The sequence below is a fragment of the Sinocyclocheilus grahami genome, unplaced genomic scaffold, assembly GCF_001515645.1.
Source record: "Sinocyclocheilus grahami isolate Dianchi unplaced genomic scaffold, SAMN03320097.WGS_v1.1 scaffold3.1, whole genome shotgun sequence".
Classification (NCBI taxonomy): Eukaryota; Metazoa; Chordata; class Actinopteri; order Cypriniformes; family Cyprinidae; genus Sinocyclocheilus; species Sinocyclocheilus grahami.
Genome location: NW_015505182.1, coordinates 7075262 through 7147350, shown reverse-complemented (window position 1 = coordinate 7147350; position 72089 = coordinate 7075262). Strand labels below are relative to the sequence as shown.

The following is a 72089-nucleotide window of genomic DNA, read 5'->3' as shown; positions in this document are numbered from 1 at the left end:
TGCATTTTAATTGTAATCTACACTCTTTACACTCTAAATTACAAAACAGGTTCCAATAGGGGCTTTTTGCAGTGATGCCATAGTTTTTTGGTTCCGAAAAATTATCTTTCAGCGGACAGTTTTTTCATTGAAACATTTTTTCCCCTTTTTATTATTTTTATTTATTTATTTGTTTATATATATATATATATATATATATATATATATATTTACCTTATTTGTATATTTGTATAGTTGTATTTTGTATTTTGTATAGTTGTATTTTGTATTTAATCTGTATTTATGTTATCTGTATGCACCCAAGGGCCTGAGAGTAACGCAATTTCAATTCTCTGTGTGTATGTGCTGTACATGTGGAAGAATTGACAATAAAGCAGACTTGACTTGACTTGACTTAAAGTCATTATGTCAATAGGATCCATAACAACACTGGATGTCATGACAGTGAATAAATTATGACAGAATTTTCATATAATATATATATATATGTATATAATTCCTCATTTGTAAGTCACTTTGCATAAAAGCATCTGCTAAATGACTAAATGTAAATGTAAGTTTTTATATGTCACTATTACAGAACACACTAGACAGTGGAAAGTGAGAATTTGCCTGCAGAATAAACTAATAGTTGGTGACAAATAGCACATTTCTACAACGTTACTGGTAAATTAAAACATCTGCTTTTGCATGATGCAGCTTCCACACCACGAGCTGTCAGTGTAAATCAAAACTGACTGATGCAACGAGTCAAAAAAATAATGAGTGCACTTTTAAACTACGATAGTAGAAAGTATTTTAGCATAAAAAAAAACAATACCAAGATACTGAGGTTCAATCCTGCAGGCCTTTGTACAATTTTACTGTGAGAAACACAATCTAATTTCATCCACTGATACTGTCAGGAAAATAATAAGCTTTATGACAATGTGGAAAGCTGCTTGGGGTTATGTAAGAGCATAACTTCACAAGATCAATGTGTTTTTTACTCATACACGATACGTACAAGGCTGGAGCGAATGATTATCCTGCAGACATAACTCATTCACCGCGGCTGGATTACAGAAGGGACGCAGACTCATTTAATCATACACTGATAAGACTAATCGGAAATAAAGTTTGTTCTGTTGATGCTTTTGCTATAAAAAGAGCAATAACTACCTCTGTATTTCTTAACGGCTCCCTTATAATCTGTCAAAACAAATTCCTGCCTAAATGACTCTGCTTTTCAGTTTTAACAAACATGGAACAGCATATATGGCTGTGTTTTCTTCCCCTCTACTGATTCTTCTCAGAAGAAAAAAAATTACATGTACTAGAGTTAGAAGAGGTAGACCTCCATTAGGTCTATGGATGTTGGTGTCTGAACAGATGCTGCACTCTTGTCCTCAGGGTTCCTGGTTGGGATTGTAAATCACGAGGGGAAATGTTGCCAGTTTCTTCAGATGTAACATCATTAGATTTCCTCACCTCCCACGACCACTGGGACCTCAGATGTGCGTCAAACAGTAAATGTTAAGACCTGCAGGCCTCCAGCTTCACTGCTCCAAATGATGTTCTTCAACAAAGCAGAGATGGGCTAATGTACTAAAATTACTTTTGTGTGTGTGTATATATGAAACAAAAAAATATCTCAGTTTTCAGAAAAATATTAAGCAGGACGACATTAATAATAAGAAATGTTTCTTGAGCAGAAAATCAGCATATTAGAATGATTTCTGAAGGATTATGTGATACTGAACACTGGCGTAATCAGGGTGTGAACTACGGGGGAGCTAGGGGGAGCTCGGCTTCCCTTAATAAGACATGGGCTCCCCTGAAAACGTGATTTGTGAAATTTTGGGGGGTCTCAAAAATATTGACAATGTGTTATTTTGAAGAGCAATTTCAGTTTTGTGTAATGTGATCATCGTGGATTATTATGTGTAAAATTGCAAAAATATAATTCATTCATGCATGACGGCGATTTAAATCTAATTCCCTTCAATAAAGATAACTATACATGCTGTCATGAGCATCAAGCTGTGGGGGCGCTGCGGTGCAAATTTCACTCATGTTTAGTACATGTTAACTCAAACTTTACAATTTTTCTCTGAGAAACTCCTTTCTGATATTGCTCCACTATTTTTTCATAATAGTGCAGCATTGGGGGAATTGGTGATCCTCTGCCCATCTTGACTTCTGAGAGACGCTGCCACTCTGAGTGGCTCTTTTTATACCCAATCATGTTGCCAATTGACCTAATAAGTTGCAAATTGGTCCTCCAGCTGTTCCTTATATGTACATTTAACTTTTCCGGCCTCTTATTGCTACCTGTCCCAACTTTTTTGGAATGTGTAGCTCTCATGAAATCCAAAATGAGCCCATATTTGGCATGACATTTCAAAATGTCTCACTTTCAACATTTGATATGTTATCTATATTCTATTGTGAATAAAATATAAGTTTATGAGATTTGTAAATTATTCGATTCCTTTTTTACTCACAATTTGTACAGTGTCCCAACTTTTCTGGAATTGGGTTTGTAGTTAACCAGCCTGCTGCAGACACCAGCATCCCGTGCTGAGGAGCAGCGTCTAAATCACAGCATACGCGCATGACCAGCCATGCAGAGTCATGCTTTTTTCTTTCATGCTGAGTAATGAGCATGCATGAAACGCGACCAACCAAGAGCAACATGCAGATGAACTTGGATAGATCAGTGGTGTGTAGAAACAGAGGAAGGAGTAGTACACTACAGACTTCCAAGCATGTACACTTCCCTCTTCTCCCACACACACTGTCTGCATTACAAGCAGCTGGTAGGTGGTGAGGTGCCGTTGACGTCTACCCGTGGGTTGCTCGTCTGTACGGCGTTTTTAACCTCTCTCTTTTTTCTTTCTCTCTCACTGTCCATTGACGGGGAAAATGCTAAGATGAAGAAATGGCAAGAGATGGTCTATATCTTTATGATGCCAAAAGTCAGCTTTTGATATCTGTTTGTTTTTATTTTTTTTACTATAGTCCCAGATATCCGATTCATCAGGGTTGCCATAGTTATGGAGAGGCAATGGAAAAATACAGCAGTGGGGGAAGTGAAAATCATCTCACACAGGACAGTAGAAAAGATCAGTGTGGCTGTTTAGAATGCAGCAATGAGAAATAAATGAAATACACTCCTTTAACAGATGTCAAGATGTGCTTTGTTATTTTGACAAACTCAGAGTGGTGCTTTCTGTCATTAATTCCTCACCTTCACATTGTTCCAAACCTGTAAGACCTTCGTAAATAAGTCACAGCGTATCCGGGTTCTACGTCAGAACTCCAGCTCCTGCGTCAGCAGCACCACACGCATGTGATGTGGTACTCTCATGAACATGTGTCGAAGACTGATGATGAGAAGAGAAGAAACTGACCCATCGCAGGGAGCTTGATTGACAGGCAATCTGACCAATCATAATGCTGATTCTGCCATTTTGTCCGACAAACAAATCAGACAGGGGAGTAAATTAACTTTGGTGGACTTAAACTTGAAAAATAGCGTGTATTGATGTCTTTCTGCGGTTGAAACAAGAAACCCTCTGATGTTCATTCATGTTTATTTTGTGCTTTAGTTAAATATGAAAAGATGATCGGTTCACGTGCTCAGGCACTACAGTGATCTGCCATGACACATTAAAGCAGTGTTTCCTCAACCTTTTTTCTGCCACTTTTGATAAGTAAAAAAAAAAAAGAATCCCACGGCACACCACTTTTTTCATCAATAATTAAACAATGCATCGTCACTGTTGGTATTTTGGCTTTATATATGATCAGACACTTGCACTTAACATTTTCTGAAAATCATTCTCAAATGGAGTTAAAGGGATAGTTCACCCAAAAATGAAAATTATATCATTAATTACTCACCCTCATGTCGTTCCAAACCCGTAAGACCTTCGTTCATCTTCGAAACACAAATTAAGATATTTTTTATGACATCAGGGGTTCAACCATAATTTTACAAAGTTACGGAATACTGGGGTACTCTCCAAAATGGTGGAAGACGGTAACTCTGGGAGAAGAATTGCTGAATAAATTATGTTGTTACTGTTTTCTTTGCGCAAAATTTTTGTAAAATTAAGGTTGAAACCCTGATGTCACAGACTATTTTACAGATGTCCTCACTACGTTTCTGTGCCTTGTTCGTGGTAATGTCCTTGCTGTCTATGGAGGGTCAGAGAGCTCTCAGATTCCATCAAAAATATCTTAATTTGTGTTCTGAAGATGAACAAAGATCTTACGGGTTTGGAACGATATGATGGTAAGTAATTATTAACAAAATGTACATTTTAGGGTGAACTATCCCTTTAACCACTGCAGCCTTTTGTGTTCAATGGAAAGCAAAAGTCAAATGCAGTGTTATTTTATTATATTATTTACATACGGTTTTACTATTTTGAATCAGCTTTTATTTTTATATTTTAATTTTGTTTTCATTTTAGTGAAGGTTTTGAAAAGGGTGAATAAATAATAGAATTTTCCATTTTGGGTGAATTATTATTTTTATTTTGATAAAACTTTATTTCATTTCCATTTTTTTATTTAAATTTTAAGCTACCATCTAGCATCATACATCAATGCACTAGAAAGCACCATTAACACGTTCACAATACAAGTTTTGCATAACCCCTAAAAATAAATGTTTTATTCATTTTCATTTCTTGTTAATAAACATTTAAAATGACTCTATTTAAACAACATTATGGTTTTTACAATGATGTACCTTTTCCAACAAATTTTGTATGGATTCTTTGCAGCCCTGTAGTGTATTTATGGGCTGCCAAAAAGGTTTTTACGTTAGCTGCCTGAAAATAGCCTGTGTTCTGAAGAATTTCCCTTCGGTTCAACACAGCTCTTAAGTTGATTTCTTTTTAATGAAGTGTCTACTGCATGAACTCAAGTTCAGGGCTCTTATAACCTGTGAAGATGACAGTGATGAAAGACCAGCGCATTCATCTCCACAACAAATCACCATGGGAACTGCATCACACATCCATCAGCACAGCAACTGCCGATGTGTATGGGGTCCTCCATGCTCGAGGAAGCAGGAGTGGTTTGGATGGAGGAGTGATGGATGTAGTGTTGATAATCGGAGAGATGAGAAAGAATGCTTCATCGCTCTCCCATCGTTTTGATGATCCTCCTCTGATTACTCATTTAGCCAATGAAACTGATTATATAACAATATACTTTGCACTTATATATATTTGTTGAGTTTTAGGGTTGAATCAACACCAAACTTCAAGCTTTGGCGTAATAAATGCTTTGACCATATCCATATATACTCTACTGTTCAAAAGTTTAGGGTCGGTAGGATTTAAACATTTTTTATTTAAAGTCTCTTATGCTTACAAAGGTTTCATTTATTTGATACAGAAAAAATTGTATTATTTTGAAATATTATCTATTTGAATACATTTTACAATTTATTCCTGTGATGAAAAAAATGATAATTTTTTTAACGAGGAATTTTGAAGTAGAAGACTGACACAGTATTTCCTTGCAAAACATACCTTAATAATATTTGCTTTATTTACAACTTTAATAAATCATTTGTTTTCAGTCTCAAGTCAGTTACTGACATTTGTGAAATGATTATCATTTTGGTGCAATATTACTTTTTATTGCTACTCCGTATTTCCACCTCTAATAAGGCACTACCATCAGCCTCTGAGGAGGACCTCTTCTACTACGGGCCTCTTACAAAACTCTCTAACAGGAAGAGAGGGTGGGGATTTTCCCAGGTACAGGAGATGCAGGTCGATGTGTGATCTTTAATTAAAACGCACTGCTGGACAGGAAGCCACAATTATATCGCCCCCTCTGCTGAGTGAACCGTAGGGGAGGGTTTTTTTGTTGTTTTTTTAAGTTCTCTTCTGCTCACCAAGGCTGCATTTATTTGATCCAAAGTACAGCAAAAACAGTAAAATGTTGAAATATTTTTACTATTTAAAATGGCTTTCTATTTGAATAGATTTTTAAAATGTAATTTATTCCTGTGATCATACATAGCAAAATTTTCAGCATCATTACTCCAGTCTTCAGTGTCACATGATCCTTCAGAAATCAGTATAATATGCTGATTATCAATATTTGAGTACAGTTGAGTAAAAAAAAATTCAGGATTCTTTGATGAATAGAAAGATCCAAAGATCAACATTTATCTGAAATAAAAAGCTTTTGTAACATTATACACTATTCCATTCAGTATAATTTTTATTATTTTTGGGGGAAATAAATTATAGAAATTAATACTTTTATTTAGCAAGGATGCTTAAAATTGATCAAAAGTGATGATAAAGGCATTTATAATGTTACAAAAGATTTCTATTTCAGATAAATAGTGTTCATATCGATATCGGAATTATATCGTATCGACCGAAATTAAGAAATATATCGTGATATAAATTTTGGCAATATCGTCCAGCCCTACACTAAACACACAAAAAAATTTACTCGATTCAACAAAGTTAAGTGGTTGAAAAAAAAAAAAAAACTCCTAAATTTCTCCCATAGGAAATGAATGGGAAATACTACAATTCAAAGCATTTTTTGTTTATTTGTCCAATAAATCCAACACAATGCAGCTCAAACACACATAAATGAAGGGGTGAGCCTATATCAATAAATCCAACACAATGCAGATCATACATACACATAAATGAAGGGGTGAGCCTACACAACATTCTCAATGTGGCAAACACTCACACTCACACACATTCACACACACTCACACACATTCTCACACACACACACACACACACAAACACTGCTATGATTGGCTAATAGTTGTGTATGTTTGACAGCCTACATTCCTCATAGATGGACACTCATGTGATTTAGGTCAAAAACACAAATACTCGGTACATATCAAATGATCTGTAATGACAGACAAAGCAATAGTGACCACATAATAAAAACAGTTACTCACATTTGTGTTGCGACATGACATCAGATCTAATATACTCAGAACAGCATCATCATCTTTTCGTTTAAATTTTTCTGAAATTCCCACATCGGACTTTTCATTGTTTGTAAACAAATTTGCGGTTTAATGAACTGAACAAAAGACCAAGTTCTTACTGACACGGTCTGGAACTTAATTAAAAATAGTTCATCCACTCTTTTCTAACATTGGGATCAGAACGAAAGCAATGCAAAGACTGTGTTTTTCCACAACTTGGCACTGCACAGCGTCTTGTTGTCTTCTGAGCCATCTTTATCATTTGGTTTCTGCATAGACCTGCGTTCGCCTCTCGTTATTTACACTACAGTACATGCACAAATCAGTGGGCGGAGCTAAACAGACAGTGATGTCGAAGCAGGCGTTGATCTATTACGTCATATAGTGGCACAATCCACAATCTGTTGTTTTGGCAGACTGGCTTCAATATAAGCTGTTTTTAGACTAGCAAGAAAGTTTTGAGTTCTGAAACTTACAGGATGTTTTTATAGTACAATGACCTCTTATATGTCAAAATATCAAGGTAACTTTGGTTTCTCAGTTCGTGACCCCTTTAAGTCAATAAATAACCGAAAACAAAAGCCTAGATTTTACTTATATAAAACTATAGTGTTTGGCTATACTGCTATACTGTTTTAATACCAACCTCTAATAGCAAACCACTGCAATCAGTTTGGAAATTGTGGTTGAGATATAATCTCAGAACATTCTGCTGATCTCGTAATTCTGGAATATCGCAGGAAACCTGTATCCTTGTACACATTTTGCATATTCATCCATCATCCTGTTTGGACTTTGCTGGATCAAGTTCTGAGAGATTTCTCACTTTCTCAAGTGCACAGACTAGACTTACTGTTTGCCAATGCCTATTATATCATTCTGACCGCACCATTCAGATACACACACACACACACACACACAACAACACACAGTCAGACCAGGCGAAAAATCCAGCGAGAGCATCACGCCTCCTTATAGTGCCTCTATCTACCCTTTATGTATTTGTTCTATTCATGACCCAACTTCATGACCCAACAAATCTTATATAATATAAACATTTCAGGCAAAAAAAAAAGGTACACTGTTGCCTGGAGTTCAGATTGTTCAAGTATTCACACATATTTTGCTCTTCATGCTGAACTTAATCCATTATTCACTACATCTACAGCCTTCAAAGAAGCACAAGTAAGGCCATTTGATGTGGTTTGGAGGTGCTTCGCAAACACTACTCCAGTTTTACACTCTATGGCAGCAAAATGTAGGGAGCTTAAGAAAGAGAGTGATATTTTGCAAAACAGCTGTGAATAATTCAATTTTTAATAAAAGTCAGTCAGAAAAAGCTACAAATGCATGTGTAAAGCAAACGCTGACCTGTTAATCTATAAACCGAAATTCTGGCTTTGCCTCTGGCAACACATCCTCATTGTCAAAAAATATGTTACCTAGGCAACAGGATCACGACAATAAGGCCATGCTGGGGTAGAAACAAACGTAGTGATAGCAGAGAGTGGAGGCTGGATCGGTGAGACACATTTACGTAATCAGAAACGCTTCTACTGTACTGATCCTCAGTGCCATCTCCACGGAAACACTCTAAAAAGCGCAGCTGCAGTTCCTTCTGTCCACTGCCGTGTACAAATCACATATGGAACATTTGGAATTTTCTGTTGTCCCTGAACATGGAGCCAGACAGATTTTGCAGTTCTCAAAATAGACATTGTGGTGAATTGTACGTCAGCTGCTATTTCTGGTAATCAACAAGAGATGTTGATTTTGCATGCTTTCAAATAGTGTTATTATCATTAACTAAAGCTAAAACCATGAGAAAACAATTTTCAGTACTGAAAAACAAAAACAAAATGATCTGAAACAATGTTTTTATTAATTTTATTTCAGCGATAGTATTTCTCAATTTTATTTAGCTTAACTTAATGTATTTTTTTCAAAAACACACATCAGAAACTTTAACAAATTAAAATGGTAAGAGAAAATGTAAATTTAAAATATATTTTTAAATATTAACAAAAACTATAATCATACATAATAATGATGCTAAAATAACACTGCTTTCAACAAGAGATAGATTTTCAAATTCATGTTTGCCTCTATACTATTTTAATAATTTATTTATACATAATTTAAGTAATTGGACATGATCTTTTATTATTATTTCTTAGAAAAAATATCAGTGAAAAAGCTTTTGTCTACCAAATCAAATTCCTGTCATTTAACCTGGAAATTATATCATAAAGAAATCCCATGTCAATAAATCTCTTAAAGTAATAAATAATGCAACCTTTTATGAAGGTTAGTTCAAAATATTTTTACATTTTTCAACATATTTCTATAATAGATATTTTAATAAAAGAATACTTTATCCCAGACAGCAGCAAGAAAAAAGACAGAAATCAAACATTTCTGTTCAGATTCTTTCAAGATCAAATGACAAGAGTTATGCTTTACTGTTATAGCTCAATATGATTACTGTACTGCATGTTAACAATTTTATCTATTTTTGTTACACATAAGGAATTTTAGAAGGATCATCTGAGACAAAGCTGATACTTAAATGACGCGTAACTGAGAACATTTAAAGCTTTGAGCATCTGAGTAATAAAAAAAAAATCTTCCTCTGGGTATAACAATGCCGCTCTAGTGCAACTGTAGTACTGAAGTGTTTAGAGATATGTTTATGTAAGTAGCAATAGTCAGTCAGTTTTCATAAAAATCTTTATAGGACCTGCAGTGTTGTCTCTGATTAACCTTCCAATCTCAACACAGTCGAGCTGCAGAGACGGTGTAAACAGGACCGGTTCAAATCCTCTCCTCAACAGGGTGAGACTTTTGTGGTCGACCTACATTTCTCATGCCTAGAGGACAGCTTCCATCCAAAATCCAATTACAAGCAAACACTCCGATCATCCAGAGAGGACAGTGTATCGCAAAAATAAATTTCATGGATCTGAGTCTATCGTGGATGTCATATGCAGATTTATCTGTTTAAAAATCAAAACATGGCAAGTTTTAAGAGACATGGTCGTAAATTGTAGCAAAGTCCCTTCGAGTTTAAGTCAGTTCACTCAGTGACCACAATGATAACGCAACATGGGCAGCAATACAATATGAAGGTGATCCAAGAGTCAAGGTTTAGCTGTTTAGCATGATTCAATAAAACCTCAATGACATATATTCTGTGAAATGTTTGCAAGCTACATGTAAGCAACAAATATTTCACTATATAAAACTAGATTAAGCAGCTAAGCAACTGCCAGTGAGATGAATGAGAATGCTAATGGATAACTTTCTCCAGGAACAATTTCTCCAAGAACAATTACATTTTAATCATTTTAATGAAATCTAAGACCAAAATGTTTTCCTTTTTCCCTCCCATTTCATTTTTTGGAAAATTGACTTGATAAGGCACAGTAATATATATATATATATATTTTTTAATACAGAAACATATTTACACCAAAAAAAAAAAATCAATACAAAAACTATTTTCCTGTGTTGTGTTGGAACAAGCAAAGCAAAATGAAGGTTCATAATTCAATAGTTACCTTGAAGTCTTAAAGGGGTCATAGGATGCTACATGCACTTTTACAAGTTGTTTGAACTGAAATGTGTGTTGGCAGTATATGTACACAACCACCCTATAATGATAAAAGTCCACCCAGTGTTTTTTTTTAATCTGGTTAAATGTTTTCCCCTTTCTCAACCTCATCTACAGAAGAAGTGAGTATAACGTTTTGTAATGAATCTTTGCAAATCGTCTTTCCTAATAATGTGCTAATTAGCAAGTTTCACGATGAATGCGGCTAAAGTAAACAGCAGCTAGGAAGAGAGGGGCGGGGTCAGCAGAGCTCATTAACATTTAAAGGAAAATGCTACAAAAACGGCTTGATCTGAAAAGAGCTGTTTTTGACAGGGTAAAAAAGGTGGGGGTTTTTTACACTACCATTGAGAAATTTTAACCAAACTATGTTACAGACTTTTCATTAAAACCCTAAAGAATCATATCAACTTGTGGAAAATGGGCATCCTATGGCCCCTTTAAAAACAGCCAAACTAATTTGCTAATTAGTTTCTATTTATGTAACATTTCTGAAACCAGCATGTGTTTTCTTGTATTATTGCCAGCTGGAATCAGTTAATGTACAGACTCCAAACTTTATTTTGCTGATAATTTCAGCATCACGTCACATCCTAACCAGGCACAGAACAAGATCAAAGTGATTCTGTCTAAAGCGTTTCTAGTGCAAAATACTGCACCACACAGCTGTACATTAAACATAAAAGAAGTTCCAATTGGTTCCATTATTAGAATGTTCAGCATTTTGGTCACAGACTCCAATTCTTTAGCTTTAGACTATGAATCTATCCAGTCTGAGGATATAAAACATGTTTGTCGGTAAGTGTATGATGCCTTACATTTTAAAATCTCTTCAGATTTTAAAAGTTGTGTTGTGTATTCCTGCCTTAAGCTTACTGAAATCTTCAACAATATGCTTCTGTTCCGCTGCAGTTTCCTTCTGGGAATGCAAATCTATCAACATAAATAACATTTGTTATGCAGTGTCAGAAAAATTGCATATCACAATTTGTTTTCTCAGAAGTAAATACCAGAACAACAACAAAACGTCCTCTAAAGTGCTTTGGGCTCTCGCTGTGGTGAGTGGGGTCGAGGCTTGGAGTCAAGAGTGAGCATTGTGTTGGGTTATTTTGGTGTTTATACTGTTTCATAAAGCCCTGGTGTGTAATTATTACAGAGGGCCATCTAAGTTATACATTACAGTTGTGAATTTCAAATTTCTGTTATTGGCTTCTATTTGCGCTGTTGTTTTAATGACCTTTTGTGTCTGACTTCACCCTCTCTTTCTCTAGCCCTCTCCAGATCACTCATCAAATAAAAACTTTTACGCCAGAAACTTTCCATCTCACAGCCAGCTAAAGTTTCCAGCATCAGACAGCCTCAGCACTGTGTGGAACTCAATATTGGATTTTACATTCAGCTCGGAGAAGCAGACCGTATACCTCAAAAATAATGATCACCATTTCATTTTTAATAGTTCTTTGACAATCTCTAGACGGGTGAGAAGACTCCATCATTGATTTAAACAAGCACTCTGTCTCTGTATGGGTGTGGATAACTGTAGCTAAGTATAAAATGGCTTTCTGCACTGCTGGCTAATGGCTTTACAAGCCTAAAATATTGAGCAATATTTCAAATGGAGAGTAATTTCTGATGTTATTGTGTGTAATTGGGAGAGGTGGTGGCTGTAGTCAGCACTAATACATTTGTTCCATCAATAGAAGCATTATGTTGCTGACAGAGAGATACACACTTTTACAGAAGCTTCTGTATACAGTAACTATACGGAAGTTCACAGGTCAGAACTTTGAATTCTATTCTTAACTGCCAGAAAAATTGTACAAGGTTCATGGTACAAGAGCTTGTCACACTTAAAAGGACAACTTTCTCTTTTTCTTAGGGTCTACTTACTCCTAAAAGGTAAATATTTGTACCTAATATGTACTAGAATTGAACAAGCTTCATTGTTGAACTTTGCAACACTGACACAGTTACTAAACTGCGCTGACAAATGACACTATTATCTTCTTTAGAGCTGCATTACAGATGAACATTAGCAATATTATTTGCTGTTAATTAACGTGATGCTGCTTTGAAACAATCTGTACTTTATCCATATACTATATGCAGGGATGCAAGAACATAATGGCATTTTAAAGAAAAATAGGAAGAAACGCAAGGATTTTCTGAAACCTAGAAGTTAATTTGCCTACAACAGCAGTCCTCGGAGATCATACATATTTTATTCACTCAAATAAATGCATAGTATTTTTTAAGAATTTAAAAGTGCAAAATTTTTAAAATTATGAGCTAGTTTATGCCTTACTGTAACTGTGCTGATTGCTTTGGTTTAAAAAAGGTACAAGATGAAATCATTTTCTGTGATTATCAGCTAATGTATGTTGTCGATAGAGCCTATATGTTGTACTGAATACAAAACATTGATTTGATTTTTCCAATAAGCTTCACATTTTTAAAGCTGTTCATTTCAGTTTTAACTGGATGTTGTATGTTATGTACACATCTTGGTTTCTACTCATATGGGCATTGGTCTCTGTGAACAAAACTACATACTGATGTAGGAGCAGATCCTTCCTTAGACATTCAATTTCAATAACATGCCAGCAAATGCTACGACCTTGCGACCTTGTTTACAGCCCAATCCCATTTATGGGAGGTGTACGATCAAATATAGAGAGACAGAAACTGAGCAAAATACAGCATGAGGCTGTCTCTCTAGAAGATATGATGGGTTACAGCAGCTCTCCATGTGAGTGTCACACTGGATTTCTCATGAGTCCATGGCTGCCTCATAGATTTCGACACCAACCGCCTCTATTCCGCATAAATTCTGATTCCCATCAGCCACAGCAGGAGTTTGGCCTCTGTTCATCATAAATTGTAAATAAAAAGTGTTCCACACATAATGCTCATGAACTTAAGGAACTTGGTCAGATGTGATTTCATAGATTTCGACACCAACCGCCTCTATTCCGCATAAATTCTGATTCCCATCAGCCATGTTTTGGCCTCTGTTCATCATAAATTGTAAATAAAAAGTGTTCCACACATAATGCTCATGAACTTAAGGAACTTGGTCAGATGTGATGAATAGAATGTCTTCTGCTGTTCGGCCCTGTTTGTGTATAGAATGTCAGCATCATTGTGTTGTATGCATCTACATACTGTGTTGGCACTTTGAGTGCCTCTGGGTTCTTTCCATCCACTTATGCGGATTACACAGGTAGCACACACATGAGTGTTGGCATCTGCTGGAGGTGCACTGCTTCAATGGCACAATATGATCACAGCGCCTCCAACACAATATCTGCTATGACAAAACACAAGCCACTGAATACAAAATACAGCAAAATCTATTACTTTAAATACAGTTAGCAATACATTTTGGTGTGCAATTATTCTAGAAAAAAAATGAATAAAAAATATTAATTGAATTATTTGGGGAAAAACACATATTTAATGAATAGCAGGCACAATATTCAAATAAAATAATTGTTTGACAAAATTCTAAATCTTCATGCAAAACCTTTTATAAATATTTCTATAATGAAATATTGTAAAACACATAAAACACAAAAATAATTATTAAATTAAATAGAAACAAACTTCAATGGAAAAATATGATGGATAATTATAATTTATTTATATTTGAAAAAAATGGCTATTTGGATATGTAAAGTAATATAAATGTAGATTTTTGAATAATAAAAAATTATAAATAAATAAAAAAATTTAAATTTAAAATTTAAATCGTTTTTTATTTCCAGATGTAAAAGTACACTCTTAAATATAAAGGTGCTTCATGATGCCATAGAAGAACCTTTTTGTCTAAATGGTTCCATAAAGAACCTCTAACATCTGAAGAACCTTTCTGTTTCACAAAAGCTTCTTTGTAGCGAAAGAAGGTTCTTCAGATTATAAAAAGGTAAGAAAGAGAGTGTAGCTTTGGGGGGGGGACTGTAGCACAAACTGTAGCTGATTTATTGCTTATTGTGAAAAATACCTCTTTCCTTTGATATCACATACGCCAAGAGCCTTCATGTCCAGACTTTATGATGATTTATTCATTCTTTAAAAAATGGCTGTGTAAACATAGTAGATCATAGTAACAGCAATACATTTTATAAAAGCTTTCCTTACTAAAATGACTACCCAATATGCATATTCACAGACTGACTTTGTTTATAGACATATTCCTTTCAGTAAGTGCCATATACCCAACAGCCAGGCTCTGAACTGGCAGGATAACAAACCAAATAAATCAGAGGCAATGGAAGAGGTGGGGGGATGACCAAAGGCACTTTGTAATGACTTCAACCAAAGCAAGAGGACTGACGACAGTTAGTGGCATGCTTCCTCACATTTCAGGGGTTTATATATGGGGAGGGTGACAGATACTAGAAGGGATTCTCAGAGGGCAAAGGAATATTCAAGCCCGGAGGAGATCTGCTGTCTTAATCCCATATGAAAGTTAGAAACAGTGTGACATCCAAGATTTATATTTCCAACTCACATCAGTTCATTTTCAGTGATGAAATCTGTATTTTGAAATATCCTTTTCCAAAAAACTGCAGTCTGGTGACTGACCTACATTTTGAGCATTTCAAACAATGTGCACATAGCTGCAGTTTCTGAAAGATTATCATTTACTGATAACTGTATCACTGCTTTTAACATTTTTTTATTCTATTTTAAACTTGGCACAAGAAAACAAAACACTCTGCATTTCAATAGTAATACAGACCCGTAGGATCTGCCCTGAGAGGAACCCTAAATTCAGGCCAAAACTCAACACTTCTACAACAATTTCCTCTGATAATTAGTTTCATAACAATGCTAACATAAGGAGAATATGTGTTAAAGTGTATGGCTTGCAAATATGCTCTCTGTTACATGATTAAAAGTGTTAGTTCACCCAAAAATGAAAATTCTGTTATTAATTACTCACCCTCATGTCTTTCCAAACCCGTAAGACCTCTGTTCATCTTCGGAACACAAATTAAGATATTTTTGATGCATCCATAGACAGCAAGGGTCCTTACACGATCAAGGTCCAGAAACATAACAAGGAGATCGGTAAAATAATACATGTGACATCAGGGGTTCAACCGTAACTACGAAGGTAAGAGAATACTTTTTGTGCGCAAAAGAAAAAAAAAACGACTTTATTCAAATTCGTCACCTCCGCATCATCCTGGCGCCATTTTGGAGAATATCCACTGAACGCAAACAGCGTATGCTGTTCTGTGTCAGCTGTGGCACGCGGATATGTTTCTGGACGTTGATCGTGTAAGGACCCTTGCTGTCTATGGGAGGGTCAGAGAGCTCTCGGATTCCATCAAAAATATCTTCATTTGTGTTCTGAAGATGAACGGAGGTCTTACGGGTTTGGAACGACATGAGGGTGAGTAATTAATGACAGAATTTTCCTTTTTGGGTGAATTAACCCTTTAAATGAATGAGTTTGAAATAAATAAAAGCCCATTAAAATTCACACAAAAATCAAAGGGAATGTTCTGCAATTCACATTGCTGTTTGGAGTTTAATTTAATATCAATGTTAAAGGACTATTAAAAAAAAATATGTAAAGTGCGTGATTACAAAATGTGCCTTAAATGTTTCCTAAGGTGAAACTTTTATGCTTTGGCAGCACCATGAAAGATGTTTAATCCTTATAGCTATATTTACTGGGAAGAAAGGAGTATATTTTTTCGATCACGGCAGCCGTAATTCACTGAATGATGAAAAAAATGAAAGTTAGAAGACTCATATTTTAGCCGGAAAAAAACAGGTTGAAGTTAAAACGTCTTAATAATTGATTTGTTTCATACAAACATTCAGCTTATTACTCCACATGATGTTAATTGATGGACTGGAGTGGTGTTGATTATTTGTGGATTACTGTGATGTTTTTATCAGCTGTTTGGACTCTCATTCTGACGGCACCCATTCACTGTAGAGGACCCATTGGTGAGCAAGTGATGTAATGCTAAATTTCTCCAAATCTGTCCTGATGAAAAAACTAACTCATCCCTCCATCTTTGATGGCCTGAAGATGAGTACATTTTCAACACATTTTCATTTTTGGGTTAACTATTCCTTTAAAATTAGCCATAAATCCAGACATGCTGCCCCTGATTACAGTATGCTAGATTGCAATAGTCAACTGTATCACAACCAAGCGCTCAAAACTGGCCTGCAAATTAAATTGTTGGGGTGTTTGCATAATTCCCTTAGTGGATTGTGTGCTAAAATAACGGAGACAATGCAGACAATTAACAATGCTATCATCAGCACAATTCATTCTTAATGAATTCCCCATTTTGTGTCTTGCACATTTTAGTATTTCACTTTGTAAACACATTATGTAACATCATTTTGCTCATGTCAGCAAGACCTAGAGAGATTATGCGCTACATTACCAAGTTATCGTTCAACAAACCTGCAGGGATTCAGGTTCGAAACTCTGATTTGAATGCAAGTGGTTTTTCAGAACATATCATTATATGCATGACTCAACAGACTTCTAATGAGCGACCAGAGTAACCACTGGAACAAAAGGGCCCATACTCGCACTGATAGTACTTCATCCCCTTGGCATTATTGTTAAATGAACAGAAGAGGAAGGTAATGTCAGAGCACAGGATGGCATATGAGAAAGCAGCACTTTTATTTGCATTTCATATGGTTAATCAGAACACCATGACATTTTGCTGCTGTCTGCATTCGTTTTTGCATTTTGCCACAGGGTAGGTAAACTGCTCACTTCCAGGATGATCTGAGTCCTTATTAGGCTGTGCAAAAGTGCATATTTTCGAAGATCAACTGCCTGAATGACTAGTTGACTACTCGGATTGTCTGTAGATTGTTTTCTGTGTTCACCAGACCTTAATCAAATGCATTTCTTATGCAAAAGTCATTTCAATAGGAATTCGCATGATATGAGAGTTTTGCACGTATGTGAAAAAGCTCCCCATGCAGATTTCACACAAAACAAAAACAAAACACCACAGACTGCTTCAAATCCATTGCTCATACATGTTTGTGCTGTTGTTTTCCCTCCAAAGTGATCTCACTTCCTGGATGATGATGTCATTAAGGTCTTTAGTTAAAGGATACTGCAAAAATAGATCAAAAATAAAAAAAAAATAAATAAAAATGTAATTTGTTACAATGTGATAAAATATAAAAGATACTAAAATAATCTTTAAAAATTGTGAGTTTTTTATCTAGTATATTGCAACATGCATGATCAGAACAAGAAAATGTGCTGCATAGTAGGAATGACTAGCTACAGTATTACAGAGCCTATTTGAAATGAGAACCTGCAGTGATTTCAATATGCTAGTCAGGCTCTTTTTATACCCAATCATGTTGCCAATTGACCTAATAATTTGCAAATTGGTAAATTGTACATTTAACTTTTCCGGCCTCTTATTGCTACCTGTCCCAACTTTTTTGGAATGTGTAGCTCTCATGAAATCCAAAATGAGCCAATATTTGGCATGACATTTCAAAATGTCTCACTTTCAACATTTGATATGTTATCTATATTCTATTGTGAATAAAATATAAGTTTATGAGATTTGTAAATTATTCCATTCCTTTTTTACTCACAATTTGTACAGTGTCCCAACTTTTTTTGGAATTGGGTTTGTACATTAGCTTGAATAATAAGAAACATCTGCAGCAATTTTGAAAGTTGGTGCCATCATGCATCACCAATGGCATCTTAAACAGTTAATGATCAGTATGATGAGGCTAGCTAAATAATGCATGTATTTATTTTTATTTATTTATTCATTTAGACTCATTCACGAGTGTGAAAGCTGTATAGCCTACAAAAGGTTTTTCGCACTTGAAATATTTAACCCTGGGTCATTCTAAACCCAGTGTAAATAGAATCCAGGGTTATTTTGTCTTTTTCACAATGCTCATAATTATCGGAAACCTTTTCAATAAGTTAAATATTAATATAATAATTATATATATATATCATTACATATAATTTGGTAGAAAAACAAAGTGTTGCACGTTTTATTGGTGCAAAGATGAGTAGTGGTGAGTATTTATTTTGTACAACATTTGCCACTGCTTTTCATCACCTAATTAGAAGCACTGCAAATTAAATTGCTTTTGGGAAGCCAAACAAACCGAAAGTGGTATGAAACAGCGCGATGTTACAGAGCTCGCGTCATGCTGACCTGCCATCGGCTCAGCTCAATGGACCGAGCCGCGCAAGCTAATCTCACCAGCGTGGCGCTGATCAGTTAAAATACTTCGATAAAATACTCACACAAACAAGGTTGAAAAGTTAGCCAAGCACTATAACGACTTGATATTCGCAAAGCAGTTGTAACGAGTAGAAATATGGTGTGGCCCCTTTAAGAGCTGCGCTCCCGATTGAACTGTCGATCTGCATTGTATGTGCAATTCAAGCACTGTATGTATGCAAGTTGTTTCTGTGTTCTGTTGCTCCTTTAAAGTTATTTTCTTTATTAAGTAACGGTGTGGACGGCACACCGTTTGTGACGGACAGTTACATGAGTTCCATGGTGAATAAAGCTCCAGTTGTGAAATGTCAATCGCCTTTGTGAAGTCTGTCTGGTATCCGTAACTCAAGCTAAGTGAGCTATCCCTATTTGTTCTGTACACACTGCGTTACACAGTCTGGAGTGAAATGGCGATTTGCTCAAAAATCATAAAATACTCACTTCTTCTGGAGGTGAAGCTGGATCACGAACAGCTGTTACCGATCCATCTTTCAGGAACAACTTTTTAGCAAAACCTGCCTTGAATTGTCCCTCGTTCAGAAAGTAGTCTGGAGTAAAATGACTCGCGCAAACAAAGGCATTTACATAGATCGGGGGTGCATTCCCTTCAAAAACAAAGCTACGTTAATCCACTGCGTCTTCAGTGGCTCAGATGTCGGGAGTAAATGACGACTGCTATGTTCATTATTACATCCAATAACAAAACACCTCAATCGCTTAGGAGTTATTCTTGTCTACCCCTGCTCCGACGTCGAAACAATGGTGGACTGATGACAGCTCACTCAGTGCGGGTCTGTGATAAAACACCAGTGTCAATCAACAATCGTGGGAGGGGCCTTGGTTTGTGTGACGTCACATTGCCAAGAATCTGAGAACAGCTTGTTCTCAGACAGTGCTTAGGACTTACAGGGATTTACAAAATAGCACTGGGTGGATGTGTACACACACTGCCAACACACATATATGTTCAAACACCATGTAAAAGGGAATTTTGCATAATAGGTGTCTTTTAACACTGCGTTTAAAGCTGAGGTAGGCACTTTCTGTGCTATAGTGTCATCTAGCGGAACTACAAAAATAAAACATGTTTTCAAACAACCTTTGCCCATGCCCCTTTTGCACGTCACTCCTCCCCCAACTTAAACATCACAAACACAGCTACACGTAATAGTAGGCTAGGCCACTTTCAATAACAGGTCCAACAAATTAGAAATACTTTTAGATCGAAGTTTAGCTTACCTGTCGAAAAGAAACTTCGCAACTTTGTCGTATTGTATCGTAAAATTACAAATCCTGTCCTTGTCCTTGTCCTCAGCCAAATTGGATCTACAGCTTTCATAGTTTTGTTATGCTAAAAACTGTTATTTAGGGGAAAAAACTCCATCAATAACAAGTTTAAGTTGTTATCATTCACATCAATTGATTAAAAACATGAAATTATATATAAATTCTACAAATAAATACTACTTTACAACTGTCCCCATGTTTTCGGTCAGTCCTGTCACGTTTACATAAAACTCAAAATAAAATGTGTGCAATAAGCCTTTAAGGGTATGACTCAGAGGAAGTGACATCATTTGATGAGGTGAAGCTGACACTGATCAAGGGTGAGTTCTGTCATTGAATTGTATGAATTTAAGATTGTTTTTGTATGTTTTTTTTTTTGAAGAGGAGGACGAGCTAAAGGGTCAGGCCCTGTCACGGTAAAACATCCCAGAAAATAATGAAAATGTTTTAAATCCAAAACATGTCTAAAAAGGTTACTGAAATTCCTTGATTGCATGTTAACAGTTTTTATGCTAGCATGCTGAGTAATAGCAGATTAAAATGGCTGACTGTCACACCCTGTCACATCCCTGTGTCTGATGGCCACAGGGCCTGACAGTCCTGTGATACGGGCTTACAAATGAATGGCATTGTTCTTTTTTATCACCTTTATTGCATATAATATGTATTTAAAGCATGCCATAGTGAAACATTATTTGAATAAAGAGACATTACGCTGTAAATTTGAAGCTTTTTATGCTCATCGACAATTTTTTTTAATTGTGTCCCTCTTTTACCTAGGCATGTGTAGCACTGCTTTTGAGGTTGCACTTTGTATATTAATGATATTTCAATACATATATAGATATAATTGTCATCTATATAAGTTTGAGTAATGATGACTGTAATTGTTCCAATTCATACAGGTTGCAGTTAGATGGCTCCAGTTAGTGCAGTTGAGAGACAAAGGCAATGTTGGGAATGACTAAATGCAGACCCTGAGAGAAAGGAGAAACATCTTCAAAAAGAAAGGGAGAAATGGAGGTAGAAAAAGGAAAGAAGGAAAATTATTCACGAGTTGAATAATAAAGACCAAAGACATAGGCACAAATTATGGAAAAAATCTATAGGCTGAAGAGAAAGGCTGCAGTTCCAGGGCCAGTGCCAGGGCCTTCAAGGTTAGAAAGGGCTACTATCACAGTACCACTTCATATTACAGCTTGGTAATAACAGGGTGATACCATGGTAATATCTACATTATTACCAAGGAAATTACATGCAATTTCCATTATTACCATGTAATGTCCTAAGTAATAATGTAGATATTGCCATAGTATTAAGACTGGCAAGAGCGGATTCCAAATCTTCAATTCTTATCCTGCTGCATCTGTCTGCTGCTTTTGACACGGTTAATCACCAGATCCTCCTGTCAACCTTATTGGCAAAGGGCATCTCAGGAACCGCACTCCAGTGATTTGAGTCTTACCTCTCAGATAGGTCCTTCAAGGTAACTCGGAGAGGTGAGGTGTCCAAGTCGCAACGTCTAACTACTGGGGTGCCTCAGGGCTCAGTTCTTGGACCACTTCTCTTCTCTGTCTACATGCCATAACGTTCTGTCATTCAGAAACATGGCTTTTCATATTACTGCTATGCTGATGACACTCAACTCTATTTTTCATTCCATCCTGATGATCCGACGATAGCTTCTCGCATCTCAGCTTGTCTAGCAGACATTTCTTTCTGGATGAAGGACCATCACCTTCAGCTCAACCTTGCCAAAACAGAACTGCTTGTGGTTCCATCAAACCCATCGTTTCATCACAATTTCACCATCCAGCTAGGCACATCAACCATAACCATAAAAATAGCCAGAAACCTTGGACTTATGATTAATGATCAGCTGACTTTATCAGACCACATTGCTAAAACTGCCCGGTCCTGCAGATTTGCTTTATTCAACATAGGCCCTTTCTTTCGGAACATGCTTCACAACTCCTTGTTCAAGCTCTTGTTCTGTCCAGGCTGGACTATTACAGTTCTCTCTTGGCAGGTCTTCTAGCCAGTTCTATCAAACCTTTACAAATAATCCAGAACGCGGCAGAAAGATAAATTTTTAATGACCCGTGCACTTTACACCTCTGTTTATCAATTTGCTCTGGCTACCAATAGTTGCACGCATAAAATTCAAGGCATTAATGTTTGCCTACAAAACCACCACTGGTTCGCACCCCTTTACCTAAATTCATTACTTCAGACATGTGTGCCCTCTAGAAGCGTGCGTTCTGCAAGTGAGCGTCACTTTATTGTGCCATCCCAAAGAGGCACAAAATCACAAAATTTACATGAAATGTGACTTCCTGGTGGAATGACCTGCCCAACTCAATCCGAGCTAAAAACACATCTCTTCCATCTTTATTTGACCCTCTAACTCAAGCACTCTCTATTCTAATTCTATTACTTAAAAAAAAACTTTTTGCACACTATTCATTTACTAACTGCTTGTTTTCTTTCTTTTTTTTAAACTAACACTGACTTTTGTATTCTATCTGTTGTCTTTTTATTTATTATACAATTAACAAAAGCAAAAATGCCTCTAACACTAGCTTGCTCTATTCTTTTTCTATTCTATCTGTTTTCTTTTTATTTATTATATAAAAAAATTTTTTAACTGCTACGTGTACTGAGTTAAGCTAACTGAGACTTGTTATAGCACTTGCATATCATTGCTCATTTGATGATTTTGATTGCTTCCATTGTCCTCATTTGTAAGTCGCTTTGGATAAAAGTGTCTGCTAAATGACTAAATGTAAATGTAAATGTATTACCCTATTATTACTGAGCTGTAATATGATGTGGTACCACAGTTACTTTACATTGTGCTATTCAGTTAAATGTCTATTGATTACATTTGCTGTATCATAGTAAAATGTAATTTATATATTGTGAAGTTATATTTCCATAGAACTACACAGTAACTGAATAGAGTAGTGTAACTGGCTGTTAAATGTTTGTGTGACAGTAACTTTACCATAGTCTAATATTACATTAACATTAAAGTTATAATAATAATTTAAAATAGGAATGCTTATCAAAACTTAAATAAAGAAGACAAAACATAACTTTTTCTGCATCAACAAAATCCTATATTCTAATCCTAATCCTATACAGTGCTGCTTGGAAGTTTGTGAAGCCTTTAGAATTTTCTATATTTCTGCATAAATATAACGCAAAACATAATCAGATTTTCACACAAGCCCTGAAAATAGACAAATTATGTTTGGAGAAAAGAACACACTGCATTCAAGCATAACAACCTTATCCCATCTTATCCTTATCCCCACTGCTGATCCTAGAGATTCACATACTTTTGCACCGTACAGATATGTAACACTGTATATTTTTTCTCAATAAATAAATTACAAAGAAAATATTTTTGTCTCATTTGTCTACTTTCAGGAGTTGTGCAAAAATCTGATGATGTTTTGAGTCATATTTATGGCCCAATCATAAAAACATGCTGAGATGGCATGATGTGTTTCTCATAGTTTAACATGTCCTCCATATGACTCAATATTCAGATTTAAGAATAAGATATTTTTACCCCAAGATTATTATAAGTGGATATGTACGTTTCTGTTAGAATGTCCCATATACTGTACAACGCCGCATGCATTCAATTCAGTGGTAACTCAGCGGCAGAGTTACTCTCACGGGACACTGCACTTATTCGCAATCACAAAAGTGTATTATTTGCGTGTGTTTTAAAGCCTTGCCGGTTAAACGTTTCATTCACGTGCTGTTCTGACATGTGCTTTTTCTGAGCACCTACACCAGAAGCGCACGCATTTAAAAGCCTGTCAAACAGCACCTGATTACTGAACTAAGTTATCTTTTGCGCTAATACTGTCAAAACACACAAGGTTTACATATAGACTCAGTTGGTTATGTCTAAATGAAAGTAAACAGTTGAGAAAAACGGATAAGTGCCTGAATAATAAAGTATGCAGCTCTTAAAGGGACAGTACTAAACATGCTGCCGCTTGTCATTAAAGGGATAGTTCACCCAAAAATGTAATTTCTGTCATTATTTACTCTCACATGTTGTCCCATCCCAAACCTGTATTAATTTCTTTCTTGTGCTGAACACAGAAGAAGATATTTTGAAGAATGTGGGTAACCAAACAGTTGCTGGTCCACAATGAATTTGATAGCAGGAAAAAAATACTATGGAAGTCGCTGTGGACCAGCAACTGTTTGGTTACCCACATTCTTCAAAATAGCATTTATGTTCAGCAGAAGAAAGGTTTAAAACAACTTTTGAGTGAGTAAATCATGGTAGTATAAAAATAAAACATATGACAGAATTGACAGACAGATGACAGAATTTTTATTTATGAGTGAACTATTCCTTTAATGTTAATAAAACAACAAAACGCAAAGAGAAAAAACACTAACTCATGACTGAAGAACTTTACAGTTGCTTTAGGAATCAGTCTATATAGTGTTTCATTTTTATATTTGTTCATTCAGTTTCTTGAATGCTCCTGCTAAATACAACTAATGCTGAAAATAAAGCACTGTTTGTTTTATTTGTATATTATGTGAATTTGCAATGTGTATCTTTGTTCTTATTTTTTAATAACTAAGATAAAAATTACAAAGATTTTTATCTTCGCCCACTTTGGCTTAAATATCTACCATTCTTTTTTATATTTTGTTACCTTGAAAGGCTTTGTCTATATAATAGGGAAATTAGTTTGGCTGTAATGCTCAGAAAAAATAATAAAACTAACATGACAAAGAATCATGATAAAATCGTGAATCGTGATATTTCAAAAAAAAAAATTTAAATCGTGATATGATATTTTTGCCATATCGTCCACCCCTAATTGACACCCAAACATTAAATTCCTCCATCTTGTAAAAGCACTACCACGTTTACCCTTGTTGTACCCTGTTGTCTGTCTCTGTGTATTTTGGCAAGTCTTCGAATTTCACTTGCAATTCTGTAACAGAATCTTCTGAATTTCTTTTCCAAACCGGGTAAACACCCTCTTGCTCAGCCTGCTACAGCCCCAAATATTGGCTGCGTGGATGTATGCAAAAAAGTTAACAGGCAGGTAAGACATCCTATCATTACATTAGGACCGAAAATGTGACCCTGGACCACAAAACCAGTCTTAAGTTGCACGGGGATATTTGTAGCAATAGCCAAAAATACATTGTAGCCTATGGGTCAAAATTATCGATTTTTCTTTTATGCTAAAAATCATTAGGATATTAAGTAAAGATCATGTTCCATGAAGATATTTTGTAAATTTCCTTCCGTAAATATATCAAAACTTCATTTTTGATTAGTAATATGCCTTGCTAAGGACTTCATTTGGATAACTTTAAAGGCGATTTTCTCAATATTTTGATTTTTTTTACACCCTCAGATTCCAGATTTTCAAATAGTTGTATCTCGGCCAAATGTTGTCCTATCCTAACAAACCATACATCAATTGAAAGCTTATTTATTCACCTTGTAATTTCGAAAAATTGACATTTAAGACTTTTAAATAAGTTTTGTGGTCCAGGGTCACAAATGTTTCTGGGAAAAAAATGCCATAGCCTGGATTATCGTTGTTCATAGTTCTAAACCGAGCTTTTAACCATGGGTAGAGGAACGCTTCACACACTAGAAGCGGGGTTAGCACCGTTTTTTACTAAGTAATGAAACCCTGCTCCAGAGCAAATTTAGCACTGCTTTTGTGAAAGGATGCCATGAGTGTTATAGCTAGATGCTTAGCAACAGACATCCAATGGCATGCATCGTAATCATGTTTGGTCATTTGGAGGAAAAATACACGAATTAAAGTGAAGATTAGATTGTTTTATTCTTACTTATACATGCAGTCCACCGATAAGAAAATACAATGCATTAATATAGGTGTTCTCAATGCTGCGTTTATCTAATTAATGACATTTACACAACAAATATGCCAATAGTAACGTTAACCAAGGGTTTAAGAATGTACCATGTGAAACGTGATGCAATATAACCCTGTAGTTATTCCGTTTGTATGGGGTTAACTATTTCAGGTGTGCAAGGCTTGGGAGAATGCAGCAAAATATCACTAAGCTAAAACTCTGTTTATATTTTCTCTCTTTCCTCCACTGCTCATAAGAGACCTCTTCAATCATAAAATATTCTCTCCAGCATCTGATATGTAATTGAATTTTGGAGGTAAAAGATAAACAATGTGAGATTATGTTTTTGAAGGTGCACAGCTTGTTCATTTTACCTATGTTCCTGGAAATATAAATCTATAAAGTACATAAAAAATAAAAAAAAACTTTGACGTCATTACTGAACTCATGCATAAAAGTATTCATGCTGATGAGAAGCATGCTGACGGGTTTATATAATATAATTCTTGACTGGTACAAAACCAATAGTACCCATGCAACTCTTCCAGCTTCAGTTTGATGCCCACAAGAGCCCTTATCTCCCTCTGCAAACCCACAGGGGTCAGGTGTGTGTGTGTGAGGGGTACTTGACAGGTGGCAGCGCAGCCAGCTCCCCATAGTAAATATGGATGTGAATGTGAAGAGCGAACTTGTTGGTGTGATATTGCAGCAAACCCATCACATAGGCAAGAGTACCGCTGTTGTTTTCCCAGCAGTCATAGACTGTGTCAGTGGGGTCGAGAGAGAACATTGGTTATATGGGCTTAAAAACAGCATGGTCTGTTTGAGTGAAGAAACAACACTGACTTATTTTAAGATGATTAGAGCACACAGTAAACATCACGCTACACATAATCACATGTTATTATGAGATTGTGTAGATTGTATTTGCAAAAGAGAGTGGCTTCTTTAGATCTATACTAACAAACACCTTTTGGAAGAAAAAGAAAAGGCATTTTTAGATATGACATCTGAGTATTTATTAAGTGAATAGTTCTAACAAAAATTGTATTTGTGAATTATATAGTGTGTGAGCTTTAAGGAACCATTTTATGATACTTCTATGGAGCTTTTACTTTTGTAAAGTTTGAAATCTCTAGTCCCCTTCCATTGCCTGGCATTTAGACATAGACATAATAAGGAATTTTCAAGTTTCTTCTGTGTGTTCTGTGTTCTTGTGTTCTGGAATTACATTAAAATCAGTTGTTTGGACTCTCATTCCGACGGCACCCATTCACTGCAGAGGATCCATGGGTGAACAAGTGATGTAATGCAAAATTTCTTCAAATCTGTTGCAATGAAGAAACAAAGTCATCTACATCTTGGATGGCCTGAGGGTGAGTACATTTTGAGCTAATTTTATTTTTGGGCCCAACTGTTCCTTCTGCTTGTCTAAATCTCATTAGTTAAAATGATGTGTGTAAACAAAGTGCATTTGTGTTTAAAACTAAACCTTTAAGACCTCTGTAGGTGTTGACGTTAAATGTTTGGTATTGGTAATGGTCAGAGGAAGTTTATCAGTTTGCAGCTATTTATATAGGCTACTGGAATGATGCTTCTGCTTTTAAGAACAAAAACCCAGTTCTTTTAACCTTTCTAAGTTGTTGAATATTGGACAGATTCCATAAACCTCAAGCCAGAAAACATCTTTTCAGCCAGGTGGTTATGCTGTACGCCGTTGTCTTATGTCCTTGTATTTATAATGTGATCCAGTAGTGAATGGCTGCAGAATTAATTTGGCACAAATGATCAAGCCAAGCTGCATTAGCAAATAATTGATGATCGTGCGTTTCTCAAAACTTAACACTAAATAAATAAATAAATACATGGCAAAGAAATCTTGATTTGCTTTCAAATTATTTTTACAATCTTGTATATTATCTTAAAGCTTCTTTTAAGAAAACAAACTTATTCCACTAATATGAATTAGTGTTATTCTCCAAGGTCATTTATAGTCTACTTGCAGTGTTGCCATAGATGGTGGTGAATTGGAAATATCTCTCTGCTGGTTTCCTCCGCTCTCCCTTTTGACCTATAAGAATCAAGTATTCCAGGGAACTGTGAAAAGCAGAAATGTTTTTTTTTTAAAAAGGAACAAAAATCATACAAACCTTAAATATGCAGAAAATTGATAAGCATCCATAAAATATATTATATAACATACACATGTATGTAAATGAAGTATTTATATTTATACAATTGTACGGAACAATGTGCACATCTGTATGTCTAAGTCTTCTGCTTCTAGATATACAGACTATTACTTTTGTCTTTTTGAAAATTCTACTTATTTAATTTTTTTTCTTGCATTGTATATGTATGTAAGCTACTGTAAACCATAACAAATTCAAAATGTTTGTGCACATTTAGCAAATAAAGTTAATTTAGCATCTGGTTCTGATTCTGTAGAAAGAAACAAAAAGGAACAGACTGAATTTTATGAATGTATGAGTGAATAACAACTTGATTTTATAAATGCATTGAGGTGACATCTCTTGAGATGTGTTTTAACCAGTGAGCATATTGTGTACTCGCTATATAGCATCACAAAACAATTCATTCCTTTGTATATTTATTGAAGCCAGATCTGTCAGATTTCAATCTGAAAAGAACCGAACTGCACTGATGACAGTGACAAGAACTAAAGTACCTGCGATATTTCACATTTCTGTGTTATAAACACCCACACAAACACACATTAAAATGAAGTCTCCGATTCCAAAACAACCTTTAGTAACCTCGAGAGATCTCCCCCTTTCCACCCACTGACACCAGATCCAGCCGACTGGCCAAGACAATGATTTCCTGACACTCCAGCTCTTCATCACACCCTAAGAGAGGTGCTAATGCCCCTCTAGATACTGATAAATCTGAGACTGTGATGAGTTCTAATGTCTCATTTCATCTCTAGCAATGACTGCCAGCCAAAAGCTTAAAGACGCAGGATTTACCATATTTAAACCGATGGAAGCGAGTGCCTTATCTACATGATGTTCCAAGACATTTTAGGTTTTTCTAATGTCTCTGCATTAAGAATGATATACGTAGGGTTCAAAAGTCCACCAAATACTAAGAAATACAGAAAGTCCTTACATAATATATGAAAATGACATACCCGTGTGAATAAATAATTTCACTACTTGCTACTAAATATTCATTGAGATTGATTTCGCAGATTAGATTTTGTTCCATTAATGCACTCATGTAATATTCAGTAGTCACGACAAGCTACATCAGTCAAATTGCTGCTTGGTGGTTGTCTACCAAATGCATGAACGTAATGTCAGACTTGGTGTCCAGAATTGTTCAGAAATGCTTGTCAATTGTCTTGTTATATTTGGTTTTGGAGAGAAGAAAAGATGTTTGTGATTATTTCAGGATTGAGAATAATAAGTTTATTTCTGCAATTCAAATGTGTGTAGATTCAAATGAGACTCTCTGTAGATGCGCTTTGGGAGGTGATGCCAATCACTCTCACACAACTGGGCTTGACAATCAGATCGTCTTCTCTATAGTGTCCTCATGCATTGCAAATACAATAACTGCTACCATTCTGTTTCTGAATCAGTTTTGTATTGTGATTGGCTGATGAATTTGAGCATGTAAGAGGTATATGAATGTGCTCTAAATATTAATGTTCACAAAAGCACACTACCATACTATTGTTATTTCTGTATTGTATACTGGGTAAAATATCACAGATTTAGTGGTATTGTGTCTCACAATGCAGTGTGTTTAACTTGACACTCTAATTTCAGTGGGCAGAATAAACACACTGTTTTTAGTATATATATATGTGTATATAATGTATGTATGTATTCAATGTGTAGTGTAGTGTGGTGTATTGTAAACACAGAACTTGAGGTAGTGCTGCCTGTGAGCCAAAATATGGTTTGGTGATGATTTCCCAAAGGTTTACCACTATTCATTCCTAAGATTGTCTTGATTATTTTTTTATTGAAATCTAGATCGCCCATCACATTTTATTAACATGCTCAAAAACCTGTTTGCAGCTGATTTTCAGGCAGGTCTTTGAAAATGTTTTCTTATTTTTTTAGAGGGGGGAAATTCTGACTCACCCTGCAAACAAGATCGGTTTTATGGGACAAATTGTTTTCAAATGATGCTGAATCAATCCAAATTGAACCTGTTTTTGCAGTCATTGTTGCCTATTGAATTGCTCATGTGCTCCAAGACCGTAACTGTACTTGCACACACATTTCACTTATCTGTGTAAAAGTGATATGATGTTTACAGCACTATTATATAGTGTTATCATTCCAGAATATACAGTGGGTACGGAAAGTATTCAGACCCCCTTAAATTTTTCACTCTTTGTTATATTGCAGCCATTTGCTAAAATCATTTAAGTTATTTTTTTTCCTCATTAATGAATAAGAGGAAAAGAGCAGAGAAGAGAAGAGCTGAATACTTAGGACCATGTGATATTTCAGTTTTTCTTTTTTAATAAATCTGCAAAAATGTCAACAATTCTGTGTTTTTCTGTCAATATGGGGTGCTGTGTGTACATTAATGAGGAAAAAAATTAACTTAAATTATTTTAGCAAATGGCTGCAATATAACAAAGAGTGAAAAATGTAAGGGGGTCTGAATACTTTCCGTACCCACTGTAAATATAGAAATAAACCCACTGGATATCATGATATGTACATATACCTGTATATATATTCCCCTTCTATCTCCTCTCTAAGAAAAAGAAAGTAAATTATTGATAGCTTCCATTAAACATGCAGGATGCATCTACAGGAGGGAAGGTTTTTTTATTTTTTTTATTTTTTATTTTTTTGAGGAGCTGACAGCAGCTCAAGCAGAGTGAGTCTTGGTTTTTTTCAGCCTTTACTTCTCCCAGCACCTGTAGAACTTTTGTTTTGGAGTTCAGTAATGAGTGAGTCAGAGCAACACTGCTGGAACGGATCCCTACGGATCATAACCCAAACCTGGACGTGTTTTCAAGCTCTCACACATGCCGGAACGTCTTTGATTCTCTCCTCCTGCCTCTGTCTTTCTCAGTTTGCTCTGGAGCTGTCTTTCTCTAGAACACAACAACTGAAACCACATTTCTCGTTTTTGACTCACTAGCCTCATCGATCTCTCTTTCTAACTCCAGCAGCATAAATCTATCACGTCAGCTAATTTAATCAGTTGATTTCAATATTGTACAATTAAAATCCATCATTAGAATGAAGCATGTATCATCACACAAGCAAAGCATGTGACATGAGCTCTGTTACAAAACTTAGTGAGCTGCCTATCTAGAAAGCATTTTAAGGAGCTTACACCACTGCAAATAACAACACATTCTTAAAGGAAGTTCACCAAAAATGAAAATTAGCTGAAGATTTACTCACCCTCATGCCATCCAAGATAGATTTGGAGAAATTTAGCTTTACATCATTTGCTTACCAATGGATCCAAACATGAGAATGAGATTCCAAACAGCTGTTAAAAATATCACAATAATCTGCATGAATCCAGTGCATTAATTAAAGTCTTGTAAAGTGAAAAGCTGCATGATTGTAACAAACAAATCCATCATGTCATTATTATCATGTCTTTAGCTTCCAGATAAAATATGAGTCCTCTATCCATAATACTGCTTTCTCCAGTGAAATAATCTCATCTCTTGGATAGCCTGAGAGTGAATACATTTTCAGCATTTTTTTTTTTCAGTAAAAAGAGCAAAAATTCTTACTTTTTCAGAATGTTTACAGAACAATATATTAATGTTTGCAACGTTTAATGTTTACATTTCCAAGAAAAACAAGGTTTTAAAACAGTCACATAACATTCAGAAATTTCAATGCCAAATGGGAACATTCTTAAAACATTTTTGTTAGTTGGGTACTGAAAAAAAAATGATGTAAGATAATTAAGACTTAAGATAAAGCAGTAAGATAAAGAGACAATATCATTTTAAAAACAGTTTAAAAATCACCCTATTGCCAATTTTATTAGCAATTGATTTTTGCAGGCATTGAGCAGTGCTAAAAACTTTCATTCAAAAAAATAAAAAATAAAAAAAAAGGAGGCAGCAACATTATATCAGTCTTTAATGCTGTCTTAAAAGGTAAACAGCAAGGCAGTTCACTGGTTTTTGGAACAGAGCTGAAGTATGTGCTTTGTATGTTGGTATATCAGTAATTGACTGTGTGTGTGTGTGTGTGTGTGTGTGTGTGTGTGTGTGTGTGTGTGTGTGTGTGGAGAGCGTGCAGATCTAAATCTGAGCTGTTAGAACATGATGAAAGGGTTCAAGGCTGCAGGTTGTGAATATGCGGTGAGAGCTGCCTGTGTCTACAGCTCACTATTCATCTCTGCTCACCCAGTAGGAAATTCTCTTTCTCTCACTCACTCACACACACACACACACACTTTTGACACTGGTGCAGATATGAGCTCACAATCAAAGGCTGCATCTTCTGGGAATTTACTTTGGTTCTTTTATCTTGTAACAGAGGAAGTGAGCGAGGGACATGGGAGGGAAAAACAATGTTATGATGTTTGTTTCCTCCTGTTTTATTTGTATTGGTTTCTGTTGCTGTAATAAGACTCACTACCTCTGAACGTATAGTTCTTTGTGGCTTTTGTTGACTTGGATCTCTCTTTCTTTCTCTGCACGTCTCAGTTAGACAGTCATTGTCAGCCAACGAGTTTTGTAATTGCATAGAGTCATTTCAGTATTGCAGGTTTTATAGCCTAAATAGTCATAACAGAATATAATGCATAGTGACTAGGAGTCATTTATTAAAACTGTCATACAGTAACAAGACATGAACACACTAAAAAAAAAAAACATTATTTTTCCAGTATTTAACAAATACTGGAATTTACACTGCATAATTACATAAAGGAATCTTTTTCCAAACAAAAAGAAAAGGCATCTCATTTAATATTTGCTCAGTTATGAAAGGGCTTTTACTGACCCCTAGTGTTCATCTATAGCTCAAGCGCAAAGGTACATTTTGTGTTTTTGGGATGTTAAAATACTTTATTTCTATCCCAGGTTAATATGCAGGGACAAATATAATGTCAGTCATGTCGGAGTTATATTTTACTCCAAAAAATAATGTACAATTTTAATATTTCAATAAAATGTCAATATATAGACCTGTTGTCATTATATTAGAACAAAAACTGATTTTAATATTTTAATTTTCAAAAGTCCACCAAATACTAAAAAATACAGAACTTCCTTACATAATATATGAAAATTACATATCCATGTGAATAAATAATTTCATTACTTGCAACTAAATACGTATTGAAATTGATTTTGCCAATTATAATGTGTTCCATTAATGCATTCATGTATTTTTCAGTATGACAAGCTACATTGGTCATATTGCTGGTTGGTGGTATTACCCAAGAATATTCAAGCACACAGTAAAACTGGCACCTTTGGCAAAACCAGATTTTATTTAGGGATGTGCGTCACAGATATCAAATTCTCACTCATTTCTACAGGCTCTATAACTGCAGCACAGTGATCTATTCAGCTCAACACCTTTCAGCGATGACTCATCCCAAACATTGTGCACTGAATCCTTTTTTCTGTACAAGCATCTGATATAATCACGATACCAAGTATAGGTTCACTGATTACAAATATCTTCAAGTGGTGCAGACCAGGACTTTTCTGTATTTGATATTTGTAATATATATATATATATATATATATATATATATATATATATATATATATATATATATATATATATATATAATAAAATACAGAAAATTATTCACATAAATAAATAAAATATACAACCTCTACAACTGAAATATATTCTAACGAGGGCAGTGCTTAAATGTGAAACATAAATGTGTGTTAACACTTTCAGTGCTGTCACTGTTGACTTGATTTCAAAGTTATGCACAGGTATCTCACAAAACTGAAAACTTAATGAACAGTAGATTTCTACTGGAAAGTACTGCACATACAGTACAAGGCCAGAAGTATAGTAACTAAAAGCACAGCCATGAGACAGTACAGTAATTTAGACTGTATTGACTCTGGCAAGTATTGTGTCTGTTATATGCAATACATAAAATGTCATCTGAACTAAATATCTCAAAAGATTTAAATATTTTGTGGCATTCTGCCACATAATGGACTATGGACTTTGAAATGGAATACTTGTTGAAAATGTACTTACCCTTAAGACATCCAAGGCGTTGATGAGTTTGTTTCTTCATCAGAACAGATTTGGAAAATTTTTTTTAAAATTTAGCATCACTTGCTCACCAATGGATCCTCTGCAGTGAATGGGTGCCGTCAGAACGAGTCCAAACAGCTGATAAAAACATCACAATAATCCACAAGTAATCCACATGACTCCAATCCATGCTAACATCTTGTGAAGTGAAAAGCTGCATGTTTGTAAGAAATCCACCATTAAAGTGTTTGTTCAGTGTTGTGATGTTTTTATCAACTGTTTTGTCTCATCTAAAACAGATGATAAAATAATCTCATCTACATCTTGAATGGTCTAAGAGTGAGTAAAGGGTGAACTATTTCTTTTAAAACAGTCCTGTTAAAATAGCATTCTGGCATTTCAAACCTAGTCACTGTCCTGTCAACAAGGCCCCCTTTTATTAAATATCGAAATTGTTGGCCAATCAGCTAGAGGCTGAGCCTTCATCAGCGGCATCTAACGAATCATGTTCATCGGCAGAGTCTGTTAGGGCGGGGTAGGGGCGGGGCTGGTCCAGATTGACATATGTGACCTTCAGGCTGATGTAGTGCTCTCCCTCCAGGCTGGACAGAATACTCATCACAGCGGACACTAGTGTGGAGAAAGCTGGTCTCCTCTCAGGGTCAGGGTCCCAACACTGTAACATAATGGTGAATCTGCAGATACAGAGGTCAGTCAGTCATCTCTCAGTTGGGTAGTCATCTCTCAGTTGGTCAGTCATCTCTCAGTTGGGTAATCTCTATTGAAAAGTGACTGGCAGTGTCATACTGTGTTCATAAATCAGAACTCAATCAGGCGTATGAACTTGAGTCACACACATTCACAGTTTCCATTGCTGGACCTCACCACCGGTCATGTTTCCACATCCTGTTGCTACACTCTGAGTCACTATGCAATTTTTTTTTGTTTTTAATGTATTCCAGAGTTTCTAAAGCTTTACAAAGAAGAAATGTGGAGGTGTCATGATTTATGTTCAAAACAACAACCTGTGAAGGCTGAGTTGATATGGTATGGTATGAGTTAATGCATTATTATTTTTTATATGACGCCTGTCGTTTGAGACTTTCGAAAATGCAGCAGACCCCGTATTAGTTTGAAAACTCCGGTGTTGTGTTTCAGTGTAAATGGACCAAAATGGGGACTTTTGAAAAAGTAGGCTCTGCGTATGCTTGAAGACCGTATAAACAATAACATCATGCTCATTGTACATATTTATGGTTGTACCTGAATGAATGGTCATGTGACATGCGTTTTCGGTTGTGTAGTGTGGACGGAGATCATTTCTGAAACGCAGTAAAGACGCCAGTGTAGACGAGGATCGTTTTCATTTTAAAACACCGTTGTAGTGTAAATAGGGCCTAATATGCTGATTTGGTGCTCAAGAAACATTCCTGTTGTTCAATGTTGAAAACAGTTGAAAACAGTTGTGCTGCCTAATATTTTTTTTAAACTGTCATACATGTTTTCAGGATTCTTTGATGAACACAAAGTTCAGAAGAACAGCATGTTTGAAATAGAAATGTTGTAACTTTATAAAAGTCTTTACTATCAACATTGATCAATATAATACAGTATTATTGAATAAAAGCAATTTCTTAAAAAAAAAACTATAGAAAAAAAATAAATCTCTTAAAACATTCCACAACACATTTTTCATAGCAACAACTCTGGCTAAAAGCTAAAGGCCTGGTTAGTGATTGCTGGAAGTTTCTAAAGGTTTGCAAGTTTTTTTAGTGTCACTATGTTGGTTTTTAAATATTTCCATCTGTCTGAAAGGGAATGATGATTAACTCTCTGGGCAGTGCTTGAGGTGTTGGATAATTGAAGGGACATTCACAATAGCCTTTCAGATGACCTTTTCCACTGCTCTGAATACTGAGTAAGCTCTAAACCCTCTGAACCTCAAATGGTGGAAAAACACTAAACTTACTGACAGTTACTTAAAACCATTGCATTTTCAAAAGGCCATGTCACTCTCTCTGTTCTGCTGTGGAACAATTTCCAAAAACAAATGAAAGGGAAACCTTCTAGAGAACTAAACCGCCCTCTTTCAATCAACCAAACTTTCTACTTTAGGTCGGCAATTTTGATTAACTGAGAAGAGTAAGTTGGAGCATAAATACATATTGCAAAAAAAAAGGAAAAACTTACAATGGATCTGGACAATATTGTGGCTGAGGCAGCCGTCGGCCCTTTAGAAGGTAATGTGTGACGTCATATGGGTCAACTTCAGGATATGGACTGGCTCCTCGTGTGAGCATCTCCCATATTAAAACCCCAAAAGACCACTACAGTAAAAGACAAAATAAAAGAGTGTTGAGAAGGTCACATGACAAATCCTAAATTTAATCCATTGGTTGAAGTAAACATGTTGCTCACCACATCTGACTTGGTTGTGAACTTCTGCGTCTGCAGGCTCTCAATGGCCATCCATTTGACGGGTAATTTGGCTTTCCTGTGGTCCTGGACACTGTAGTACTCCTTCTCCAGCACATCTCGAGCCATTCCAAAGTCTGCCACCTTTACAGTGTAGGATTCATCAAGCCTTAGAGAATATTGGTTCAGTCACTTCCAAATTCACAATTGATTCACAATTGTCTGTTGAGCATCAGTGTGTATTTACATACATAAGCAAAGAACAGTTGGTAGGTCAATGTAAATAATTACTTAATGTTCTGACATTCTGGTTTGGAGCACTAAATTCCCCCGATATAGAAGTAAAAAGAAGTTTGAAACAGCTGAGCAGCATTATACCATTACTTAACATGTAAATACTTTAAATTAGAATTGCAACTTTAATTTATACTATTAACAGCTCTCCAGTGTGTTCACATGTGTACTTACGTCTGACCTAGATGGAATATACAGAGAAATTAATCAGAGAAGGTTTCCACGTCAAAGTCAAGTTAAAGTTACAAAAATGTAATCGCCACAGACCAATGGTAGTTCGATGGTGTTTGCCAGCTGAACTTTCTGGAAAGTTAGCTTTGGCAAGCTATTCTGAACGGTCGAAACGAACTCCAAACAAACTTAATTTGGCTTGATTTTGTTTGAAATTATGTCACTCTAGTTCACTTATACAAGTATATCAGGGCCTTAAAGCCAAATCTTTGTGCATGCAACACTCACATGCAATTGCGTGCTGCCAGATCCCGGTGTACAAATTTCTTTTGTGCTAAATACTCCATTCCTTTAGCAACCTGGAGCCCGAAGCCAATCAAATCCTTAACTGTGGGATTCTAGGGTAAGACGACAAAACTACATAAGACTCATATATAACAAGCACACATTGAGTCTGTGTACTTATTGGAAACATTACCGCTGGAGCTTCGGTAAAGGTCATGAACTTGATTCTGAGCTGTGCAGGAGGTTATGTTGTGAAGTCCATCCACAAATACAAAACTATTGTGTAAGGTAAAGGTAAAAGGCTAAATACATAACATATTTGATATGTTAAGAGTTTAAGTTCTAGCAACTGACCCTCTTCTCACAGCGAATGAAATGACGCAAGTCTCCATGTTTCATATAAGGTAAGACCACCAAGGGAAGTCCCTCTTCAGGAAGCAGAATACCCAGCAGAGAGAGGACATTACTGTGATGAAATCCCTTCATCAGAATGCCCTCTTTCAGAAACTGCTCCACTTCTTCCACATCTGTTATTCCTACCAGAGAGACAGAATGTGAGAAAATACAGTTGCAAGTACACATTTATATTATTTAAGCCATTGAAATCAATTTACATTTAGAGATCAGTCTTTTAAAAAAATAACCTATGTCTCAAAATATTGTTTAAAACTTTTGCATAAACCACTGCTACATTTATGCATGTAGACCCTTTTATCTGAAGAATCTTATATTGCATTCAAGGTACAATACACATTTAATCAGTTCATGCATTCCCTGAGAATTGTACCCATGACCTATTGTTGCTAAAACCACAATCTAATGTCAATTTACATTTAGAGATCAGTCTTTTAAAAAAAATAACCTATGTCTCAAAATATTGTTTAAAACTTTTGCATAAACCACTGCTACATTTATGCATGCAGACCCTTTTATCTGAAGAATCTTATATTGCATTCAAGGTACAATACACATTTAATCAGTTCATGCATTCCCTGAGAATTGTACCCATGACCTATTGTTGCTAAAACCACAATCTAATGTTTAAGCAACAGGAACACTACTGCTGCTACAGCTAACAGCTAACCCAATTTTCAAGGCAGCTCATCGTGAGAAATAACTGTTTTTTTTTAATCAGGCAGGTAATCCCGAGAGGGTAGTTCGGTTCTTCATGAGTATCTTTATGAGCTCTTTTCATTGAGGAGTTTCTTACTGTTAAGAGATTTCACAGCACAATGGATTTATCTGTTGTTGTGGTCAGTGAGGTAACCATGGTAAACTGTCCCAAAGTGTCCTACAAAAAAAAAAAACATGTTTATTAACAGTGCCAATAATCTTCATGTTTATAACATGACCTTATTCCCTTTTCCAATAACTTTTTTTGTTTTTTAGAAATGATGCAATGTCTTGTTCTAAACCCTGGAGTTTGGGGTCAGTAAGATTCAGGTAATTTTCTTTTCTTTTAAGAATTGACTACTTTTATTCTGCAAAGACTTATGAATTAATCAAAAGACATTTATAATGTTATAAAAAAATTATATTAAAAACAAATTCTGCTGTTTTGAATGTTCTTTAAATAATTCTGAAGAAAAAAAGCGTCATGAATTCCATAAAAAATATTAAGTAGCATAACTGTTTTCAACATTGATAATAATAATAAGAAATGTTTCTTGAGCAGCAAATCAGCATATTAGAATGATTTCTGAAGGATCATGTGATACTGAAGACTGGAGGCATGATGCTGAAATTCAGCTTTGAATCACAGGAGCAAATTATATTTTAAAATAAATTTAAATAGAAAACAGTTATTTTAAATTGTAAAAACATTTTTACAATATTACTGTTTTTACTGAATTTTAATCAAATAAATACATCAATGGTGAGAAGATACTTTAAAAATCTTACAGACCTCTAAACCTTTGAGAGGTAGTGTATTAAACTTATTTTCAGCATACAGTATATTTTATTTATAAACACCTTTTCCGATGATCTGGTGGTGGTGAACCTTGAGCATGGAGGCTGGGATCAGCACGTCCTTCACCTCCTCCAGCAGCTCAGGGCGGAAACTGGTGATGGAGATCTTCTCTGGGGGCATGAGAGGAGTCAGGGTTGTGTCCAGGGTGCCTGTGTAGGCCAGGCCGGGGAACGCCACGGCTCCAGTAGGTGCAGGGATGGTTGTGAGGGGCACTTCTGCAAACACCAAACAACCTAATGTTTCTAAAGTATCTGTAGACTTCAACTTCAAAGTTTCATAAATTAAAATGTGTTGCCAATGTGAAGATGTTGTCTCACCACGTCTGTAGTCTCCTAAGGGGCATAAATCCACACTATTATTACGTGAACGACTATGGGAAAAGTAAGACAGGCGATTTTCTGCCAGCGAAGCTGTGGGTAAAGAAGGATAAAACTGAATAAAACTGCCTTTTTTCATAACAGCTGTGCTTGGTAAGATATGAAATTTAGGAATGACTGCAAAAGATTTGCATTAGTAGGACGTGGCATAATTTGTGCTCACCTTTTTTCTATTTCCTCAGGTGTTTCAGCACGATAAAGGCCATAACCGCACCCGTGACCAGAGCTGCCAGTATGCCAAGCACAATACCCACCATATAGTGGTTACTGACCAAGATTACGGTCCCAACATTATGTGTGTATCCATTAACTGTTACCTGGTACAGGAAAATACAGACATCAGTGTGTGAGGTTGTATTATGCAACTAATTTGCTTTGGCTAAAGATGAGGTGTTTTACTGCATTTATAGATTTACACACACTCACCTTCACAGGTAAACCCTCCCTGGGAATGGTGAGATTATTAGGGATCCTGCATGTGATCTCATTATCTAAAACTTTAGCACCACAGTCAACATCTCCAACCGTCATCGTGATTGACATGCAGGAGCTCACAAGGTTCAACTTCTGGTGCTGCGTCATGAGGAAGAAAGATTTTGAATCTTAGATTGTAAATGTTTTGTCAGAAAGATGATTAAAAGTGAAAAAGTGCAGCAATGAAATAATGGGATTGTACTCATGGATGTATCTACATACATGCAAGGACACTTCATCAAACCCGGGGTAGAGTCTTAGTATGTGACCTTCAGTCTCAAATGGGATGGGTCTGCCATAGGGGTGGTAGGAGAAGTCTTGTTTCCACAGGCCGAGCACTCCATCCATGTCAAACGAGAGCTCACCCTCTTCTGTCTCATCTCGATGGAAGACGGGGGTGATGCACTCCATACGGGTGGGTATTGCTTTCCCTCTGCACTCCTTCAGGGAACAACAGTATGAAGCAAATGTGAAAGAAGAAAAATGTAATGTGCTCACAAATCTATATCTGTTTGCTTTGATCCAGAAACTGGCAAATGCTAAAGTTGTACTACTAAGGTATAGATTTAAAACACTTTAATCTTTAAATCATGATCACAGCTCTCAGTGGAAGAACTGAGACAAGTCTGTTATGAAGTTATAAAAACCTATGTAGTGTTGTTGTGGTCATTAAAGAGAGTAGACAGAGTCACCCAACACTAAATATATGACCTTAAACACAAATAAAATAAGATACAATGCTTTGAAAACATGCCGCTCAAACTGAGATCAGACTGAAATGTAAAAGCCACTCTTCTAACATTTAGATAATGTAGCATCTGCAGAGCTGTAGGTGCTACACAGCCAGAAGCTGCACAAAATTTGACTAGTTCTAGTATTGAATATTGTCTATCATGCTACTTTCTTATTACATTACCATGGGTTGGGCTAAATTTCTGTTAATGTTCTGGAGGATTTTAAAACAAAACATTTTTTCATCTAACTTTATTTTCAATAAATAGATTTGAACTCTGGAAGTTCTGAAACTTAAAGAGTGTTACAAAGAACTTTTATTTTAAAATATTAAGCAAAAAAAATATATATATATTTAAAAAAAACAAGGCAACAGATCAATACGGGAGTGAAAGTTTACAGTTCATACAGTGGAAACAGGTTTAAGGTGGCTTTCTTTGGGTTTAAAGTAGACGACAGTTCTGTAGACAGAGTCCAGATTTCGGCATTCAATGATGATTCTTGACCCACTGCAATTTAGAAAAATAAAATATTAGACATTCTATTCCTTTTCTGAAAGTTTTCTGAACTGCCAAAAAGTAAACAACTTATGACTTTCTGAATCTACCTGTCAAAGCTGCAATCAGGCAGCACAGCAAGAATTTCAGGGGTCTTCTTGTAGCGGAAGACTTTAGTGGTCACCACACGTGACTTATCAACGTACACACGGAGCACCACATCTTTCACCTCCGTCACAGGCTGAGAGAGACATATGATGGAGGACAGGTTTCCTCTTACCACAGTTACACTGTAGGTGGAACAACATTCCCTTTAGAACACGAACACTACATATAATCTTAAACAGAGAACATAAATAGACAGAGCTGAAAATTTAAACAGGGGTCACTTCATACATTTTTTAAATTTATTTTCCCCCAGATAAATGAAGCCTGGGTGAGCATAAGAGACTTCATTCAAAAACATAAACAATCTAACCAACCCCAAATTTTTAAGCAACAGTGTACCTAATTTTAATACAATTAGCAATACTTCTGCAGTTCCATCACAGGCCCCCCATTTGATATAATGAATACACACACACACCTTTGGATTGGACATGTTTCTCCATCAAGTGTAACTTTCCTGTTCTTCCCAGAGTCCAGATAAGGACCTGTGATAGTGATGAGGGTTCCTCCGTTCACAGGCCCATAGTCAGGCTGGACCTCAGTGATGTTTGGAACCTGGTGTAAAAAAAATATGTTAGGCAAAGGTTATCTAGTATGAACAAGCTTACTAATGACTATTGTTAAAAATCAGATGGAGGATTTTTGGTTGATGTTTTGTTTGTGTAACGAATAAATTAATTACCACAAAGGTGAATCCAGGCATCTCTGCACTTCCTTCAATGGAATATCGTCCCTCCACTCGGCCCTCGTGCACCTTAGCTGTGATGTTCACGGTTTTAAAACGTGGTTCTGTTGCCCCAGAACGGATCTTACACAACAAGCTGAGCATAAAAATGTCCAGACTTAAAATAAACAGTTTCCTTTGAAAAAACATATAAAACGTAACCAAAACGTGTTCGAAATCTGTTATGCATCTATTATGCATGATTGTTTTATGAATATACAGTCAAGTTAAACTAAATTAAAATGAGAACTGTTGCTTGGGCAAGTAGTATTTTATGTCAAGTTACAATTTTTCTTTTTCTTTTAGTTTCAGATTTAGTTTTAGTCAACTAATAACCCTGCATGAAATCAGTAATACTTACTGTGTGCTGTTGCTTTTGTGAGGCTGAACCACACAGGCGGTTTCTCCCAGCTTCACCTCATGGGTTCTGGTCGTGATGGCGGGTCGCAGGGGCGACTGGAACTCCCATCCACACAGAGTCATCTCACTCTGACCATCAGGGGGTGCTGTTTTGGGGAAAAACTACACAGAACATTTCCATATGCATTTGCTATATGCCTGCTCACACTGTGCATAAAAATGAGGATATATATAAATATTTACATATATCAATACAAGTACTTATCAAATATTTAAAATAATATAAATACATTTTTATAAATAAATATCTAATGTTTCAAATATTGTCCAGACTATTAAACATATGTGAAAATATTAATCTAGTTTTATAATCTAGATTCTTGTTGTAGACTGTACAATACATTTTTACAAACGAGTCACTGACGGATAAACCTTATTAACAAATAATAATGCTTAATATCTCACCTCTGTGATGCCGGGCGAACAGGACTCATTTCCCCAGTGTTTCCTGCACTCCGAACCCCAGGTGCACTGACCCGAGCACCAGCCACATCCCATGAACTTTGGTGCAATCAGACACATGGCGCATGTGAGGAAGTGCCGACAACCCGGACCCCTCTGAGGCACCTGAATCATCTGCCAGTTTTAATTATATAACCATCATTAGCCCAAAAAAGGAATACAGCCTTCTGTAATCTTGGCCATATCCAACTGAAATACTAGCATACTTCATACTGCATACTACTTAAAAAAAATGTAAGAGAAATCATGGTTGAAATTACATCTGATTAATTCCTTTAATTATTTTATGCTACACACCTTATCTCCAACCACAAACAGTAGATGGTCCGGGGAGAGAACCGCTGCGGTAGACGACACCTTCTGGTTCTCTACAAGGGAGTAATTGACAAAGATGATGGGGCTGGACCTTCTCAGGACAAGCTGTGGCATAAAAAAGAAAAGAGGTTAAAGTAATGATTAATGAAACTGACATAGTCTTCTTTATGATCCATACCTGCAGGAGTCTCCCGTCTGATGTGCCTATATGAGCCACGGTCTTGTTCTCGATGCTGGTGACCAGCAGTGAAGTGAGCAGAACACCTCTCATCTGTCTGTTGAAGAGGTCGACTCTGTAGCATGGCTGAGACACCAGGGTGGGCTGATCTCTGCAGGTCATATTGTGCTCCATGCTCTGATCATACATATGCAATAAAATAATCAACATTGCACTGCTTTATTAAAGTTATGTGCTCATTTTTATTTTTAGATGGTAGACAGTCAGACAGACAGACAGGCAGGCAGGCAGACAAGCAGGCAGACAGGCAGGCAGGCAGGCAGGCAGGCAGGCAGGCAGGCAGGCAGGCAGGCAGGCAGGCAGGCAGGCAGGCAGGCAGGCAGGCAGGCAGGCAGGCAGGCAGGCAGGCAGGCAGGCAGGCAGGCAGGCAGGCAGGCAGGCAGGCAGGCAGGCAGGCAGGCAGGCAGGCAGGCAGGCAGGCAGACAGACAGACAGCTAGATAGATAGATAGGTTTTCTAGAGCTAAGAAGAATATACATTTTAGTGAAATACGTGGATAATGTTTTGTATATTTCGGATATTCCAGTAATCTAGGCCACCAATTTAGATTCTCACCACAAGAATTCCTAACATAACACAAAAGAACTCAATCTCTCATTTGGGTACTTCAGTACTGCAGTGATCTGCGGTTCTACGCTGATCTGCTGTAAACTATCACATGTCGCTCTCTCCAATTTATGTATTGTCTGGGAGTCTGATATTCCAAACAAAAAACTGAAATTCCCAACATCAGACAAAAGACAACCACACAATGACTAACCAAATCATGGCCCTGTGAAGTCGCTGTGAGTGTAAACTTTCCTTATAAAGTGGTGCTAGCTAATCAAGACTGATGTTTTAGCCTGAAAATATATATATTTTTTAGAAAAACAAAGACAGTCATGATAATTTTTACAAATTCATTTCCAGTGTGGAAACACTCTAATAATCTTTTTTTTTTTTCTGCATGTACAGTAGACTGATTTAACACAAATTAGAGGAGTTCTATATTTACAGATTATGTTTTTTACTACTACTACTACTACTACTATACTAATAATAATAATAATAATAATAAACACAACAACACTTCTATCTGTTCAAATGTGTGTAAATTATACTTTTCAACAAGTGCATCCAAAATGAGTGATCTGGTGAGTGTCTCTCATTGGAATCTCAAAAATGAGACTGTCATTTTCTCCTTTTTCCACACATTTCCCATAAACATTGACCTCAATGGAAAACCCTATTCTTTTAACTGCACAAACACACACTCATACCATCTGTAAACTCTGCTTTTATGGCAGCAAACTCACAATCACACCTTGAGATTTCTGAGACATTATCCCACACGTTGTTTAGATTGTGAAAGTGGCTAATTCTCATCTGAACACTAAAATTATGGTCTTCGCAGCTTTTAAGAAATCTGAACCACATTTATTCAGCTTGTCACTCATTTCAATTGTACATTAGCATTATAGGCAAACAAAAAAAATTTACAGATATGATATAAATTAGTTCATGTTTTTGTTTTAATGAAGGTTTTAAAAAGATTATTTTGTAAGTATGCAGTGGCCATAAAAATAATTTACACATGTAAAAATTAATCACTGCATTAGATATAAAAATATCAAACCAAGTGGTACATAAGGGGTACTGATCTCATGCATTTATTAAAAATCACCTTAACAAATGCTGGTTAAATGTAACTGCAAATGGCTAGGCAAAAGAGCTCATTTTGAGAAAAGATTGATGGTCTTCGCAGCTTTTAAGAAATCTGAACCACATTTATTCAGCTTGTCACTCATTTCAATTGTACATTAGCATTATAGGCAAACAAAAAAAATTTACAGATATGATATAAATTAGTTCATGTTTTTGTTTTAATGAAGGTTTTAAAAAGATTATTTTGTAAGTATGCAGTGGCCATAAAATTAATTTACACATGTAAAAATTAATCACTGCATTAGATATAAAAATATCAAACCAAGTGGTACATAAGGGGTACTGATCTCATGCATTTATTAAAAATCACCTTAACAAATGCTGGTTAAATGTAACTGCAAATGGCTAGGCAAAAGAGCTCATTTTGAGAAAAGATTTAGCATACTTACATAATACACATACTCATGATAGTTTAAGAATACATACTACAAGCATTAACTCAGTGTTCTGCTTTCTTTCAAGTTTCTTTGACACCTTCAGTGGAGCCATAAAGTGATCTAGCTGCTGCATGCCAGAAAATGTTCCTCTAGACCACTTTGCCTCACAAGTGCATAATTTTTCCATTATCTATTTTTAATGTTCAAACAGCCTACCTACCTGTATATTCACAAAGCTCAAAATCAGACTTCTAATGCTTGCGGTAATGAAAGAAAACTCATCCTGTAAGGGGCTGAGATTGTTTTCTGAGAATCCTGCTGTAGTACAGAGCAGGGGAACATTAGAGTTAAGCAGTTTAGATAATCTCACAGAACTACTGCAAGCTTGAATATGAAATTCATAACAGAGATGGTGCAGCAAAAGCTTCAAAACACACACACAGATAGAACAAAAGCACAGGCTACTTAAGCAACTTGTTTTGAACATGTTAAAACTCAAAATGATGGAAGCACCAAAAACCTAGAAATTTGGGTTTTTAATGTTGGTATGCCAGGGTCAAGCATGGGTCATTATTTTGCAAGTCTGAGTCAAGTTTTAAATCATTTCTTAATTATGAGTAAAGTCTCAGGCAATCAGACTCAGAACAAGCACAGCCTAAAGAAAACACTTTCAACAGCAAGTATAAAACAAAAGCAGCCTCATACCTAAACCTGAATGATAATCACAGACTTATATTAAGAAATTCATATACTTTTAAGGCCTTTTAAGGGTTACAGGAACTTAGAACTCCGCATAACCTCTTTTTCAGGTCACAATGGTTAGACTTTCCTACAGGGACCAAACTGTTTTGCAACTTTGTTATTCCCAGTTATTCTATTGGACTACAATAGCTGCTTTTATTTCCTGCATAAATGTTTTGGTATTTTGTGTGCATGTGCCAGAGGCAAAATAAAACTTACTAAGTTTCTGAAAATGAACAACTTCGTCTCAGAGTCTCAGTGTTAATGGTTACAAAAGGTTTTTAAATGGTTTCTTCGATCAGACCGTACAGTTTTTGATGAAGTGTAGAGCCTTCAGTGACACTGTTACTCTCTATAGGAGTTGAAGTCCTATACACAAGGACATGAGACAGAATACACAAGGCTTATGACCCACATTGTGGTCAATCAAACCATTTTACAACAAAAGAACAAAAAAGAAAGAAGCAAGCCAATTAAAATATCTTCAAGCTTTTGTTAAGCGGGCATGGCACCACAACTCCCACTAGAAAGCTTGATAAGACTCAACGTAAAACAATACCATGCCACATGACAGAGTGAGAAGGGACCAGACAGAAGAGTCAAAAAATAAGGCCAACATGCAAAGCGATGATGGACAAGAAATGCAATCCAACAGCCATTTCTTCGAAACCACACGTAATGTCATGTGTTAAAGTTTGATGTTAGAATCAGTGTGGCATTTACACATTTGAAATGTTTATTTGTGGTGTTTAATTGCAGTTTTCCTTTGGAACAAGTCAAGGATTTTTTTTTGTGGTACACAACAGTAAAATTTCAGTTGTTTTTAACCAAGAAAATGATTTATCTGCTAATGGTTCAAAACCATACAGAATATGAACAGATGATTGCGAACAAAAAAACAAAATAAACTGAGAAAATGCACCAACCTCATGTGGGCAGCTCTCACAGGGCTGAAAATGGCAAAGACCTCTGGAAAGCTGCTCTGGTCCTGACTTGCAACAGTCCTCCACTCCATCATCTATTGCCGTGTTTACCGTATCCATCGGAAATGCACAAAGTGCTGAATCGTGTTCAGGAACGCCCGAGTCATCGGTTACAGCAAATACACCATATAAGATATCATCCTCTTCTTCAGCACCCAGCTCATCGGCGAGCTCCCGTCCGGCTTTGCCAAAGTGGGCTGCTTGAACCACGTTGTAGACCACATCTTTGAAAGGTTCGCTGCCATTGCTTCTCCTTCGCCTTTTGTGCTCAAAGTGACATTCTAAAACAATTTCACGGTAGCGTCGCATCTCCCACTCATGGCGGGGCAGACGGCCTAGTCTTGTCTGAAAGGGCGACAAGTCCAAGTCGGTTTTCTCTCGTTGGACAGACAAGAAGTAGACAAAGTCCTGCGTGTAGAAGCTGTAGATGTACTCAATGCTGTATGTCTGCCGTAGAGCAGGCAACACCGTCAGCCCTCTGACATCGGTGTAAAAACCGTCCTCAGTTGCAACCGGTCGGCGTACGGAAATGGACATGCGACCGTATTTTTGCGTTACGCTGTTGTTCACCGTTGCCGCGACAAAGAAGTACACCGTTTGGCCCTCTTCCACCATGGAGACTTTCGTTCCCAAAGGACTAGCGATGCAATCCGGACAGAACTGCGGAGAGTTGAACTTCTTCCGGAATAAACACTTTGAAAGCCATGGGGGCTTTCCATTTTCACGGAGTTGATGGAAATAGCAAACTCCATACTGGGAGCTTCCACACGAGTACAAGTACATCAAGAACGTGTCTAGGAGCAACACCTCGTTGTCTGTGTCCTCACGGAAGGGATCTCTTGCGATACCACACAAATTGCATATCTCACACTCCGGACTGCCCACGGGTCCCGTATGGAGTTCCCAAAGTTTACCTAGAGTGATGTTCACCGCCTCAATGACATTCTGAGAGGCCACATAGACTTCTTGGAAAAGGGAGTTAGTAACTATGTTCTGGATGGGATTGTGGGTCTGGAAGTAAGGCATGGGGTACGGCACTAAGAAGTCCACAGCGATGGGAGCCGTTGGGGGACAAGTTTCTAATGCAGAAGACATTAGAGCCTGTATCCAGACACATGTCACCAGACGAGTGGCCCAGTGGACCATGTCCTCTCCAGGGTGAAGAAAATGGCTGTAGAGTGTTGTGGTTACCTCCAGCTGGCGTCTGTCAGTGAAGACATCCTGCAAACAGGAAGCCCTAAGACAACAACCACAAAAGAAGCTTAATTTTAAAATGGTTAATGAATAGACTCACACAAAAAATGACAGTTCCGTGACCATTTAGTCAAAACCCAAAACACACCAGCCCAACTTATAGAAGACTGGCAAGTGGCCATACTACGGTATTATAAAACAAAGGTTTCAAATTTAAAATGATGTGAATCAGGGACGACATAAAGAATGTTTTAATGTAATTGAGGGGGGAAATTATGTTTTGATTTGTCTTAAATGGCAAAAAGGAGACGTTTCAAGTCTGTAAACACTAAAAGAGGTTTTGCTTATTCATGTCTGTCTGCACCTGCAGCTTTAAGTCATGTCTCTGTAAGAGAGAAAGTCATTAAAAGGTAAAAATAGATATTTCACATAACTTGCAAGTTATTTGCAAGTGTTTTAAGCAAAATATGAAGACAAATATAAAAAAGGCCTTTTGGAAAGAATGGTTGGCTTCTAACCACAATGTTCTATGTAATATTGCTTGGTTCTCATCTGAGTTATTTATTAACAGAGCTCATCACCATGTTCTACACTGAGGGCCTCTCAAATTGTCATTCTTGTCACAACCTAGACGTGTTTTTTTGTGCAAAAGTTGCAAACTGACTGTTGTGCTTTTCAGTCGAGCTTTTTTTAACTAGCATGCGTGCTAATTACTGTTCAAAATCATGCCACAGCATCTGCACCTCTGCACTGAATGCATTCTGCAGACTACATGCATAAGCATTTATACATCTTCAGGGAAACCATGTGTTTCTTTAAAAAAGATCTTGACTGCTTGGTAGTGACACAAAAAAGAATCACAGTCACATGTCTCTTCTGATAAAAAAAAAACAGAAAGCTAAATGCAAATAATAAAATTCACCTGACTAGGCAAATACTTGTTGTTATGTTATATTAGTTTAACATATTCAATAACTTGGATTCTAGGCTTGCATACTTGCACTTATTTTTAGGGAGAGTCTAAGTATTCAAGTGTTATTTGATTCATTTTATTTGCATTGATCATAGTGACAAAGCCTGTAGAATAGGTTAAATACAGGCTGCTTATTCTAAGTGATGGCAGCGCCAGTGAAGGATTTATTTGTACCATGCATATAGGGAATGGTTAATTTTGAAATTTCAAGGTTGTTTATTCTTTGAAAAGAGGATTCAACTAAAAAAAGTATTTGGAATGCACTGTATCTATGGAACTAACAGAGCTGATGCCACTTATGAAGTCTGTTTATTGTATTCATTAGCCTAATTATTAGTAATACAATTACAATAAATGATCGAATATGTACAATTATGTTTTACAATAAAAAAATTTAATCTTGTAAATATCTAATTTCATATTTTTGGAAAAATAGGCAATAAGAACACACTCGCCTGTTAGTGATGTTAAACCGGTGAAATAAAAATCTCAGGATGGATCAATAACTGCATTTTCAACTCTGAACATGAAGACGTGGTAGTAAAAAAAATGTATATTAAGTTTATATTACCACAATATATTCAGTTTAATTTATGCATAAAGCCAGTTACAAAATTTCTGAAACTTGATTAAAGAGATGTGTTGGTGTTTCGGGCGACTGCTTGTTTCGTTTGAGGCACTGACTGGAATTGACAGGCCCCGCCCACCAGCATACGGGAATGAGCGCTACTGTGGCGACACCATCGCTCATAAATATTACTTAGCCTACGCTATGAAGACGTCGCTTGGCAGACTACCAGTCACGTAACCTGATTAATATTCATAAGCCAAGCATTCGCCATTGTAGGTTTTAATTTTATTCATTTGATAAATATACCCTTTTTCTGTTAGTAAACATTTTGACGTTTTCTGTGGGCGGAGCTTAGGTGGAGGCATGAAGTTTGTTAGCTTGTTTTTTTGTTGTTGTTTTTTTGTTTTTTTTTACAATGACTTCACAAGGCAATCCTGCATTATCCTATGGAAGTGTATCTGTAGAGCTACATAACAGCTTGAGAAAACATATGGTATAATGTGGATTAATGTTTGTGGTTGTATTTAAATGCATCTACTTTTATATTTAACATGTACAGACAAACACGCAGAGGTTAATCTGTGCTTGATTACAAAATCTTAAAAGATTGTTAGTCAGCCTGCACTTAACCATCAAAGTATCCCAGCTGTCTTTCAATAATATTGTATAACCAAAGATGCAAACAGCCAACATCAACATTTCCTACCTTTCTGATTAAATGAAAATTGAATCCAAATAGTTGTTTATCATTTCACAATGTAATTAACTCACAAAACTAATTTCATATGATCTCTTGCTCTGTCCACAAAATGCAATCCATTTGTAGAAAATATATAAATAATACTACTTTACAAATATATATAGCACAGCTTAAGTGTATGAGCTCATGTGACAGTGAAAGTGTGCTTTAATTTAACTTGTGTCAATATAAAATTATTATTCAATGTTACTCTTCATGCTTTCTCATCTTTTTGCACATAACAAGGACTTAATTTTTATTATACATGATTAGATTCATGATTAGAAATACAAAAGCACAATTTATAGCAGACAGGTAGTCATTTGAAACAAATGAATGACTGTAGCGTCTGGACCACTCAAACACACAATATATATTTTGTTAGCTAGATTTAACAAATACTCTGTAACACCCCAGGAAGCCGAACAGGCCCCTGGTTCCATAGCAACACTGACACCAGATACATTTACGATCTAAAGGAATGTGAGCAGAGACTCTCACTGCATTTTCCAGAGCAAGAGGCACGATGCACCCTAGAAATTTACTTTTCTACTAATTAATTCATAGGAAAACCTTTCTTTGAATGAACAGTGTATCCTTCAGGTCATTGTGTAAATTATTGTCATCGTGTATTTGGTCGTTGAGAGTGTATACTGTTTTATGCAGGCTTATGATCGAAATACTCACTCCTGTCAGCTTACATATATATAGCTCATAACTGGAGTCACTTAATCATGCAGATTTATGCTACAAGCTTTTGTAGAATTGTACAGTAAGGAAGTTATTTCCCTTAACCAGGAAATTAACGTTCTTAGAATTGACAAGACAGCTGACCCTGAGAAGTCAGCTAAATATCTACAGCAGATCTAAAATATTCATAATTAATTATAACTAGTTATGATTAATTATTCATATTTCCCATGAGCTGATTCGTTACAATGACCCTCAATTAATCATAAAAGGTGTTTCTTGAAACTGCTTTACATTTACAAAATTAAAATAAAAAAAGAGCATACACATACTAATAAAACCATAACAAAACCTCCTAAAACAGATCTCAGATGGAAAAAAGGACGGGAAGTATTGGTACCAGCAGCAGCACAGCTCCCTGTGTCAGACTCTGGGCACTGTTACGCAGGCCTGCGTCATGACATGAAACATTAAATATGAATCACAATACATTATAATTGTCACAGAAGGCTTTGCTAGCACATCCTTTCAAAGTTATATTGATGCCATTTAATGTAGCTGAGAGAAAAGAGAAGACTGTTTTAAGCAGAAAAAAACTCATTTATGTACATTAGGAAACAGCAATTCTGTCTCTGTATAACAGGTCATTACTTTAGATTTCAAGAAGCAGTTATCCATGACTTACCTGTTCCAGTGATGCACTTGTCCTCAACACCTTTACAATCCAGTGTTCTATTGGTTGAACAGTTTGTGTCATTGCAGGTGTAACACATCTTTCCGTTAGATGAGCCTGAACAGAAAAGCAGAGACTGGAGCCATACCTCAAAAAAACTTTAGCAGTCATCATCTGACACATTATCAGACAATACTAAAGCTTTCAAGCTTCAAAAAGGACACAAAAGACCACAAGTATCATACAAGTGGTCCATATTGTGCATTATTAATCTTCTGAATCTATACAACAGCTTTTCATGAGGAACAGACTGATCACTTAAACAGTTATTCTTTAAAATTGACATATGGCTCATTCTTTGAGCAAAATGTTTTTCATCAAAAAAAGCTGTCAGAATGACCTGGTTCTCAGCTTTAAATCTCTCTCACCAGAGAGGAAGTTTATCAGTGAATAATGGCATAAAAGTTGTAGGCCTATGGGTCAATTTTATGGGGCTTTTGGTGTCCTTTTTAAAGCTTGAAACCTCCATTAACTGAATAGAGAGAGAGAAAGAGAGAGAAATAAAAATTCTGCAAAAGAAGTCGGTAAACAATGTCTGAATTTTAATTTTGGGGTGAACCAACCCTTTTATTCATGTGCACATCAATTCAAATCGTGGTGACAAAAATGTTAACAGTACAGTAGAAATGTTAAGAATAGATCATATCAATTTAATATAAAACTGAACTTTTTAAAAAAAATGCAATGTTTGTTAGTGTAACAGAGTTAGAGTTTAGTGTAAGTAGGAACATCACAGTCCAATGTTTCTTTACTCGGACATGTCTGCAATATGGAGCCAGATCGGCCTCAAAAATAATACATTTATAAAACAAAATTCATAAATGCACAGCACAATTTACATTTACAAAATCCGATTCGTAAATTCAAAACACAATTCATAAATACAGAAGTAAAAGCATAAATATTTCCCCAAAAGCTCCCACAAAAGGATCTTACCTAAATATATTTAAAATGTTTAAACAAATATGTATATATCAAGTTCTTGAATTAATTTCCATCACACATTTATGAATGATGTTACATGTATCTATGGATCGTTGAATATGCATTTGCAAATCATCACACATGCGTGGACTTTATGAATTATGAGTTATATTGTTCGCACAAAATACAGCTACCCGGTTAGCCTGCTGTCTTATACACCAAAGATGCACATACCCTGTTTATTCAGATCAATCTGTAATGTTATCAAATAAGTGCTAAATCTCCAGATATTTCATTTAATAACAACAATTATGCAATGTGCTCTGTTGTTGTTGTTATTAGTAGTAGTAGGCTATCAGATTCGCAAAAATAACTTTTGATCAGGCATTAAAAACAGCTATCACCACCTAAGGGAGATTTCGAAAATTTTACCTTTTTGATATTAACGATTCTCCCTTTATTTTACCTTATTATATCGGAATCTATTAATAATAATTTTGCTTTTGTTTTATTGTTGCAGTTTCCTTCAAATAAATTAGGAAATATTTTTTTCAAATATTTCATTATTCATTTTCCTACACTCTCAGAAAAGGTACAAAAGTTGTCACTGGGGCGGTACCTTTTCAAAAGGCACACCTTTGTACCTAAAGAGTCCATATTTGTACCTTAAAAGTACATATTAGTAACTAAAGTGTACATATTAGTACCTAAAAGGTACAAAAGTGAACCTTTTGTACCTTTTTTCTGAGAGTACAGGCTATAGCTGAAATCACAGAACCCATGGAAAGTAAGAAAATCTTCCTCCCAAGTAAGTCATTTTCATCATTTAAGATCTTTTAAATGCTTTTGTGAATTGTATCAACTGATTCAGTGAAAAGATTTTGCTGAATCTATATAAGCTACCTGAATATACAACTAAAAGTTTGCTGTGCTTTGCTTTTGTGTGTTTGCTGCTGTGGTTTTTCCCTTTTCAAAACCTTCAGGAATTTTTGTCCCAAATGTATTTCATTTTAATTTATTTGCATACATAGTTACATTATTTTTCTCTAAAGTACATTATACAGCTGAATGCAAATATCATCCTATACTGTATGTGGCCAAAATAAATGATAATAATAATACTAAATAAATAAAATCTATAACCAGAACAAAATGGTTAACTGCAAGCATCTCTGACTTCTGTAACCAGTGACAAAATCCCCTTCAGTCTGCTGTGAAAAATGATAGGGGCTGATAAACTATATATTATTTGCATATTTATGTAGGCTGATATTTTCAAAACAAATGTTCCTTTTAAAAACAGACTGTCAGTTGTTCAAGGAATGCAGTGGAAAATACTTCTTTCCTTTATTTGGGATTGGGATCACATTAGTATTCTTACCTTTTTATAATGATTTATTCAGTATAAAATATGAGTTCTTGACAGCAGAGGAGGCCCTTATTTATCATTTACTTACACTCATGTTGTTCCAAACCTATATGACTGATCTGTGATCTGTGAAACACAAAAACACAGGTGAAATTTTTATTTTTTGGGGTGAACTAATCCATTAATATTAACTGCAACCATCATGACACTATTTAGACATCAGCATCTATTATTTTTGCGATTGTCAATTATACTGATTTTTATAATTTTGAATTTCATGTCGGTTTGCCTTTTATAATCATGTGTTTATTGCCAACCAGTAACTAACCCAGATTTCTTTATCTAATCATCAGTTTGCATTTCTCTCTAGACACACGCCTGAGCAAACGTTTAAAAGTTTGTGGTCATTAAGATTTTTATTTTTTATAAAATTTATTATTATTGTATTGAGCAAGGCTGAATTAAACTGATCAAAAGTGACAGTAAATACATTTATAATGATTCCATTTCAAATAAATGCTGTTCATTTTAACATTATATTTATTATTATTTGAAAAAAAGTATCAAGGTTTCCACAAAAATATTAAGAACAAATGTGAATGAGAAAAAAATGTTATGTATAAATTCGTATTACAAAATATATATTAGAATGAATTCTGAAGCATCATGTGACACTGAAGACTGGCTTAATGATGCTGAAAATTCACAGGAATAAATTACATTTTAAATATATATTTAAATAGAAATTTGTTATTTTAAATTATAATGATACTTTACAATATTTTTATCAAATAAATGCAGCCTTGGTGAGCATAAGAACACAATGCTTCTTTTCAAAAATCTTACTGTACACAATCTTTTGAACATTAGCTTACAGGACATAAAAATACCAAGATTCATATATATATAGAGAGAGAGAGAGAGTCAAGCAAAAGGGTAATGTAGCAAATGATATGTCTTCATAAGGGTTTAATTTCTTTTTATTATATAGCTTTAGACAAAAACTAAACATAAACATGAGTGCCTCCACCCCCACCAATATATTTGAAACATGAGATGTGCAAATTTCAACCTAGTTTCCTCTACATCATCTATCCCATGATTTTCCATAAGACAAGAATAACAAGACCATAAATGAGCAGTGAGTACATTAGAAGTCCTCCTGACACACAGCGTCACATATCCTATTAATTTCAATTAAAGCATTAGTAACACATTAATAATAACGTACATCTATGAAACATACAAGAGAAAATTACTTCAGCGGTATCTCTGATCGGTCCTTTAGGGATTTGGGCAAGCCCTCAGTAGCAACACATGGTCAGTCATTGAAACATTTGACACAATGACACTTTATACAGACCAATTAATTTCTGGATTCCTCTTCAAATCGAGCCATGCGTCGGGTATTTTGCACCGTTTGCACCTACTCAGTCACATCTCTAAAATGAAAAGCCTGTTATATAGATAAAGTCAGTTTTGTTAGCAAGGAAATACTTTTAGTCCCACCAAACCACACTTACAGTATTTGCATGTCACCAGGCTGGAAACAATTCTAACTATGACATGAATAGTTTTTCTTCTCGTGGAAACCAGGAAATGTGAAGGCCACAGCTCAATAATCTATTTAAGCAATAAGTAATATTTGTCACTCATTGTTGGCTCATTTAAAACCATAGATGTTAAGTTTAAACAGTGGCTGGTCTAGTAAAAAGCACAGGCCTAGATGTTTAGTTTCCAGCAGTGCAAAAACATTGAGCATTTATTAGATTGTTAGTGCTAATCTACTGCCTTCAAAGGGCCACGTTTGAAAGCAATTATCTTGAAATATCGTTTTTTATACTTTGACAACTGCTCATAGGAATGGTACTGGTACTTCACCAGTGTGAGTAGCCCTCAAAATAGCAAATAAACCCCTAATATCGGACAGCATCCATTTACATCCTTATCCATTCAAGTAGGGTCACAGATGCTGCTCTTTCAGCAGTCTGGGGTCAGACGTTCACTAGTGTTTCTGGTGTTCAGAACTGCCTAAACTGGCTTAGTATGTTAACGGACTGAGTATGAACAGACGATCCTCTTCCTTCCTGATCCACTTCAGGAGCTTGTTGACGGCAGACACAGCCAGGCCCTTTGTTCCCAGAGGACTAAAACAGAGGTAGAGCTCGAAACCACTTGTTACCTACAGAGGAGGATGCATTACATTGATCAAAAGTGACAGTAAAGACATTAAGGCTGTTATAAACAATTTCTATTTCAAATAAAAGCTGTTCTTTTGACCTTTCCTAACCCAAAGCTTCATTTTGTTCAATGGTAGTGCATGACTATATAGCACAAAACTGTAAACCAAGACAACACAGAAATCATAATGCTATAAATCTATCATGTGCAAATGTGATTTTAGCGGGATACTTCCTTGAGCATGCATACACACAACAAAATCTCTGAATGAATGGAATCTAATAATGCCACTGTATTGCACTTTATGGCAGACTCACCAAGGCATAAAGGTTCTCGGTCTCTGTGCAGCGGTAAATGTAGCGCAGGGGACGTGTGGGGTGATGCAGGCAGCTGTGCAGGTGCTGGTACAATCCCATCAGCTTCTCATGCTCCTCTTCCGCCTGGTATGGTGCTGGAAAGTCAGGACTGACAGGAAAAAACAGGAAGCTACATAAAAACATGAAGTTTCAATGTGTGTCTATCTACCTAAAAGACATTGTTTTCATGATCATCATCATCTAAACTTGTCTTACCTTGTATAGAGCCCAGAGCTTTTAGACTTGTACACAAAGTGTCGCAGCTCAGGTATGCCAACCTGTGAGACTGGATAACTTGGCGTGTTCAATGCTTCCTGCAGGGATTGATATGCACTGCGTCTGCGCAAGCGCTCTAGGAACCGCTTCTTACAGTCGGAGAGGTTAAAGAAATCCTCACGATCTGTGGACACCAGGATAAGACACAGTTCCGAAGCCGGTTCCAGGTAAGAAATGTGCGCGTGGAAAAATCCAGCCGGGTTAAACTTAGGCAGACATATGGGTGTCCACCCTTCGCCTGCTCGGAAGGAGGACGAAGAGCCGACCAAGTTGAAGAGCAAGTGCAGGTCCATGTGGTGCAGAAACTGGTCTTTTTTGCGCACCAGCGTAACCAGCCTGTTTCCGGCAAGCAGGATGGAGAACACCAGGTTCTTGGCTTTAGCAGCTTGCAAGCTGGAGGAGACCACGTCACGGGCTGAGCTGGCCAGAGGCAGGCACATGACGGCACTCAGCAGCAGGCCTGGGTCTCGGTCAAGGAGCCGCAGAAGGTTGTCGGTGAGGTGCTCTGAGCCGGCCAGCAGGCGGCGCAGGTCGTAGCTCTGCCGGTGCTGGAAGACGTGGTTCAGCTGCGTGAGGGTGAGCAAGCTAACGATCTGGTAGTAGACGTACTGAAGCTCTCGCGTCAATTCCCGGTCTGAGCAGTTAGTGCGAGAGACTCCCACCAGGATGAGAGGGCTTTTCCGCAGGAACACCAACCTGTAGCCATCTGAAAGATGTGTTTACACACAAAAATGTCTATACGGTTGTTGCAGTAGTTTTGTAGAATCAAACGGAAGAGATGTGATTTATCGCTTGTTTTGTTGTCTTGCTGCATTTAGTTAGAACATATTTAAAGCCAAAAAGCATGGCACAAGTCAGCTTTTTATTTAAAAAACAAAATGATATTAATAAATATTATTAATAAACAACAGGAATCAATATTATTAATAAATAATCTAAATTAATAAAAACATTTGGTCAAAAAAATGCACACACTACCATTCAAAAGTTTAGGCCCGTTAAGAAAAGAAGTCTCTTATGCTCGCCAAGACCGCATCTATCAAAAATACAGTAAAATAGTAATATTGTGAAATGTTATTTCAAATATAATATTAATAATTTTATTACATTAAAAATAGGTATTGTCTATTTTAATATATTTTAAAATGCAATTTATTTCTATTTTGGCAAAGAAGACTTTTTAGCAGCCATTACTTTAGTCTTCAGTGTCACATGATCCTTCAGAAATCATTCTAATATGCTGATTTGCTGCTCAAGAAGCATTTCAAATTATTAATGTTGCTGACAGTTGCGCTGCTTCAAAAAATTCCAAAGAACAGCATTTATTTGAGACAGAAATCTTTTGTAACATCACAAATATCTTACTGACACTGAGCAATGTAATGCATCCCTGCTGAATAAAAGTATTTATTTAAAAAAATACATTACTGACCACAGAATTTTATCAACATCAGCTATTTTTCTTTTGCTTTATTTCTAGATATCCCTTACCTGCATGGATGGAGCGTATGATGTTCTTCTTATCCTCTACAAATGACATGAGTAACATCATGACTCCCATGATGCTGGAGAGAGCTTCCTCTGTTCCATAGCGTGTATAGATGGGCTTTCCTGCCTCACTCAAGACAAACATATGCTTCCTGTGACTCCGCCATGTTTCACTTGTCACATCCTCCTCTTTTGCCTTGTTGCGGTTCCGAACCTCCTCTTTCCCTTCTTCCACCTGTTCAACCACTAAACCTCCCTCCTCACCTCCTTCCAGAGCCTCTTCTTGAGCATTCCCTACATTCGAGTCGCCCACCTCTGCAGCTTTGTCATTGGTGTTGGGCTCGCTGTCAGCAGTCAGGTCCTCAAACGACTGAGCGTGAACAAACATGGCACCCTCCTGTCCAGCGCCTGTTAAGGAGTGACACATTGCTTGGAAAAGTAATAGCACACCTCTGCTCAACAAACTACACGACTTGAGGTATCATTCATGTAATCATCAATTATATGAGTGTTACCAAACCTTGTGTGAATTAAAAAAATAATAACAATAGCCTTGTAAATGGATAATGATTAATAAGAAAAATAAGTTTAAAGTATGTTTCTGTGCATTCGAGAGAACTGTTATAAATAAAGAGTTTCAGCAATTTTATGTGCATCTCTTTCTGCTGTTATAAAACTGTTTTATGTTTATATATTGTTTTATGTATTAAGAAAGCATAAAACTGATCCCAAAGGGACAGTGAATACATTGGAAATATTACAAAAGAAGATTTCTATTTCAAATAAATACTGTTAATTTGAATCTTGAAAAAAAGAAACTGTTTTCAACATAATTATATGTTAATTATAAGAAATGTTTCTTGGGCACCAAATCAGCATATCAGAATGATGTATGATCATGTGACAAGGAAAACTGCTGAAAATTTAGCTTCACTATCATAAAACTACATAACACTTCAAAATATATGCAAATAAATACACAGCAATAATATTTCATAATATTACTGTTTCACTGCATTTTTTGATTAAATAAATACAGTCTTAGTGAGCATTAGAGACTTTTTCCAAAACCACGAAAAATCTAAACTAATTAGATTAGCTAAACTAATTCTGAGATTGTAGTCATCCATCACATACAAACATACAAGTTATTAGATCACTAACAACGGGAAATACAATGGGATATTCAAGGATATGCATGACTGAGAAATACGGTGTGGTTTGTTTATAGAGACCCACCCTGTACTAGGCTTAAGAACCATATAGGTCTGATTAATAACTTTGTTAAAGCATCATAAAAACTGCAAAAAAATGTTTCCAAGGAAAATAAAGATTACAATCCCGGCGAAAAGCATAACATATTTGCATCTAATCATTACACAGTTAGGTAAAAATTTGTGAAACTAACCTGGCTCGGTCCCCTCCACCAGCCCTGGGGTCGGACTGTCCGATCGGTCCTGCCGGAGTCGATCTGGTGGCACCAAGTTGCCATTTTTAACCTCCCAGAGTGCACCCTTATTGTGGACGTCTGCCGCCATCCTGGCATCGGACACGAGAGAGAGCCAGCAGAAGAGAGGACGCAGTGTCCTGAACCACCAGTCAGTGCCAGGAGCGATTCACTGCATGATCCCAATAGCTCTGAAGGTCTTACAGTACAATGTATACGTTTCCATCAGCGTCTGGAAGTCTAATTACAGAAAGACACGTTAATAAAGGAACAAGAAATGAGTAAATTCCTCAGCTTTAAAACATCATTCTTCTTTTAATGCATTTCATAATATTATATTCTGATGGATTTAGATAAAGTTGTATGCAACTGAAGTTATTAAAATGCTGTTAGAATAAAAATGTTCCATAAAGGGGGCCAAATATCACTGCCTTAATTAAAAAATCCCTACAGTATTAATGTGTTAATAATTATTTACAAAATATTAACACACACACATCTCAAGGATTTAGACTATACTGTATGATAATGCAAGCAAAATTACATTTAAAATTCAGTGCAAATGATTAAAAACCTTCTCTGTTTAAAACTGTAAAACACAGTGTAAATGAATGCCAGTCTTGAGATACTCTTGGAACTGAACGCATATGGAAGATTTGTGGATTTTCTCATTTGAGCATAAATCCACTGACCAGCTACCGCACTAGCCACGGAGCTAACCCTTTAAAAACTGTTGTTGAATGTCACTAGAAGACATCTTACTCTGTCCCAGCGTCAACTGAAGTCTAACAGATGTTGTTCACATAGTTTAGTCTCTTAATAACACAATTTATCGTTACTGTACCTTACACAGTTTTTATCCAAATCAGTGTATGTTGACTTCTCTTGGGTCAAAAACCAACTCGGACGGTCATCGCGGAAGAGTTGTACTATGGGAAATGTGGTTTTTGATTCACGAACATTATTGTATTGCTACAGTGCTACTTTCCACGCTTTTGTTCAAATTATCAAATTAAATGAAACACTTAAATTTTATAAATCTCACTTAACATTTATACCGACACGTTTTCCGTAAATTTCCGAAAATTTCTCAGGCCGCAGGGAGTCGCATGTTGATGACGCGTTCACAAAGGAGGAGTCATTACGTTTGAACTAAGCGCGCCGCTTCGCTGTTTTTCACGAGCTCAAAACTAACCCAAAAACAAGCCATATAAACATAATTATGGAGTTTAATTGAACAAAGCCGTGTGATTAGGACCTCTCGATCGTCTCAGCGTTATCTGGGTGAGCACATGAAGTAATAAACACGTAGCACAGAGTATCACAACAGATCAGTAATTAACAAAACACACAGGAAACGTGTTATGACATAGAGATTTTGACCTTGTTGTGTCTAATATTTTAGATCAACAATGCCCATTCGAGCATACTGCACCATCTGCTCAGATTTCTTTGATAATTCCAACGATGTGGCTGCAATTCACTGTGGTCACACTTTTCATTATGCTTGGTAAGTGTCTCCTTTCACCCTACTGCACGTTTGTTTTGATTGTAGAATATTATATTATATGCATTATTAGAATATTAAACCATTATTATACCATTCCATGTTAATTACCACAGGATCGTCATTGCACTTTTATGCAATGTCTATAAAATTCTTGTTATTTTAGTTGTTAAAAAAAAGGCCTGATAATGTTATGAAAGTTCATTGGTCAGAATGTGTGGAAACCTGAACAATTATTAATGTATGTACGTTCAAATATTTAGAAATGTCAATGTTTGAATGTTAAACAGTAAATCATGTTTCTCAGTGACTTTCTATGTTTCTTTTCTTTTCAACAAAGTCTTCTCCAGTGGTTTCAGTCGGCCCCGAGCAAAACCTGTCCACAATGCAGGAAACAGGTCAACCATTGGCTTAACCTGCGAACTGCCTTGTTCTTCTGATTAATGAGGTTAATTGAAGGTATGGACTGAAATGAAACCTCACTCTTTCTGTTTTAGGTCAGTACGCGGCACATTATCAACAAACTGTTCTTCGACATAGCACCAGAGGACGATGGGACGCCAGTGGATCCTGAAAGTTTACAGGTGATGAAGCATGCTGTTGAATTTATTCAGTGCCCAGAGTTTGTAAACTGACAGAATTGCCCGGCTTTATTGTTCCAATTTCAGAATGAGCTTGATCGCATGAAAGTAGTGTTGTCTGCAAAAGGTAAGACTGAAATCATTTCCTCAAGTTCTTCTTGATTGATCCTTAAAACATCCATCCATTCATATTATGTGTTTACATGTGTTATGCGTTCCAGAGAAAGAATGGAGGGACAAGCAGAAGTCAGTGGACACACTAAAAGACACAATTGAGAGGCAGAAGAAGGACCTGGATAGATTCCGCAAGGAAGTTGGAGACAAAGAGATGTTGTGTTCTGTCCTCCGGGTACAATTATTTTAGTGAAAAACTGTTGTGTTTGTTAGTCCAGCATGCTTTCTGCATTGTATTTTAATGCTGGTATTAATTTTGTTGTGCATGAAATTCTCAGAAACAGATGAATTTCTTGGAGAGTCAGAAAAATGAAGGGCAGGCAGCTAAAGAGGAAGCCAAGCGACTCCGAGTCAAAATGAAAACCTATGAGAGGTAGTAATTCATTTGTCTAGGACAGGATTTTGTTCTTAAGTGTATGTGAGAGAGAGAGACTGTGAGTAAATGATAGTGCTTATTGAAAATCTTCCAATATCAATAATTTAGTGTTCAAAACTCAATAGTGATTCACACTCAAAACTCAGTTAAATTATTATTTTTATCCATCACATCAAGAGATATGACATAAACTGAAGAAGGCTTGAGAGCTGAAAAGTTTGTGTCCATCTCCCCATGTGATCAATAAAAATAATAAATGAACTTTTCTGATTAGTTATAAGGTTAAAAAATATTTAGTGGGCTTTCTTGTTTGTTCATGTGCTCTCTTGTGTATGTTTCTGTCCTTTAGTTTAGACGTGGTTCTACAGGGTCAAAGGTCAGAGGTAGAGGCCATGATCACTGATATGGGCGTTGGTCAGTCTGCTGTTGAACAGCTGTCCATATACTGCATCTCACTTAAAAAGTAGGTTTTACTTTCCGCCAAATACACACACACACACTCACTGCTGGATACCTAGTGTAGTCATATACTGTAGTTTAAAATTAAAAATTGTATTTAAAATTTTATTTTCACTTCTTCAAACCTTTTACAATGTCAGTACACCAGTTGTGCTTCCTCATATGCTATATTTGAGTGTTATATCCATAGAGCAAATACTACAGCTTGAACAAACCTCTTATTTATTCTCAGGGAGTACGACAATCTGAAAGGAAGCTTCAAGTCATCAAATGAGATGTGTGAGAAGCTAAAAAGGGAACTGATCTCTTCTAACAGCAAGGTTCATTTCTTGTCTCTGAGACTGTCTATCAAACATATCATTATTTGAAATTTATAATTGCTTATTGTTCTTTATAGTTTTCTTCAGCATCCATTTATTTATATATATATATATATATATATAAATAAATTTTTTTTTTTTTACTGCAGTTGCAAAAAGCTACTACAGAGACAAACAGGACAAAGGAGGACATGAAGGCACTTCAGAATGACCTGTCCAATGCAGACAAAGAGATCACTGTTAGAAATTCTATTTGATCTACTTTATTACACTTTATCTATTTGTGTCCGTATATTATTATATTGTATATCTTTAAAGGCCATTAATCCTATCTATATTCTGAAGAATTTTACAGAGGGTTTTGTTCATATAACATTCACCTGGATTAACAAAAAGATTAGAATTATTTTTTTCTGACTGTTGACAGTATTTTCTGAACTATGCAGTGACTGAAAAAGGTTTTTGGATCTTTAGTGTGTTAACTAAATGAAACAAGAATTTTCAGTGTTCAAATTTGTCTTCTTGCATTGTATGCAAATCAGGGCATTTTTATTAGTTAATGCCTAATTTGCATTTTTAAACATACAATTTCAGAACTTGTAAAGCAAAATTTAATGTCTTGATGTACTGTGAGTAATTAACTGGGGAAGTCTGGTGATATCAAGTAGTTTAAAAAGTTACCTGTATTGTCTTGCCTTTAGGTTAAATATGACATATGTACACAAATGAAATTGAAGGGGAAGATAAACTGAGAACTTTCATAAAAATCCTACAATTATGTAAAAATGCATCAAAATTCATTTTCAAGATACCATTCAAATCAGCCACAAGGGGGTGCAATTTTTACAAACTGACTCTTATTCTCTGCTGTGTTTCTGAACTCTTGATCTGACTTCTCATGTTCCACAGAGCTTGAAGAAGAAGGTGGAAATTCTTCAGCGGACGTTAAGTACTCCAAATCGCACTAATGAAGCCATCAGCAGACTGGTCTTCGAAAGGTCAGAAATCAGTTTATATTTTGAACAAAACTTTTGACTATTCAATAGAGCTGATGAAAGAGACATTGTTGATTTTTGTGTTTCCAGCCCTGCTCCTCTGGTGCTGAAGCCTCCTGGTCGTGGTCCGATGACAGACTCTCAGGAAATTGACCTCAACCTGACCTTCGACATTAACACCCCTGAACAGGTTGAGAAGAAACCTGTTCAGGTTCCATCTAAGAAGATGCGTCTGGACCCTTCAGCGTGAGTTTTTAATCCATACAATACAGTTTAGTCACACTGCTCATATTATTTCTATTGATATCCATTTGTTTTTGTTTTTCCACAGGCCCTCATTCAAAAACACGGAAAATGCGCTTGGACATAGTGTATGTGTTTAAGCGGGCTGTCTTGGTGTTGAAGAATCTGACATTAGAATTAGATGGAGTGTGTAATGTTTGCATGTGTGTGTGTGTGTGTGTTTTTTTTTTTTCTCAGAATGCTCGTGTTAAAGAAGATGTCATGATGGGGCCCATGTTAAAGAACTCACTGCTCTTCAGAAAGAATGCATTTGGGAGCATGCTGGACCCATGCAAATTTGGCACTGTGAGAGACTTCTATATTTTTTTACAACTTATTATCAACTCTTCTTGGTTTTCATGCACCCATTTACTACCATTTAAAAGTTTAGGGGCAGTAAGATTTTCTTATGATTCTAAATATTCTCACAGTCGCTGCAATATAATTGGGATTATAAGTAATAAATGTCTTTACTGTCACTTTTAAATAATTTAATGCATTCTTGCTGAATAGAAGTATTCATTTCACAACAAAAAAATCTAGACCCCAAAGTTTTGAACATTTTGTGCAGTTTGCCTTAATGCGTCTTTTTTATTCCAGGTAAGATCTGGCTATGATGGACTTGGAGGAAGAGCCAAATTTATCCAACCTGTATCCTTATCCAATGAAAATACTTATATTGCTACCATTATGTATATACATAAATATTTGAAGTAGCTTTTTTTTCTATAATGTTTCCTTAACTCTAGTATGTCCACCAGTCTCCTTTATCTGAGATTCGACCCCTCGCAATGAAGTCCAAGAGGAAGAAGGTCTCCAGGCCTGTTACAAGCAAGCCCACCTCCAGTCTGACCACTCTGGATGGTTTCTTGGAATAAAACATCTCCCTTTTGAGGCCTGCAAGAGACATTTTTCCCATGATGCCAGCCAAAAATGTGATAAGGGAAGAAACTATTTACAGCAACTTTAATAAGGGAAGTGGTCCTAGTGGTCTGTTGCTAAGAAGATTTTCTTGTGCGAGTCTGACCAGTTTCAGGGCCATCTGCATCCACAGGGAGTTGGTGATAAACGGAGAACATTTTATGCCACATGCTTTTGGAAATTTTCAGTAGAGACTGAAAATGAAGTTTAGTGCTAGACGTGTTTGTGGAAATCTCAGTGGCCACTCTGAGCTGATCTATATGTTTATCTATGTGTGTTTTTAGGCTCTTCCAAACAGAATAAATGAAATTAACTTGTCTCATGAGATAGAAAAGAGTTTTATTTATTTGACTTTCCTCACCAACATCTTTCAACAGGGCTGCATTTCTGGCATTTGAAGCATCTTTAGGTCAGAATTTATGTTCAGTTTCTGTATTTATATTTGTCTTTTCCTTTCTGAATGATTTTTGATAGAAATAGTCTGTTTTTTTACTTGTCTCTACACAGATGAATATAATTTGAAACAATAAACTATAGCTTTTTATTAATATATACATCTCCATTCATAATCCCTATCAGGATTCTTGGAGCTGACAAAAGGTGCCTTGTAATATATGATCGAACTCAAATATTGTATAAGTATAAACTTCACTTGATCTTCAGCCTTCTGATAACATTTGTAGCATGTAATGTAGATAAATAGCAACAAGCAGAATTGGAAATGCTTTGGCTGTGAAACAGTGAGATTTAATGTTATAAGTAAGGTGTTAGTCTGTACAGGCAGCAGGGGGTGCTAAAGGTTTGAGTATTTCAGGAAATTCAGTAATCTTCCAAAAATCCTAAAAAAAAGCATCATGATTTGCACAAAATTATTAAGCAGCACAGCAATATGAAATATGTCATGAGCATTAAATCTGCATATTAGAATGATTTCTGAACGATCATATGACACTGAAGCCTGGAGTAATGATGCTGAAAATTCAGCTTTGCATCACAGGAATAAATTACATTTTAAAATTAAATATTAAAAATAGAAAGCACTTATTGTAAATTGTAATGACATTTAACGTTTTTACTGTAATTTTGATCAAATAAATGCACCATTGGGAAGCATAAGAGATTTCTTTCAGAGATTGAGGAAGCAATTGCATTATTCGCATGCAATTTGCAACAATTGCATTATGATGTATCTTTACAATAAATTTTTATGTCTGTCTTTATATAATTATATATATTTTTTCTAAGAAATGCCACCCAAGCTGCTGTCAATCCAAAACATGAACAACCTTATCCAAAGTGACCATTTCCAGTTGGCACATCTTTAAAATGCAAGAATTCAGTGAATTATTTGAATCCTGATCATAACGTTCACAAAAAATGACTAGAACTCTCTAAGCAGTATACCACTGAAGTGCAGACAAAACCCATCAATTTTTTTAATCACAGACAGCTAAAGCCAGAGCTTACAGATCACAGTAAAGGTCTCGTGATGTCCTGTGGTGAATAAGTTTGATCTTGTCATCAGCTCTGGCAATTCAACTTCATTATACGCCTGTAAGCCTCTTGTGCATCAGGCCTTTCAATTCCAATTTTGTCCCATATTTTTCCTTTATGAGGTGTGCGGACTACCTACTGAATGCTGTTCATACTCTGGAAGGCTTCCATCAGGCCGAAGAGCATGGGATTTATTCAGCGAGCACAAAGGGAATCTGTTTTTGATGGGATGATTACTGATCTTGAAAGCCTCTCATGGAGCAGGTAATTGTGTCGTAGAGGTCATTATTTTGCCACAGTCTCCTGGTGCTCCCGGAGTACCCATAATTCTCTTTGAGGTACACCGAGTGATGCAATTTTCACCTATGTCTTAGTGTCTACGAATCTCTGCAAAATAAACACAAATTTCTGTTGGGAAGACTTCCTTTGGTAACATTGTTTTTCCTACACTCTTAAAAATAAAAGTTCTTTATTCGCAGCTATGACAACTTTTAACATGCATGAAACCTTCCTATTGCACAAAATGTCCTTTATATGAGAAAATGGTGCATTTTATTATTAAAATGTTCCCTACACTGATTCTTTTGAAGGAATAGTTAATCCAAAAATGAAAATTTGCTGAAAAATCACCCCACAACCCATAGGCCATCAAAGAAGAAATTAGCATTACATCACTTGCTCACCAGTGAATCCTCTGCAGTGAATGGGTGCCGTCAGAATGAGAGTCCAAACAGCTGATAAAAACATCACAATAATCCAAAAGTAATACGCATTACTCCAGTCCGGTGAAAAGTTATATGTTTGTAATAAAAAACAAATCCATCATTAAAGCGTTTTACATTAAAATTGTCGCCTCTGGCCAAAATATGTCCATAATCCATAATAACGCTTCCTCCAATGAAAAAGTTCAACGCTTGCTGTCTTATTTCATCAAAATCTGCCAAAATATATGGTTAGAACTGTTTTGCAAACAGTTCTTGATCTGTGTATATTTCTCTCCTGATTCAGATGAGATTCGTTTTCTCCTGGCTTTTCATTCTGACGAAAAGTGACGTAATGATACATTTCTCCAAATCTGTTCTGATGAAGAAATAAATTCAGCTTTGCATCACAGGAATAAATTACATTTTAAAATTAAATATTAAAAATAGAAAGCACTTATTGTAAATTGTAATGACATTTAACGTTTTTACTGTAATTTTGATCAAATAAATGCACCATTGGGAAGCATAAGAGATTTCTTTCAGAGATTGAGGAAGCAATTGCATTATTCGCATGCAATTTGCAACAATTGCATTATGATGTATCTTTACAATAAATTTTTATGTCTGTCTTTATATAATTATATATATTTTTTCTAAGAAATGCCACCCAAGCTGCTGTCAATCCAAAACATGAACAACCTTATCCAAAGTGACCATTTCCAGTTGGCACATCTTTAAAATGCAAGAATTCAGTGAATTATTTGAATCCTGATCATAACGTTCACAAAAAATGACTAGAACTCTCTAAGCAGTATACCACTGAAGTGCAGACAAAACCCATCAATTTTTTTAATCACAGACAGCTAAAGCCAGAGCTTACAGATCACAGTAAAGGTCTCGTGATGTCCTGTGGTGAATAATTTTGATCTTGTCATCAGCTCTGGCAATTCAACTTCATTATACGCCTGTAAGCCTCTTGTGCATCAGGCCTTTCAATTCCAATTTTGTCCCATATTTTTCCTTTATGAGGTGTGCGGACTACCTACTGAATGCTGTTCATACTCTGGAAGGCTTTCATCAGGCTGAGGAGCCTGGGATTTATTCAGCGAGCACAAAGGGAATCTGTTTTTGATGGGATGATTACTGATCTTGAAAGCCTCTCATGGAGCAGGTAATTGTGTCGTAGAGGTCATTATTTTGCCACAGTCTCCTGGTGCTCCCGGAGTACCCATAATTCTCTTTGAGGTACACCGAGTGATGCAATTTTCACCTATGTCTTAGTGTCTACGAATCTCTGCAAAATAAACACAAATTTCTGTTGGGAAGACTTCCTTTGGTAACATTGTTTTTCCTACACTCTTAAAAATAAAAGTTCTTTATTCACAGCTATGACAACTTTTAACATGCATGAAACCTTCCTATTGCACAAAATGTCCTTTATATGAGAAAATGGTGCATTTTATTATTAAAATGTTCCCTACACTGATTCTTTTGAAGGAATAGTTAATCCAAAAATGAAAATTTGCTGAAAAATCACCCCACAACCCATAGGCCATCAAAGAAGAAATTAGCATTACACTTGCTCACCAGTGGATCCTCTGCAGTGAATGGGTGCCGTCAGAATGAGAGTCCAAACAGCTGATAAAAACATCACAATAATCCAAAAGTAATACGCATTACTCCAGTCCGGTGAAAAGTTATATGTTTGTAATAAAAAACAAATCCATCATTAAAGCGTTTTACATTAAAATTGTCGCCTCTGGCCAAAATATGTCCATAATCCATAATAACGCTTCCTCCAATGAAAAAGTTCAACGCTTGCTGTCTTATTTCATCAAAATCTGCCAAAATATATGGTTAGAACTGTTTTGCAAACAGTTCTTGATCTGTGTATATTTCTCTCCTGATTCAGATGAGATTCGTTTTCTCCTGGCTTTTCATTCTGACGAAAAGTGACGTAATGATACATTTCTCCAAATCTGTTCTGATGAAGAAATAAACTCATCTACATCTTGAATGGCCTGAGTGTAAGTACATTTTTAGCACATTTTAATTTTTGGGTGAACTTTTCCTTTTAAACTGTTCACTGAAAGGTCCTTTGGGGAACAAAAAAATGGTTCTTCAAAGGCATCGCTGTGAAACCCCCCTATTGGAACCTTTATTTTTGAGTGACATATCGCATTTAAAAAGACATTCTGTCAACCACTGGCCTTCTGGAATGACATGGTTTTGGATTTTCCTTGTCTAAAGCACGACAAACTCATATATGTGTAGATGTGAATGTCTTTGTCTCCATGTATCCCTACAAAAGTTCCCTTCTCGGATTTCTCTGAATGTTTCTCAGAGCGTGTTCTTGTCCGATCAGTGCACTGGCTTTATAAGAACCATCTGGGCCGAGTCGTGATCCGTAATTGTTTTCATTAAGTTAATGAAGCTATGGAAGATAAGATACGAGGTCTTTTATGGACCATGAGGCTCATGGGAAAGCAGAACTGACAGAAAGCTGTGCACGCAACACAGTCCAACTGACCTCTCACTCTCTCTTCCCAGTGCCTTGAACTTCCTTCAAGACTTGGAACAAGGTTTCAGAAGAAATTAGTGTGGCTTTTCTCATGTTCCCTAAACAGAAAATATTTACTGCCACAATTAGCGATGAGTTAAGTTGCTCTGGCCACGGCAACTTCCTGTTCAGGGCAGCAGCTGGGGTGGCAGTATAAACATCTGTGGCTGATTTGGTCGTTCTGCTCCTCTGGGCTGTTTTAAAGCAGATCCTGGAGTGTTTACATAGAGCCTGTGGGGGAACGGGCAGCCAGACAAGCATGTGAACCAAAGCGAGCGGGCAGAGCTAAAGCAGGAGAGGGTCTCTGCTGGGTCTCCGTTTCCTTTATTTTATGTCTATACAGATCTGGAAACGAATCATAGATCACGTAGATTTGTGTTGAGATCTTCGTACAAATGCTTTATCACTCCTAAACTCCAGCAGGGACTCTTGACAAGTGGTATAAGCAAGTGAGAAGTGCTCATATACAGTTTCCCATCTTAAATAACAGGGTTTCCTGCCGCTAGCTAAAATTGCATCATTTTCAAGTATACAACACCAGAAATATGTGTGGGTAGGCATGTGCACATTTACATTCCTCTGTGAAGAAAAAAGTGAAGAAATTTCCTAAGAATGTTCAAACAATTCTTAGGAAGTTCTAAGTTCACATTTTTTAGATGAAATGTCTTTGAAGCTATCTGATTATATAGCGATTCTTGCCAAAGCCTTGCTGATTAAGTCAATGAAAAACACCCCAATAGCCATCTTTTTGCACTGCCTTCAGATTACTGTAATATTTATAAACAGGCACACTATTCACTGTTTTCACACATATGTACTATTTTCATTGATACTGGTTTAACAGCAGTTCAGAATTCTCGTTTAATCATCTGGGCATTTTTTATATTTTTTTTGTGCTGAATGCTGCTTGTAATTATAAAAACAAGGTCTCGATTCGAGTTTTGTAGAGTTCTTATTGAATTTCCAATCTATTAAAAAGTCACTGTGCATAATCTAACTAATCAATTGGTGTCACTTCAGTACTCATCCACATCACTTGTAATAGTAATATGCATTATAGTATATCTAGGCTGTATTTGTTTGTAATGCTTAATATTTGAAACAACCCAATAAATTCATTAAACATCTTACCTATGGGCATTTAAGACAAGTAAATAACTCTT

At 36.2% G+C, this 72089-nt stretch overlaps 2 protein-coding genes and 1 pseudogene across 6 annotated transcripts; 1 reads left to right on the top strand and 2 right to left on the bottom strand.

Moving 5' to 3' along the window:
• Positions 1 to 34726: 34726 nt before the first annotated feature.
• On the bottom strand, positions 34727 to 48758 carry LOC107582141 (macrophage-stimulating protein receptor-like; annotated as a pseudogene).
• A 7018-nt stretch (positions 48759 to 55776) lies between these two features.
• mon1a (MON1 secretory trafficking family member A) lies at positions 55777 to 61560 on the bottom strand. Of its 5 annotated transcripts, none has more exons than XM_016261466.1 (6): positions 61398 to 61560; positions 60515 to 60793; positions 59110 to 59514; positions 57559 to 58324; positions 57304 to 57472; positions 55777 to 56987 (listed from the first exon to the last, which is right to left on the bottom strand). In XM_016261466.1, the coding sequence occupies exons 2-6, from the start codon at positions 60642 to 60644 to the stop codon at positions 56847 to 56849; spliced, it is 1611 nt and encodes a 536-aa protein (XP_016116952.1). In that variant the 5' UTR covers positions 60645 to 60793; positions 61398 to 61560; the 3' UTR covers positions 55777 to 56846. The 5 variants fall into 5 exon arrangements, with proteins under 5 accessions (XP_016116952.1, XP_016117017.1, XP_016117197.1 ...); XM_016261531.1 differs by having other exon boundaries at positions 60515 to 60785; XM_016261711.1 differs by having other exon boundaries at positions 57304 to 57451; positions 61398 to 61491.
• Positions 61561 to 61683: 123 nt separating this feature from the next.
• Positions 61684 to 66493, top strand: LOC107575380 (E3 ubiquitin-protein ligase TRAIP-like). The gene is made up of 16 exons (XM_016261790.1): positions 61684 to 61837; positions 61959 to 62063; positions 62401 to 62458; positions 62558 to 62644; positions 62729 to 62768; positions 62863 to 62990; positions 63094 to 63188; positions 63541 to 63654; positions 63883 to 63970; positions 64120 to 64209; positions 64880 to 64968; positions 65056 to 65211; positions 65297 to 65336; positions 65446 to 65553; positions 65848 to 65898; positions 66009 to 66493. Exons 2-16 carry the CDS (start codon positions 61966 to 61968, stop codon positions 66123 to 66125), a joined length of 1359 nt encoding a protein of 452 aa, XP_016117276.1. The 5' UTR covers positions 61684 to 61837; positions 61959 to 61965; the 3' UTR covers positions 66126 to 66493.
• Positions 66494 to 72089: the final 5596 nt, after the last annotated feature.

Coding starts and splice junctions, on each gene's coding strand:
- mon1a (XM_016261466.1), bottom strand. CDS start 60,644: ATGGCGGCAGACGTCCACAATAAGGGTGCACTCTGGGAGGTTAAAAAT. Junction 59,515..60,514: donor GGTGGAGGGGACCGAGCCAG/GTTAGTTTCACA, acceptor ACTCCTTAACAG/GCGCTGGACAGGAGGGTGCC. Junction 57,473..57,558: donor AGCTCTGGGCTCTATACAAG/GTAAGACAAGTT, acceptor GTTTTTATGTAG/CTTCCTGTTTTTTCCTGTCA.
- LOC107575380 (XM_016261790.1), top strand. CDS start 61,966: ATGCCCATTCGAGCATACTGCACCATCTGCTCAGATTTCTTTGATAAT. Junction 62,459..62,557: donor GTCCACAATGCAGGAAACAG/GTCAACCATTGG, acceptor TTTCTGTTTTAG/GTCAGTACGCGGCACATTAT. Junction 62,645..62,728: donor TGGATCCTGAAAGTTTACAG/GTGATGAAGCAT, acceptor TTCCAATTTCAG/AATGAGCTTGATCGCATGAA.